At 43.5% G+C, this 70987-nt stretch overlaps 4 protein-coding genes across 5 annotated transcripts in view; 2 read left to right on the top strand and 2 right to left on the bottom strand.

The window, feature by feature from the left end:
* LOC137095449 (gilatoxin-like) overlaps positions 1–3148 on the top strand; it is a 13529-nt gene extending 10381 nt beyond the window's left edge. Inside the window, exon 5 of the mRNA XM_067462129.1 lies at positions 2981–3148. Within this exon, the coding sequence (XP_067318230.1) occupies positions 2981–3148 (168 nt within the window). The remainder of the gene's footprint in view (positions 1–2980) is intronic.
* A 6265-nt stretch (positions 3149–9413) lies between these two features.
* On the bottom strand, positions 9414–16952 carry LOC137094686 (uncharacterized). Of its 2 annotated transcripts, none has more exons than XM_067461602.1 (3): positions 16849–16952; positions 12387–13352; positions 9414–11030 (listed from the first exon to the last, which is right to left on the bottom strand). In XM_067461602.1, exon 2 carries the CDS (start codon positions 13249–13251, stop codon positions 12421–12423), a length of 831 nt encoding a protein of 276 aa, XP_067317703.1. In that variant the 5' UTR covers positions 13252–13352; positions 16849–16952; the 3' UTR covers positions 9414–11030; positions 12387–12420. The 2 variants fall into 2 exon arrangements, with proteins under 2 accessions (XP_067317703.1, XP_060639811.2); XM_060783828.2 differs by having other exon boundaries at positions 12387–13380; positions 16849–16927.
* Positions 16953–23679: 6727 nt separating this feature from the next.
* Positions 23680–40740, bottom strand: LOC137095295 (uncharacterized). The gene is made up of 7 exons (XM_067461759.1): positions 40642–40740; positions 35204–36082; positions 31730–32838; positions 29480–29597; positions 27479–28099; positions 25995–26155; positions 23680–24031 (listed from the first exon to the last, which is right to left on the bottom strand). The coding sequence occupies exons 2-7, from the start codon at positions 35805–35807 to the stop codon at positions 24023–24025; spliced, it is 2622 nt and encodes an 873-aa protein (XP_067317860.1). The 5' UTR covers positions 35808–36082; positions 40642–40740; the 3' UTR covers positions 23680–24022.
* A 1866-nt stretch (positions 40741–42606) lies between these two features.
* Positions 42607–67015, top strand: LOC132780232 (26S proteasome regulatory subunit 6B). Its single transcript, XM_060783823.2, has 11 exons — positions 42607–42709; positions 44830–44928; positions 47595–47781; positions 48154–48300; positions 48915–49024; positions 56427–56520; positions 56991–57158; positions 59691–59767; positions 60112–60280; positions 65285–65340; positions 66770–67015. The coding sequence occupies exons 1-11, from the start codon at positions 42674–42676 to the stop codon at positions 66881–66883; spliced, it is 1257 nt and encodes a 418-aa protein (XP_060639806.1). The 5' UTR covers positions 42607–42673; the 3' UTR covers positions 66884–67015.
* The last annotated feature ends 3972 nt before the right edge of the window (positions 67016–70987 follow it).

Raw genomic sequence — 70987 nt, 5'->3', positions numbered from 1 at the left:
CCATTTTGAGAAATGGAATCCAAATATTTTCTTATGCTCTGTCCAACATTTCATTTGACTTACTAGGGGCTGCCGTGGTGCAGTGGATTAAACCACTAAGCTACAGAACTTGCTGATTGGAAGATCAGTGGTTTGAATCTGTAGGGTTGGTGAACTCCCATTGTTAGCCCCAGCTTCTATCAACCTAGTAGTTCGAAAACATACAAACGTGAGTAGATCAATAGGCACCAGGATTGTGGTGCAGCTGGCTGAGTGTCAGCTGCATTAAGATCACTCTGACCAAAAGGTCATGAGTTCGAAGCCAGCCCGGGCTGGAGTGGGTGTCCAGCCATTGTGTAGCCTGTTGTCGACCTTTGCAACCTGAAAGACAGTTGCATCTGTCAAGTAGGAAAATAAGGTACCACCTTGTGTGGGAGGCTAAATTAACTAATTTATGAGGCCATAAAGAAAACTCCGGGATGTGGAATGCGGAAGAACTTCATCGGTGTCGCTGATGGACGATGAAAGCAGCAGCTTCCCTGGCGGCCAGAAAAAAGTTAAATAGCCTCTGTGTATTGTCTGTATTCGTTGTCTATCAAAACTGGCATTGAATGTTTGCCATATATGTGTATATTGTAATCCGCCCTGAGTCCCCTGTGGGGTGAGAAGGGCGGAATATAAAAACTGTAAATAAATAAATAAACAAATAAATACCACTTCAGTAGGAAGGTAACAGCGCTCCATGCCGGCCACATGACCTTGGAGGCATCTATGGACAATGGTGGCTCTTCGGCTTAGAAATGGTGATGAGCACCACCCTCCAGAGTCAGACTCAACTAGACGTAATATCAAAGGGAAACTTGGCCATGGTAGTCCACACTCTGGTTACATCCCGTATAGACTATTGCAACATGCTCTACGTGGGGTTTCCTTTGAAGACGGTCCGGAAGCTTCAACTAGTCCAACGAATGGCAGCTAGGTTGCTATCAGGAGCGGCCCTCAGGGAGTATAAACCCCCTTGTTGCGCCAGCTCCACTGGCTGCCGGTTTGCTACCGGGCCCAATTCAAAGTGCTGGCTTTGGCCTTTAAAGACCTAAATGGTTCTGGCCCAACTTACCTGTCTGAACACATCTCCCCTTTACAAATCATCGGGGACCCTGAGATTATCTTTTATTTTATTGTTTGTATTACTGTTGTTATTGCTTTATTACTGATGTATTGTGGGCTCAGCCTCATGTAAGCTGCACCAAGTCCTTCGGGAGATGGTAGCGGGGTATAAATAAAGTTTTATTGTTATTATTATCATCTGGAGAGGCCCCGCTCTTGGTGTCACCTTCATCACAAGTATGTCTGGCGGAGACGAGAGACAGGGCCTTCTCAGCGGTGGCCCCTTGGCTATGGAACGTCTTCCCTAGGGAGATCAGATCGGCTCCCTCCCTACTAATGTTTCAGAGACAAGTTAAAACATGGTTGTTTGAGCAAGAGATCACAAATGCAGAGGAACCGACATAGGAAATTGAATAACTTGACGATGGAACTGGACAATGCTTGATATTAAGGAGACACTAATGATGTTGTTTTTGTTGCTTGTTGTTTTATACTGTTTTAATATTTTAATTTGTTTTATGATATTATGTGTGCTGTTTTGTTGGAAACCACCTTGAGTCGCCAATTGGCTGAGAAAGGCGGTATACAAATACAATAAATAAATAAATAAACAAACAAACAAACCTTTACCTTTACCTTATTTTGTAATTTGAATTCACCTGATGGAAACATATTCACAAACAAAACCAGATAAGTGTACAAGCATTAAATGGCAAGTAAGGAACTACATATAGTTCAAGACTCTAAATAGAATGTATTATTTATTTATTTATTTATTTATTTATTAACTTTATTTGTACCCCGCTAACATCTCCCGAAGGACTTGGTGCGGCTTACATAGGCCAAGGCCCTCAATAAAACAACAGCATAACAAATACACAATAAAACTCAAGCAAACCAATAAACATTAAGCAATAAGCAATAGAACATTAAACAATAACATTAAGACACAGTTAAAACTAGGGCCGGGCCAAATGTAATGAATAAAAATAAAAAGTGCTGGACATGACAGGTAAATTTAAGGATTTTAGGGTAGGTGCAATGTGCAGGCAATCTTAAATCTTGAATAAAGTGCGTTTGGGACATGATGCTGGGAGTTTCCTATTCTGGAAAGGCACACTGGAACAGCCAGGTCTTCAAGCTCTTCCTAAAGACTGCCAATGTTGGGGCTTGTCTGATGTCCTTGGGGAGAGAGTTCCAGAGTCGGGGGGGGGGGCTACCACAGAGAAGGCCCTGTCCCTCGTCCCTCCTTGCGACGCAGGAGGGATTGTGAGCAGGGCCTCTCCAGATGAACAGAGTGATCGTGTGGGTTCATATACAGAGATGCGGTCACACAGGTAGGCAGGTCCCAAACCGTTTAGGGCTTTGTAGGTAAGCACCTTCACCTTGAATTGGGACCGGAAGATGAACGGCAGCCAATGGAGCTCCTTAAACAGGAGGGTTGACCTCTCTCTGTAAGGAGCACCAGAATGTAAAACTAGAATTCAGGTTTGAGAAAATGACTTGATTGATTACATTGGTTACTAAGTGGATTTCCATGGCCGAGTGGAGATTCAAACTCTAGTCTCCAGAGTCAGAGCTCAATACTCAAACCACTGGCTCTCAAGAATTTATAGAATTCTAAATGCCATTCGATAAGCTGCAAACTCTAGGATTCTGTAGAATACAGCCATGATACCAAAAGCCGAATAATAAAAATGCTGTGTGTAGTGCTTACTATGTCCCTTACAGTAAATCATATTTAAACATTATTATTTATTTAAGCATTACTTTTTAAACATGTTGTCTTACTGAGAGCTTCCTCAAGCTTCATTTCTGTGAGGAAACTGTGATATAGACCAAACATCTATAGGTATGTATCTGTCTATATGTCTGTGTTCTGTTTTCTCTACAGGGTGATTCTGGAGGACCCCTGATCTGCGGTGACAAACTTCAAGGAATTGTCTCTTTTGGAGGCTTTCCTTGTGCGGAACCCCTTGAGCCTGGTGTTTATGCTAAGGTCGAGAGTTATGTTGTTTGGATCCAGAGTATTATTTCGAACAATTCACCAGAAACCTCTTGAATTAAATCGAGGAGGGGGGAGCCTACCCCACCAGCGTCTCCCTGATCATAGTCAGAAAATACATATGCATATATTCCTGGGAGCAATCCTCTCTGAACATACTTCAAAACAACCATGGAAAGGAAAGTAGCACCGTAGATCCTTATAGCTTCCTAGACTGACTGCTTCTTGGCAGGGGGTTGGACTGGATGGCCCATGAGGTCTCTTCCAACTCTTTGATTCTATGATTCTATGAATAGTTTTAGTAAATTGAATGAGAGCTCTTTCCCAGGCCAGTGAGCAAAAGTTTGGTTATATTATATATTAACACAAATCTCTCTCCCCTTGACCCTCAGCATTAGAATCATAGTCTTAAGGTGAACTTCTAACTGTGAAAGTTTGAACACAGAAATAAAATAGAGGCTACAGCATCTTGAAAAATTCATCATTTATGAGTCTACTTCTTGTTTTCCGATTTTGTGAACAGTACACACTGGGAATCACCATCTAGAATTTTTTTCCCTTATGAGTGCTCGCTCCCATTGGGATTACTTTTAATATCAGTACAGTAGCGTGATTCATTTACTTCTTATATTTACCATCAGCCTTCCCTCCAATGAACACATTGCAGTGTTTGTATATACACACATAGCTCACTTCCTAAGCATTTTCTGAACATTTTGCAGAAAAGGTCAGGTTGAAACAGAGTGACTGGTTCAAGCTCACCCAGTGACTTTCTTGACTGAGTAGGTACCAAAACCTTACTTAGGCGATCCCACCTTGTCCAAGTAAGATTGCCCTCCAAGTTCGGTGTTCTGGTGGTGGGTATGTAGGTGACTCTGGAACCCTATTCTTGGCTGGCATGTTCTCCCGCAGTGAGGACATCGGTTTCCAGGTGGAAGGTGGTCCCAGTCGGGGTTGGCTTGATGCGCCTTCTTTTTGGCATGTTTCTCTCTTTCGCTCTCCATTCGTACCTCTTCAAATTCTACAGCACTGCTGGTCACAGCTGACCTCTAGTTAGAGTTCTCAAGGGCCAGGGCTTCCCGGTTCTCGGTGTCTATTGTTTTTGAGGTTGGCTTTGGGCCCATCTTTAAATCTCTTTTCTTGTCCTCCAACATTTTGTTTTCTGTTCTTGAGTTCGGATACGATTAACTGTTTTGGGAGATGGTGTTCAGGCATTCGGACAACATGGCCGGCGCCCAGTGGAGTTGATGGCGGAGGACCATCACTTTAGTACTGATGCTATTTGCTTCTTCCAGCACTCTGGCATTTGTCCGCCTGTCTTCCCAAGAGATTTGCAGGATTTTTTTGGAAACCAGTCAAATAGTAACCACTGCAGTTATTAATCGCCTTTTGTAAAACAGGAGCAAGTTGAGAGAGCTTTTTGTATAGAATGTTATGTCATGAAGAGAACAACTTATTCATGCACAGAAGGTATCTAGATATGACTACTTGGTTTAGTGGTGCTGGTTCCTCAGTAAAACTTCATTGGAATGTATTGTTGAAGATTTCATAGGAATGCTTGCACAATCTCAAACAGTCAAATTTTTCGAACTTGATAGCTTTTTTAAATTAGTTCACTATATGTTCCTTTTTAATAAGAAGAGAACTGCAGTGCAATCCTGTGCACAACAACTTGAAAATCCTGTTAAATTCTCACTCCCAAGTCATTAAAACTGCTCAAGCTACTTTCTCCTTCAGCAAAGGTAGTGAACTACTGTAACCTATGGCAACCTATGGATGCGAGAGCTGGACCATAAGGAAGGCTGAGCAAAACAAGATAGATGCTTTTGAACTGTGGTGCTGGAGGAAAATCCTGAGAGTGCCTTGGACCGCGAGATCAAACCAGTCCATCCTCCAGGAAACAATGCCCGACTGCTCACTGTAGGGAAGGATATTAGAGACAAAGATGAAGTACTTTGGCCACATAATGAGAAGACAGGGGAACTTGGAGAAGACAATGATGCTGGGGAAAATGGGAGGAAAAGGGAAGAGGGGCCGACCAAGGGCAAAGTAGATGGATGGTATCCTTGAAATGACTGGTTTGACTTTGAAGGAACTGGGAGTGGCCACGGCCGACAGGGAGCTTTGGTGTGGGGCTGGTCCATGAGGTCACGAAGAGTCAGAAGCAATGAACGAATAATCAACAAATGAACTAATGAAGGTGATCAGCTAAACATTCACACCTAACTGCAGCAGGGAAGAGCTCCTTGCCCCACCCCAGCCATTCCACAGATATATAAACCCATTTTTCCTACTTCCAACAGACCTCACAACCTCCGAGGATGCTTGCCATAGATGCAGGCGAAACGTCAGGAGAAATGCCTCTAGAACATGGCTCTATAGCCCGAAAAAACCCACAAGAACCTAACAAATGAACTATTATTATCTTTTGCCATTAGCTACCATGACTGTGGATGATGGGAATTCCTGCCCAAAGCATGTTCCTTCCATCGCTCCCCCGCCACTTCCATTGCTCTGCAACCGTGCAGGCCCAGAAAGGAAGTGGCAGGTGTGGGCACTTCTTGGGCCTGCACACCACACATGTACTGGCAGGCCCAGAAAGTGCCCACACCTACCAATGCCTTTCTGGTCCTGCAGGGTCGCGGAACAATGCAAGCTCTAGTCTGGGCGGCAGGGGAGCATGGCAATAACAGGCGATTTGATGGAGCAGTGCCGCTGGGATGGAGCCCGGCAGCACCAGCAAACAAGGCAGCACAGATTCCCAGCAAACATGATGGAGGGGAAGCCCCGGCAAGCTGCCAGTGAATGTGGCATATCCCAGCTCCGCGGCAAGGATCCCATCATGGGTCTGCCCCTAGCTCCTGACTCAAGGTCAGATGGAACAGGCCAGCCGACAATGAAGATCTCAGCAGTTGCACAATATAGGTTTCCCGATTGAAGGGTGAAACGGCAGCAAGGAATGGTGGCAGACCTGGCTAGTTTTCACCCTGAGCACAATCCCTCTTCTCTATCTCGGGGGTGAGATAACCCCAATAAAATGAGGAGGCATCCAATCATTGATAGCTAGTATTGTTTGCTGGGGGGTTAATAAAAAAAGATTAAATTATGATGCCGAAAAGCAAGCTTCGAGCCGGTACCTGCTCTTGCTTGTTTTTGTGTCAAGCTGATTTTCGTACTGGGAGGGACCTTCCCGTTCTGTGCTCCCAAGGGACTGAAAGAAACGAATGAGAGAAATGAATTCCGTGCACAACTCTAATGCCCAGTGTGGTTTTAAAAAATAATATTTCAGCAGCTGTCGTCCTATCCCATCAAACTGGGAATAAGCACAATAGAGCAAAAGCAGAACTAAGAAATTTCTTTCAAGTGCCAAAACAATTTTTAAAAATCAAATTGTGAGGTCACTGTGGATTTTCCCCTGGAAGCAAACAGGACCAAATAGCAAATGTTCAAAATAGCAAGTCCCAGATGCCCATGAAAAGTACAGTTTCTGCCTTGCAATTACAAATCATGGGGAAAAACAATTACTCAAGCAGCAACAGCTGAAGAGAGAAACAGGTAGTCTCCAGTCAATTTGGTGGAACAAGGTAAGAAGAGTAAAATTGGTAGAAAATAGCTGTTTGCTGACACAGTTTTAGTAGCAAGGGACTGAAACGCAGCTGGAAAGTGAAGTGCAACATAAATAATAGTTATTACTTAATTATGCAGAAGCACTTGGGGACCTAACATATAGCAAGCATTTAGTTTGGCAAAGTTTGCTTAATAACAGTGCAGTTGTAAAAACAAGCCAGAGTTAAAGTTACAGGTGAAGCTGTTCCAGTATTTAAAATGTTTATAGAAGAAATCTAGAATTAAGATAGTTTGCAAAAGGCTTAGATGGAAGCATGGCAATGGCACTAAAGAAGGTAGAACAGGAAGCCACTCTGAACTATGTTTTGGTATAGGTCACCTTATCGCAATTATGAAATGGAGCATCCATGTTCAAAGGCAGAGTGCCTCTTAATACTAGGTGCTGTGCCTTCTACCTACTAAGGCTCCATCTACACTGCCATATCATGCAATTTCAGAACACAGTTTAACTGCATTGAACTGGATTATGAGTCCATACTGCCATACAATGCAGCTTAAACTGTTCTGAAACTGCCTTATCTAACAGGTGGATGGCGCCTAGAATTTTGATTTCCTTGACATAGGCAGACATGCTCTTCTATAAACACATTTATGGATGACTTAGCACACTACAGCTATGTGATGCTACCTTGTTCAGAAGATTTCTGAATGTCAGCTGCAGGGGAATGGAAAGCAAAGGTTTGTTCCCTTTATTGCTGGGCTGCACACAAACCAAATGGCATCAGTTGTAATGGTGCGAAACACAACACTGCAGTAGATGGATTTTTTTCTTACTCATCAGATTGTTCAGAAGTTCTTAAATCACAAAGCAAGCAAATTAACAGAAAAGAAGCTAAAGCTGAAAATCGCACACAGTTAAAGCCATTCAACTATCGACACCTACAGGAATAGATTTTTACTTGCTCTTCCTTTTGTGCATCTTTCTTAACTGAAAGGATCTGACTGAGGCAGACTCTTCACTACCAAAAGAAGCCACCATATATTCTGGTGTATAAGACTACTTTTTAACCCAAGAAAATCTTCTCAAAAGTCAGGGGTCGTCTTATATGCGGGAGTAGTCTTATACGCGGGAGTACTCTTATACATGGGGGTCGTCTTATAGAGCAGGTGCTGAAACTTCCAATCAGATTGGAGAATCCGTGATTGCCGCATATTGTGGGGAGAGCTCAAAAATGGCAATGGCCACGTCCCTGCTGTATGCAGCGACTGTATGAAAGCATTAAGAGTGACATTGTACAAGTGCAGTAGAAGAAAATCCATTCATCAGGATTTGTGGACTTAATGCAGTCCCGATGGTGAGATGAAGGGGCGCCTCACCAGGAAGGTGTAAGTGAAGAGTGGAGCAAGCTGCAGGCATCTGGGGCGCCCGGGGTATGGAAAAAAGAGAGTGGCTCTGGGCCCAGAAAAACACAACTCTTTTACCTGTCTGGCCCACCCTTGTATCCTATTACCATACCTCCCCCTCTGTCTCTCAGATCTCGCTCCTGAAGATTGCAGTGAAGCGGTGCAGGTGCGAGATCTGAGAGGCAGAGAAGGAGGGACAGTAATAGGAAAATAACCATATTAAAATCAAATCTGATGCTTTTAAAAATTTTATTTGGTGTGCATTGGAAGAGGGGTAGTCTTATATGGCAAATATATCCAAAACTCTATATTTTAACTGAAAAAGTTGGGGGTCGTCTTATATGCCCAGTCGTCTTATATGCCGGAATATATGGTACTTCACTCTAGCTCTAGCACACATTCTTTATGGGCAATGTCTTTGAGGACTCTTTTGCACAGCTGGTTAATCACCAGCAGCAATACATCTTACCAACTGAAAGCCTGGCAGTTTGAAGTCCAGGTCAAGGCGAGCACCCAACCTTCAGCCCAGGTTACAGTCCACCTAAGCAGTTTGATAACAGCTGTGAGTAGATAAATTAAGCACCTCTTAAGTGGTGAGGTATTTTACAGCACCATAAAAGAAATACCAGAAAATGCTGGCAATCAAAGGAAGAAGTCTGTGATCAAGGCTCTTTGTCATAGAGGATAGAGTGACAGCACCCTGTGTGGCCGGAATCAAGCACAACCTTTAGGACTCCAAAGTTGGGGGGAAATGCCGACATAATACCTCTACCTGTTGTCTGTCCTGTCTGTTTAATGGCTTTGGATGTTTGCCTGTATGTGTTCTGTGAGTTCCCTTTGACGTGAGAAGGGAAGAATATAAATGCTGTAAATAAATAAATAGTATTTGGCAACTTCTCCAAATGGGGGACAGGAAATACAACCCCACAAAATAGGAATTTCTTATTAACATAAAAAAATCTTGCAAATCACTATATATTGTTAAGCCAATGTTCTTAAATCCAGTAATCATATGGAGCCTGTTTATCTCCCCACCCCACATAGATATCTTGACTTCTTCCATTGCCTAAAGAGTATGGACAAGGGTATGCCCTTTCAACAAAGTGAGCTCCACCTCAGCAGAAGCACCCAACTATTTCCTAGTCACTGTGGGCCATAGTTTCTACTTTAGAGATAACTAAAGTAGAAACTACATTAGTTTCTGCCCCTCACCTGAGCTTTCTTAAGGAGTCATTTTTCTATAAAGATCTTCAGAGCATAAATATTCTGCTCTAAATATGAGAAAAGATTGTTTGAAAAGCAACCAAAATAAATGTTGTGTGGCAGAAGAGACAGTACCTCCAGACAACTGTGGGAGAAGAATCCTTTATTTTATGTGCTCATCCACAGAGATACATACATCAAAACTAAAACACAGATAAATGCAGAGCTCAAAATCTAGCCACCCGATGCAAAGCAAATATGTAAGCTATAGCATATCAGAACATTGAATAATTTCAAAAACTTAGTTTCTACGAACCAGAGGAGTGATACGCTAATATAAGCCATGGCATTGGAGGAGAGACGAAACGACAAGCAAAGATCTTTTTTTAAAAAAAACTTCAACTATGCTACAAAACAATAACTTCACTCTCACATACCCAATTAGCCAACTTTTTGTCATTAGTGAGTGAAAATTTAGAACTCCTGGCATAAGCAATAATGAAATACGGGGGAAGGAAAAGTAATTAGCAAGGTATTTTGTGACCAATCATAGGTTAATTGTGATGGTGGGTCTTCTGACAAGGGCTGTGCTTGGGGCCAATAAGAAGAGAGCATTCCTAAACTGGCCTTTCATTTTGTAGCTGTGGAGAGGCTGCAGATTAAAATGCTTCTGTGTGGCAAAATACCATGCTGATGTCACACTTTCGTTTCTCGAGTGACTGATTCTGTCTCCGTGGGAAAGCTTCCTTCCCATGGATATAAAAGAAGATCAACAATGGCAGGGAAGTCTTCCCACAGGTCCACCCAGAAGCACAATAGTGTGCCAGAAAGCAGGTGATCGTATAGGGATATGTAACACAAATGCATCTATCAGCCACAGCAATACAAAGAGATGATGGTGCAGCAAAGAGGTAGATCTGTAAAAAATATGGTCACTGATCTGAGTTACCCCTTCACAGAAATGCTTTGTGTTATTACCCAGCTGACCTCCCAGGGATTTCCCTGCCGCAATCCACCCAGAAAGGGCAGGCAGGACAAACCACTGTCTCCAAATTCTGAAGAATTCCTCTGAATACAAAAGAAATGGTGGAAGGGGTCAGATACAAACAATATGTTGGCAATCAGACACATACACATAATCTAATGGGAGGTGCAAAAAGAAAAAAGAACATAGTTTTGTTACCATAGAGATCTATAGAAAACTAGCCCAGATGTTTCAGTGTAAGAGTTTGGGAAATGTTATTTTTATTTTTTTTTTGTACTACAGCTCCCAGAATTATTTTAAGGAGTTGTAGTCAAAAACAACTTTCTAAGCTCTGCTTAAATTAAGCTCTGCTAAAATTGGAATGCATTTGTCTTCTTCCTCAGAAGGTTTTCTTGTTTTGCATCCTATCAAAATGCTTGTGGGTACATAACAACCCTCTTCTCACACTTTAACACCCACCTCAAGCATTCTCTCACACATAAAAACACACTTTATTCTTGTGCTGATGGTGCACAGGGCATTCTGAGGAATGCAGTAAAGACCAAACATGACTTTGTTAGTCCTCACTCACACACATAAGGAAATATTCACACATACGCACACATGCCTGTTGGGATGAGGTGTAGGCCTGCCTTCAAATGTACTTCCTGTGGGGGGAAATCGTGTAAGTAGGTTCTTCATGCTTAACATAAGTTTGCTGTCATTTCTGATTCTTGCTGTCCATCTGGTTCCTTTCCACCTTGGTAAATAACTTGGTAAAGGTCTTTGATGCTCTCAGGTCTGCACAGGAGGGAAAAATGAAAGAGTTGTCACAAATTAACAGAAATGGCTTTTCCCTTCACGGTTTCACACTGAATTCCAGTGTGAAGCAGTGCAATTGAGATTAATCTATCTCTCAGTAGTCAAGAGCAGGCTGCCTATCATGATACCTGCAAACTAAAGAGATCTGAAAGCCATGGAAGAAAAACATTGCATTTACTCATTTTCTTCAGGGGAAAAACATCCCCCTCCCCACTTTTTCACATATCTACATCAAAAATGGGGGCTGCAGTGGCACAGTGGATTAAACTGTTAAGATGCAAAACTTGTTAAGCCCATTGTTGGCCCCAGCTTCTGCCAACCTAGCGGCTAACAAATATGAGTAGGTCAATAGCTACCACTTCTGTGGGAAGGTAATGGTGTTCCATGCAGTCATGCTGGCCACATGACCTAGGAGGTGTCTACAGACAATGCCAGCTCTTAGAAATGGAGATGAGCACCACCCCCCAGAGTCAGACTTGACTTAATGTCAAGTGGAAACTTTTACCTTTACTTTACATCAAAGATGTGATACCTTCATCCTATTTATTGGCAGAGCCAGCCCTATCTAGTAATTTAAAAGCAATAGCTTGAATGTAAAACATTAATTGGCTGCAGATGATGGAATTGCAACAAATCTGTCCTTTTGATGCACTTTATCTCATCCCTCAGTGAAGATTAACCCCATTTTCCCACTAGATACTCTACTATAGCTATCTGTCTATCTCTCACCCAGGGGTTTTATCATTTTATCTCTTGCATTTGGCCCAGCCTGCTGTGTTTAATTCCTTGTATCATTTTATATTGTGTGTTTATTTTGTTGTATTATTTTATTATTGTTTAGAATTCTATTTGATGTTATGCATTTTATTTGATGTTACTGTCTGTTGTATGTATTTATTTTGCCTTACTGTAATCTTTGGGTTTGGCCTCATGTTAGCTGCCTTGAGTCTCTTCAGGGAGATGGTGATAGGGTATAAATAAAGTTTATTATTATTTTATTTATTATTATTCTGGGTATCTCTGCTCTACTTGCCACAAATTTGGACAAAACTTCTGCAAACTTCATAGCAGTTTGTAAACAGAAGGGGAAAACCTTGGCTTGACAACTGCAGTCACTTAGAGCCAAAGTACTGCTAAGCAGAGCCTGGAAATGCACTTTTTGGACTACATCTCCCAGCATTCCTTAGCCAACATCCCCTGGAGTCATGCTGGCTTCAAGTTGCGGACCAAAACAATATTTTTTTCCAAACACAGTTGTAGGGACTTCTCAACAGCACTCTTAATGGAGCCTTTTAAGCCTGACGCATCAATAACATTTCCTTCCCTGCTACTTACTGATAATGAGTCCTGCCTGCTTGCTCCATGAACTTCAGCGGAGCCAACTCCTGGCTGAAGACCGCTGCCTTGTCCTCTCTGGGTAGGGTCGTCTTCCAGGCTCAGGATGCAGAAACTGATAGTCTTCTGCCAGGGCCACAGCCTCGTCTCCATTTTCAGGGTGGCGTTCCCGAACCCAGCGCTGGACATCCTCAGGGAGGAGGCTCAGGAATTGTTCAAGGACCAGCTGCTCCACAATCTCTTCCTTGCTGCGGGCTTCTGGCTTCAGCCACTGGAACAAGAGTTCCTGGAGTCGCTCATAAGCCACTTGTGGCCCTTCAGTCTCTTTGTATGCAAAGCCCCGGAAGCGTTTACGCTGATTTTCAGAGCCCAAATTGGGGAGACAAGGAACAGCGTGCTCCACCTTGGCACATCCTCCATCTTGGCTGCTATGAGCCTGATGGGCTTCCCCAAAGAGATCTGGCAAGAGCATACCCCTTCTTGACTCCCTAGCGTCTTGGCAGACATCAGGCATTTCCTTAAAGATGTCACCATCATCCTCCATCATCCGCTTTGCTCCTTTCCCTTCTCCTACCGGGGGCACAGGAACTGGCACTGCTATCTTTGCAGGAGGAGGCACCAGGGAGGGATCCGTATTTGGTTCCTCTTCTTGTTTAACCTGCAAGCTTGTGGCCGGACACTGAGCTGGAGGCTGGGGTGGCATCTCTGAATGGCCAGCTTCTGCTCCTGAACATTCACCCACTGCCTCAGGCTCATCTCTAGCCAAGTCCTGATGCTCAGCCACAATGCTGCTACCTGCATCCTGTTCCTCCACAGGATCAGAGCAAGAAGCATCCAGGCCCTGCTCTTGCACCTTGGTTGCCATTCTTCACAACAAGATTGTTTTTCAACCTTCCAGCTACAATAGGAAATATGATGAACAGATGCCCCAAACAGATTCTGAGCTTTCTTGCTTCCGAGTAAACTCTGCAGAGGTGGGAGGAAAAGATGGGAGCTTTGAAAGAAAGACCATTCAACATTCAGGTCTGAGAAAAGTTACTTTTTAAGATGATAACTTCCACAATTAACCGACACCATAACATTCTAAGGTGTGCTTAAGCCATCCCTCGGTACACTGTGTAATTTCAGAAGTTGCATGGTGGATCAGAGGAATAAATTAGCAAATGTGAACTTCTCAGGGTTTGCTTATGCACTAAATATTCAGATATGATTCTGGCAGTTTTTCCTTTCAGTTACAGCCCACAGTACCTGGTATTTGTTGGCTGTCTCCAATCCAAGTACTGATCAGCACTGAACCTACAAAGTTTCAAGATTAGATAACATCTAGTGTCTTTGGGGGGGGGGGGAATTCCACTGCATCTAATGTTTAAAAATGTCATATATAATATTTACTTTTTTCTGTAGCCTTAATTTACCTTCAGGTTGTCTGTTGGTTTGCTGTTGCCTCCCTCTGAAATATAGCCTAGACACTTGGTATTCCCATTAACCATATATGACCCTGCTTAATGTCTAAGATCAGATTGGATCTTATGCAGTCACAGCATTTAAAAATACTGAACATGATACCTTTCAGAGCCAACTCAGGTTAACATTAAAACACAAGACAGCAAACTGAAATTGAAGTACAAAAAAAGTCTCCTACAAATTTATTCAAATAATAATAATAATAATAAAAGATTAAATACTTGGCAGGTCATGTCAATTAACACAGAGACTGTACAACAACAACAACAACAAAAAAGTACAGAATAATAAACCAAACCATATAACCTCTGAACAGAAACTTTCCTGCTTCTCAATGAAAAAAACCCCAATGGAAGAAAATAAACAGCCCTCATTTCACAAGCCATTGGTTCATAATACTGCATCTAAACCATGAGCACCTTCCCCCAAAATGGAATTTCATACAAAAGTTCCAATGGTGCTTATTGCCTAAGGAGAAATATTAAATTTTGCTGCTTGTATTTATTATATTCTTAATCTCATCTAATCTGCTGCCACAAGAGTTCATTGAGAGCAGTGGTTCTCAACCTGTGGGTTCCCAAGTGTTTTGGCCTACAACTCCCAGACATCCCAGCCAGTTTACTAACTGTTAGATTTCTGGGAGTTGAAGGCCAAAACTCTGGGGACTCACAGGTTGAGAACCACTGATTTAGAGGTTAAATTCTATCTCTTGCTTCCTATACCAGATCTTTCTTCATATTTATTTATTTAGCACATTTATACCCATCCTTCTTGACCTCAAGAAGGTACTCAGGACGGCTTCCAAACCGGCAACACTTTGATGCCAACACTGAATTTGATGAATTGATCTGCATATCTAAAATAGGATATCTTTTGAGCTCACACTGTTTCCGGGCACCTTTAAACCAGTTATGACCTTTAAAGTGGTTCAAGTCCAAGCTATTTGGCTGATCACGTCTCCTTGCACGAACCTGCCCGGGACCCGAGATCTTCAGAAGAGGCCCTTCTCTCGGTCCCACCTCCATCTCAAGCTCGATTGGTGGGAACAAGAGATCGGGCCTTCCTTCTCGGTGGTTGCCCCTCAACTTTGGAACTCCATGTCCAGGGAAGCCAGAATGCCCCCTCCCTGCTGTCATCCAGGTGGCAGGATATTTTTTTAATTCAGACGGGCTTTTAAAGAAGGTTTTAAAAATCGTCAGGGGTTAATGTAATTTTATATGTTTTAATCATGTTCAATATTGTTTTAATACTTGTATATTTGAATATTTTAAATTGTATTGCAATCCTTTTAGTTGTGAACTGTTTTGAATCTCCATATGGTGAGAAAAAGCACGATATAAATAAACATAAACATAATAACATCATCAGTGTGACAAACGAAGGCTGCTTCATACCACCTTAACTATCATGGCCCAGTGCTATGGAATCATGGGAGTTGCAATCCATGAAACTGATACTGGAGCCTCAATCCATGGCCGATACTGAATGAGAGACTCCCTCCTGGGCACAAAGAAGACTGGGTGACTTGGAAGGCATTCAACAGACTGCCCTCTGGCACCATGAGATGCAGAGCTAATCTTAACGGGGCCATAAAGTGGAGTCCACAACATGCAAGTGTGCATGAGGAAACCACAGACCACCTATTACAATGCAGCCTGAGCCCTGCCACATGCACAATTGAGGACCTTCTTATAGCAACACCAGAGGCAGTCCAAGTGGCCAGCTACTGTCAAAGGAGATTTATTATAATGCCAAGTTTTTTTAACTTTGCATGTTTTAAATACATTACAACTGTACCCTCAAATCACTTCTGATAGATAAATAAATAAATAAATAGGAGTTTTAGTTTGGGGAAGTACCAGCACGATTTAGCAGGGAAGGTGAAAGCCCTTTTAAAAGTACAGCTCCCAGGATTCCATGGCTCTGAGCTATGGCAGTTAAAGTGATGTGAAACTGTATTAATTATGCAGTGTAAAGGCACCCAGTGTGCATTCTACTCATGTGAGTGTGTTCCTCTGTAACTTCTATATCTCAGGGCCCTTCCACACGGCCATCTAACCCAGAATATCAAGGCAGATAATCCACAATATACGCCAGGGGTCCACAAACTTTTTAAACAGAGGGCCAGGTCACAGTCCCTCAAACTGTTGGAGGGCCAGATTATAATTTGAAAAAAATTGAATGAATTCCTATGCTCGCTGGACATATCTTATTTGTAGTGTAAAAACACTTAAAAACAATACAATAATTAAAATGAAGAACAATTTAACAAATATAAACTTATTAGTATCTCAATGGGAAGTATGGGCCTGCTTTTGGCTCATGAGATAGGATTGTTGTCATTGTTGTTGTGTGCTGTCAAGTCGTTTCAGACTTAGGTTGACCCTGAGCAAGGGCCAGGTAAATGATCTTGGAGGGCTGCATCTGGCCCATGGGCCTTAGTTTGAAGACCCCTGATATACACTTTGAACTGGGTTAGAGTTCCACTGCCATATAATCTAGTTCAGTGTACATTTTATACAGTTTTGTGGAAGCTCTGTGCTCCTGACTCTCAAAATACAGTATAACTGGTTGTAGATAAGATAGACTGTTTGCACTTTAGGAAGGATACACAACTCGTGACAATGAACTTGTGCGAACGCATCTCCCTCTACGTCCCGCCTTGCAGTTTAAGATCACCATCAATGCGCGGGCCTCCAGCTCTCAGAAGCCCTGGCCAGTTTGTTGAATGGCCAGGAAATCTGGGAGTTGGAGACGGAACCAGGTGGAAGGCCGCAGTTTGAGGCGCCTGGTTTCGGCCACGAGCTAGGCCTCTGGGGACCAGGCTTTGAAGCCCACTTGCCAAGGAAACCACCTGGAAGAGTCGCCCTCTCTCGGCCTTATGGGAAGGCCAAGGCAACCTTCCCCGCTGAACACCTCTTGCCAAGGAATCCCCTTGGTTGGCGACTCCAAGGCACACACCGCCGACCATTCTAGCTCAGGCCCCTCAAGCGCCTACCTGCGTCCTGCCCAGGCCGAATTCAAAGCCTCTGAACTAGCTCCGGAAGTTCCTAATCTACATCCGGGGTGGGGGAAGAGCGCGTCATCAACGTCCTGGTGTGTTGTGGGCGGGGAGAGGACCATAACAAGGCCAGCGGTCGAATCAGCGAACCAGGAAAGGCCATAGAGATATCATCCTGTATTGCAAGAGCAGACTTCCGGTTCAATGTGAAGCCTCAACTGTAGATGCTGAGCGGCTTCGTCTTTTAGTTTTGAGTGGCTTCGCGGTGTTTGAGCTTTATGGTCCAAAGGGCAAAGCGCAACTTCCGGTCTCTTGGAGCGAGAGATAGGCAAGCTGGGCTCACAAAGGGAGCCAGGCACCATAGAGGTAGCCATTTCATTCCTTGGAGAAGGTGCCTTTCATTCAGGATTTACAGAAGTCCTTTACGTTCTTCCTCCCATTCTACTGCATGGACCACTTTAAATCCTGCAGAATTCTGGGGCTTGTAGTTTAGTGAGGCTCAGGAGCAGTCTGGATGAGCAGTTTAAAGGCCCATCCCTGAACTATAAGTCCCAGAATTATGCAGGAGGCCTTGTTGTTGTTGATTCTAATCCGATCTAACTATATAAATAAAAATGTAATGCCCGTTTGTGGGATTGTTGTTGTTCATTCGTTCAGTCGTCCTCGACTCTTCGTGACCTCATGGACCAGCCCACACCAGAGCTCCCTGTCGGCCGTCACCACCCCCAGCTCCTTCAAGGTCAGTCCAGTCACTTCAAGGATGCCATCCATCCATCTTGCCCTTGGTCGGCCCCTCTTCCTTTTGCCTTCCACTTTCCCCAGCATAATTGTCTTCTCCAGGCTTTGCTGTCTCCTCATGATGTGGCCAAAGTACTTCAACTTTGTCTCTAGTATCCTTCCCTCCAATGAGCAGTCGGGCTTTATTTCCTGGAGGATGGACTGGTTGGATCTTCTCGCACTCTCAGCACTTTCCTCCAACACCACAGCTCAAAAGCATCGATCTTCCTTTACTCAGCCTTCCCTAAGGTCCAGCTCTCACATCCGTAGGTGACTACAGGGAATACCATGGCTTTGACTAGGCGGATCTTTGTTGCCAGTCTGATGTCTCTACTCTTTACTATTTTATCGAGACTGGACATTGCTCTCCTCCCAAGAAGTAAGCGTCTTCTGATTTCCTGGCCACAGTCTGCGTCTGCAGTAATCTTTGCACCTAGAAATACAAAGTCTGTCACGACCTCCACATTTTCTCCCTCTATTTCCGAGTTGTCAATCATTCTTGTTGCCATAATCTTTGTTTTTTTGATGTTTAGCTGCAACCCAGCTTTTGCACTTTCTTCTTTCATCTTGATTAGAAGGCTCCTCAGCTCCTCCTCGCTTTCGGCCATCAGAGTGGTGTCATCTGCATATCTGAGGTTGTTAATGTTTCTTACAGCAATTTCCACCCCAGCTTTGCATTCCTCAAGCCCCGCACATCGCATGATGTGTTCTGCATACACGTTAAAAAGGTTGGGTGAGAGTATGCAGCCTTGCCGTACGCCTTTCCCAATCTTGAACCAGTCTGTTGTTCCGTGGTCAGTTCTGACTGTTGCTACTTGGTCCTTGTACAGATTCCTCAGGAGAGAGACAAGGTGGCTTGGGATGCCCATCCCACCAAGAACTTGCCACAATTTATTATGATCCACACAGTCAAAGGCTTTAGAATAGTCAATGAAGCAGAAATAGATGTTAGGTTCTTGTGGGTTTTTTCGGGCTACAGGGCCATGTTCTAGAGGCATTTCTCCTGACGTTTCACCTGCATCTATGGCACGCCTCCTCAGAGGTAGTGAGGATGCTTGCCATAGATGCAGACGAAACGTCAGGAGAAATGCCTCTAGAACATGGCCCTATAGCCCGAAAAAACCCACAAGAACCTAGTGATTCCAGCCATGAAAGCCTTCGACAATAGAAATAGATGTTTTTCTGAAACTCCCTGCCTTTCTCCATTATCCAGCGGATATTGGCAATCTGGTCTCTCGTTCCTCTGCCTTTTCTAAACCCAGCTTGAACATCTGGCAACTCTCGCTCCATGTATTGCTGGAGTCTTCCTGGCAGGATCTTGAGCATTACCTTACTGGCATGAGAAATAAGGGCCACTGTACGGAAGTTTGAGCAGTCTTTCGCATTTCCCTTTTTTGGTATGGGGATATAAGTTGATTTTTTCCAGTCTGATGGCCATTCTTGTGTTTTCCATATTTGCTGGCATATAGCATGCATCACCTTGACAGCATCATTTAAGGTTTTAAACAGTTCAGCTGGGATCCCGTCGTCTCCTGCTGCCTTGTTGTTAGCAATGCTTCTTAAGGCCCATTCAACCTCACTCCTCAGGAAGTCTGATTCTAATTCATTCACCACACCGTCAAAACTATCCTCGATTTTATTATCCTTCCTATACAGATCTTCTGTATAGTCTTGCCACCTTCTCTTGATCTCTTCAGCTTCTGTTAGGTCCCTGCGAAAAGGCCTTACTGGTGCATTATTTAAACTGTTATGTTTATTCATATCATGATCTGATCACCATGCTCAATATATCTCATATGCATGTGGGTATTGGGGTAATTATACAAAAGGTTTGCTAGGGTAGACCCTCTTTCACTCAGACTGAGCCCTCCCCCCCCCCCCCCCCCCCGCCCTGCCCCCGAATCAAAATCCTGGCTACGGGCCTGTGCAGGAGGCTTTGTTGTTGTTCATTCTAATCCAATCTATATAAATAAAAATGTTTGTTTGGTGGATTAACATAACTCAAAAAGCACTGGACGAATTGACACCAAATTTGGACACAATACACCTATCAGGCCAACAGGTGACCATCACTCATAAAAACACTGAAAAACAGCGGAAGAGACTTAAAAATAATACATTACAACACATGCACATAACCACATTGTTCCCATGACATTAAGTCCAGTCATGTCTGACTGGGGGGTGGTGGTGGTGCTCATCTCCATTTCTAAGCCCAAGAGCCGGCGTTCTCCATGGACACCTCCAAGGTCATGTGGCCGCATGACTGCATGGAGCACCGTTGCCTTCCCGTGGGAGCAGCACCTATTGATCTACTCACATTTGCATGTTTTTTAATTGCTAGGTTGACAGAAGCTGGGGCTAACAGCAGGAGCTCATGCCGCTCCCCGGATTCAAACCTGTGACCTTTCGGTTGGCAAGTTTAACAGCTCAGCGGTTTAACTCAAATTTGGACACAAAACAGCTATCAGGCCAACGAGTGATCATCACTCATACAAACACTGAAAAACACAGCAGAGGGGGCTTAAAAAGGCAAAAAAACAAAAATGCATTACAACACATGCGCAAAACCACATATATATACACACATATATACACACATGCACAAATACACACACACACACACACACACACACACACACACACACACACACACACACACACACACACACACATATATATATATATATATATATATATATAATATGTGCATATATACGCACACAACAGAAATACTCAGAAAGGGGGAAGGAAAGAAAGAAAGGTAGAGAAGGAGAGAAGGGAATAAAAAATGAAAGAAGGAAAGAGAGGGAAGGAAGGAACAAAAGTGAGAAAGAGGGAGGGAAGGAATGAGAGAGAGAAGGAAGGATGGAACCAAAGAGCAAAAAGAGGGAGGAAAGAAACAGGTAGAGAAGGAAAAAAGAAGAAGGGGGAAAAAAGAGGGAAGGAAGGAACGAGGGAGGGAAGGAGAGAAAGAGCAAGGGAAGGTGGGCCACAGCAATGCGTGGCGGGTACAGCTAGTCTATATAAATAAAAATGTAATGTTCGTTTGTGGGATTAACAGAACTCAAAAACCACTGGACAAATTGACACCAAATTTGGCCACAAGACACCTACTAACCCAAGGAGTGACCATCACTCATAACCTCCCCTAAAAAGTGGAAAGGACTTAAAACTCCCCGAAAGCTAAATGATGAAAAGCTAAATGGCAATATAGAAAAAAAGGGAAGGGAGGGAGGGAGGGAGGGAGGGAGGGAGGGAGGGAAGGAAGGAAGGAAGGAAGGAAGGAAGGAAGGAAGGAAGGAAGGAAGGAAGGGGAGAAAAAAAGGAAGGAAGGAGGGAGGGAAAGAAAGAAGGAAAGAGAAGGAAGCGTGGAAGGAAAGAGCTAAGGAAGGAAGGAAAGGTAGAGAAAGGAGAGAAGGAAAAAAAGGGAAGGAAGGAAAGAGGGAGCAAAGGAAGGAGAAAAAGAGGGAGGGAAGGAAAGAGAAGGAAGGATGGAAGCAAAAAGCGAAGGAAGAAAGAAAAGAATTAGAGAAGGAAGAAAGGAGAAAAAGAGGGGGGAAGGGAATATGGAACGAGAGAAAGCAAGATGGAAACAAAAAGCGAAGGAAGGAAGGAAGGAAAGAGGTAGAGAAGGAAGAAAGGAGAGAAGAAAAGGGAAAGAAGGAAAGAAAGGGAGAGAAGGTTGGCCACAGCAACGCGTGGCGGGTACAGCTGGTCTAATATATATGCCTTTATTGGCATATATATAGCAAAACAGTATAAAATACAGTATAAATGATAGACAAGAGAACTTCGCTTTTGCTGCACGTTCAGTTTACAGACTTGGTTCAGGAATCTTGCCACTGAAAGGCAACGGTTAAAATCTTGGCAGTTTAAAAGCATAATTACTTTGTCTGGATCAGTATGGTTTTTCAAAGAATCTAAAACTTGTAATAGTAAGCTAGATATTATTTGTGTTGTTTATTCATTCAGTCACTTCCAAGTCTCTGTGACCTCATGAACCAGCCCACGCCAGAGTTCCCTGTTGGCCGTGGCCACTCCCAGCTCCTTCAAAGTAAAGCCAGTCACTTCAAGCATACCATCCATCAATCCTGCCCTTGGTCGGCCCCTCTTCCTTTCTCCTTCCATTTTCCCCAGCATCATTATCTTCTCCAAGCTTTCCTGTCTTCTCATTATGTGGCCAAAGTACTTCATCTTTGCCTCCAATATCCTTCCCTCCAGTGAGCAGTCGGGCTTTATTTCCTGGAGTATGGACTAGTTGGATCTTCTCACAGTCCAAGGCACTCTAAGAATGTTCCTCCAATACAACAGTTCAAGAGCGTCTGTCTTCCTTGGCTCAGCCTTTCTTATGGTCCAGCTGTCACGTCCATAGGTTACTACGAGGAATACCATTGCTTTAACTAAGGAGGCTGTGTAGGTGCTTGGCCACTGTGTCGATCTGGATAAGGGCGAACAGATTGAAACTAAATCCAGACAAGACAGAGGTCAGTCGAAAGACCGAACAGGGATTGGGGTTACAGCCTGTGTTAGATGGGGTTACACTCCCCATGAAGACATAGATTCGCAGTTTGGGAGTGATCCTGGACTCATCACTGAGCCTGGAACCACAGGTCTCGGTGGTAACCGGGAGATCTTTTGCACAATTAAAACTTGTGCACCAGCTGCGCCCATTCCTTGAGAAGTCTGACTTAGCCACAGTGGTCCATGCTCTTGTTACATTCTAAATAGGCTACTGCAACACACTCTACGTGGGGCTGCCTTTGAAGACTGCCCAGAAGCTTCAACTAGTCCAACTGTTGGCAGCCAGGTTGCTCACCGGAGCGACATACAGGGAACATACAACTCCTTTGTTACACCATTTAGGCTACCGATCAGCTTCTGAGCACAATTCAAAATGCTGGTTTTAACCTTTAAAGCCCTAAATGGTTCTGGCCCAGACTACCTGTCTGAAAGTATCTCCTGCCACGAACCATCACGAAGTTTAAGATCTTCAGGAGAGGCCATGCTCTCAATCCCACCACTATTGCAAACACGGTTGATGGGGACAAGAGACAGGGCCTTCTCAGCAGTGGCCTATGGAATGCCCTCCCTAGAGATATCAGATTGACCACCTCCCTCTTGTCCTTTAGAAGGAAAATCAAGACCTGGTTATGGGACCAAGCATTTGATCAGTGAGCAGCAAGTGGAAGAAGATCACACAACTTATGGCAATGAATTGACCTGGACTGGTTTTGGATTTCGATTTTAATGGATGTGTTTTAATTAGTAGTTTTAATTGTTGTTTTAATTTTTAATATTTTGATTGTACTGTGGTTGTTTTTATGATGCTGGCATCATATGATGCTTTTGTTAGGCCACCCTGAGTCCCCCTTCAGGGGGAGAATGGCGGGGTATAAATATAGGAAATAAATAAATAAATATGCAGATCTTGGCTGTCATTGTGATGTCTCTACTCTTCACTATTTAATTGAGATTGGCCCCTACTCTTCTCCCAAGAAATAAATGTCTTCTGATGTTCCTGACTGTAGTCTGCGTCTGTAGTAATCTTCACACCTAGAAATACAAAGTCTGTCACTGCCTCCACGTTTTTCCCCTCTATTTGCCAGTTAGCAATCAGTCTAGTCAGTTAGTTGCCAGCTGGCGATCGGAAGTGGTGTAAAGTGCCTCTTTGGGAGCTGGCCCAAGGGCAATGGTAAGGTTCGGAGCAGCAAGCCACCACCGGTCACAGAGAGCTGGTAGCAAGGTCTCAAGCAGTCAGAACAACCAGAATGGCCACATGCTGGTTGGTGGTGGTGGTGGGTGGGGGGGGGGGGTTCTCTGGAGGCAGCTCAGCTGGCAGTATCCAGGCAACAAGAAGCGCGGGCTTGTTGCCGGCAAATAAGCAGCACTGCTGGGGCAGAGATAGAAAAACGCCGGACTTCTTTGGAAGCAGCAGCCATGTGGTTCAGGTTGCACTGGTCTCAATATAAAGTGAGGGAGCTGTGGTTCCGGAGCAAACCACCAAAGACTCCATCAGTGAGGCGGCAATCATGTATACAGTACACAAAATCATTCCCAGTAGCTTTATTTAGACCCAAGCAGGAAAGGGAAGAAACAGCTACTACTGTATAAAAAACAAACAAAATGTAGGGCTGGTTTAAAAATACAAGGTAATAATCAACATTTCTCATACATTGGGCATCCGCTCCGGAGTCCATTGGAATCTGAACAATTGACATGATGCACTATCAGGATGGGGAGGGGATCAATGTAGCAAGGGTAAGTTGTAAGTCTCAAACAACTAGGAACTGAGAGCAGTTTCCTTCTTTTAAAAATTAAGTCCTCATCCTAGTGTTGTCGATATTGCTGCTGAATTTATTGATGCTGGTCTATGTTCAGCCTGTGTGATGTCTCAGAAGTGCTAAAGAGAGGACAAAAAAATAGTAAACAAAAGGATTATAAATATTTTTTGCTAATTATGGGCTCTTGTTTACAGTATCTATTAGAAATACATACGGATATTTGGATCTACAAAGAATGTAAATGAGATATGCAGCAGCTCAGAATGGAAGTCAAGGTACCTTTTTTTCCTTTTTTTTTCTTTCTCTTTTTCTCTCTCTTCCCTCTATGTTTCCTACTTTGTTATCTCCCGATTGTTCTCCCACTTTCCATGTATAATAACAAAACATTTTCCCCCTTTTTTGGAATAATAAAATCTATTTTTAAAAAATTAGTAAACATGCAAGAATTTTGTATATACTTTGTTCTATTTAGGGAGTGAAGACAAAATAAATAAATAAAAGGAAACACAGTTAAAATGTTTTCTAGATGCAAACATCCTTTCCAGCAATTCTCTACTGTTTAAATAGGTTCCTTCAGTCCCACATAAGTAATCAACAGCAAGTATTCTGTGATTTGCCCCATAAAATCATGCTGGCTTGGAATGAGATGCAGTGAGACTTTGTTCATACATTCCCTCCACTTTCCTTCTCTGGTGCAGCTGTGGGAAAGAGTTCAGAAGCATTTCCTTCGACTTTTGCTTTCATGCAGCTTGTTGGTTTCACACTGGGTTGTTTCTCACAAACCACAGTTAAAGTTAACCGCAACAGATGGTTTAGCATGTTGTTTAAACACAGCCAGTTTTCTCACCTGCAAACTGGAATATTTTCTTGGGAATCCAACTTTATCCTGGACTTGTTCCCAAAAGAAATGTCTTCCTATACCCCCTGCAGAAGCCAAACAGTTTAAATAGCTCAATAGTGCTTATTAATTATAGTAAAGATCCAGAGCAATGGTTCCCAACCTTTGGGCCTCCAGGTGTTTTGGACTTCAACTCCCAGAATTCCCAGCCAGCTTACCAGCTGTGAGGAACTGTGGGAGCCGAAGTCCAAAACACCTGAAGACCCAAAGGTTGGGAACCACTGATCTAGAGCCTTCGTCCTCAACTATTGATAACATGTGGGCTTCCAGAAGTTGGACTACAACTATCATCTACCCAGCATAGCCAACTGTCAAAGATACAGGGACTTATCATAGAATCATAGAGTTGGAAGAGACCTCATGGGCCATCCAGTCCAACCCCCTGCCAAGAAGCAGGAATATTGCATTCAAATCACCCCTGACAGAGGGACATCCAGCCTCTGTTTAAAAGCTTCCAGAGAAGGAGCCTCCACCACACTCTGGGGCAGGGAGTTCCACTGCTGAACAGCTCTCACAGTCAGGAAGTTCTTCCTCATGTTCAGATGGAATCTCCTTTCTTGTAGTTTGAAGCCATTGTTCCGCATCCTAGTCCCCAGGGAAGCAGAAAACAAGCTTGCTCCCTCCTCCCTGTGGCTTCCTCTCACATATTTATACATGGCTATCATATCTCCTCTCAGCCTTCTCTTCTTCAGGCTAAACATGCCCAGCTCCTTAAGCCGCTCCTCATAGGGCTTGTTCTTCAGACCTTTGATCATTTTAGTTGCCCTCCTCTGGACACATTCCAGCTTGTCAATATCTCTCTTGAATTGTGGTGCCCAGAATTGGACACAATATTCCGACTTGTAATGCAACAATATCAAGATGACCACAAGCTCCTAATCACTATGAGAACCCAAGAGAAAACTGGGTTCGTTATCAGGTCATTCACAAGGTCTGAAAAATTCCACACTACCAGCTCTTATATAGACAGCTTCTCTGGAACGAGGCAGAAGCTGTAGATCCTGTCACTAAAAGTGGCAAACCAAGTATATATCCTTAATTTTGTACTCTCTCCTTTTGCCAGCCTGCAATGTGAAGAAACATGACAATATTCCTGTTTTTGAAAAAGGAAAAGTCATAGCTGAATAACACAGAGGGAAGAGTTTTCTTTATGCACAGGGGTAGAGAAAAAAATAAGTACTTACATTTCTGTCTCGCCATCCTGGCCTACTGGGAATTTCAGTGACATTCTGGGACGCACTAGTGTTGGGCAGGGATTTCCTGCTGCTGAGAATGTGCACAACAGTACCAAGGGCTTCTGACAAATCTTGTAAAGCTGTTCCACTCAGCCCATACAGTGTGGAAGCTACATAAATGTCAAAACAAACTTATTTAGGGTGCTGCTCAAATACTCAGATTCTTACATCCTGCCATCTTAATTAAGTTACTAATCTTTGTCTGATCCTTACATTTACCCCAGTTCCTGCATACTCCCCTTTATATTGTTGCAGTAGGTTTTGTTTTTGGGGTTTGTTTGTTTTTTGAGTCACTGTGATTTAAGTTTGGCAGTAAGACTCTGGACACCAGGTTTTGAATCACCCAATCAGCCAGAAGAACCCACAGAGGCCCCTTCTATACTGCCATAAGGTAAAGTTTTCCCCTTGACATTAAGTCTAGTTGTGTCCGACTCTGGGGGGTGGTGCTCCTCTCCATTTCTAAGGCAAAGAAGCAGTGTTGTCCATAGACACCTGCTAGGTCATGTGGCCAGCATGACTGCATGGAGTGCTGCTACCTTCTCACCAAAGCGGTACCTATTGATCTCTACTCACATTTGCATGTTTTTGAACAGCTAGGTTGGCAGAAGCTGGGGCTAACAGCAGGAGCTCACCCCATCCACAGATTCAAACTATCGAGCAGCAAATTCTGCAGCTTAGCAGTTTAACCTACTGTGCACCCAGGGCATATAGTTCAGGGCCACATAACCCACATTATCTGCTTTGAACTGGATTATACGAGTCTACACTGCCATATAATCAAGTTCAAAGCAGATCATCTGGATTTTATTTGGCAGTGCAGAAGGGGCCAGAGTGATCTTCGGCAAGTAACAATCTTTCAGCCTCAGAAGATGGCAAAGGCCTTAACATTGCCTAAACAATAACTGGTGTTATGGACTAAATTTGTAACTCTCTAGCTCTATTTATTATTTATGTATTTATTTTCTATATTTATACCCCGTCCTTCTCACCCTGAAGGTGAGTTCTACACAGACTATGGACTTGTCACATCATTCCACAATTATATTTTGGTTATTGGCTTGTGTTCATATTTTTCCTGCATCTTGTACTATGCTGCTTTCTGCATTTAGAACAGTTTGTTTATCTTTGCCTCCCATCTGCCTATTTTCTTTCACATCCTTGTTTAGGACCCACATCTTTGCAAAGCTTTTTTCAAATCATCTCAGTGATCTCACTCATCTTTGATTGTTCTTATTTTACATTAGATCTCAAGCTGAGTCACTTAGCATTGCCATTGTTCGCATGGCAAATACCTCACAATGTTTTAGGATTTATTTTTTTTCGTGTCAGGACCAACTTGAGAAACTACAAGTCGCTTCTGGTGTGAGAGAATTGGCCGTCTGCAACAAAAGGAGTTTAAATTGTGACTATTATATGATGAATACAGTAGTTACCTTGCGTTCGTCTGAGCTCTTCACGTACAGTATCCAACTCAGCCTTCAACATGGTGCATCTGGCACAAGATGGTAGCATGCTGGGATCAGATGGGCCATCATGTGTTATGTCACCACTGCCATTTCCGCTCCAGGGAGAATCCAGTAAAATGTCAATGCTGCCACTGAGTGATGGTCCATCAACCTCAGGAGACATGTGGCCATCATTTCCACGTTGAGAGCCAACCTTGTCAAAAACCAACCGAGAAGGCCCAAGCTCAGCTGGTCCCTTCTGCTCATTCAATGGCTTAGGCAAGAGTATTCCATTCAGAGCTTCTGAAACTCTGCCACTTCCATCTGTTTTGGCTCCTCCTTCAATCTGACTCTCTCCAGTGACAGAAGCATGACATCCTGGAACAGATCTCCCCCGAGCTTTTGCCTTCCCACCTTGCTTTCCTGGCACATAACGTGGCATTTGCTTTATTTTTTCACCCGCATCCATTGTCTCCGGCCCCTCTACATTATTAATCAGCTTCCTTTGCTTTGTCGCTGCCTCTTCGTGTTCTTCCTCCTGTTTGGGTACAATCCGTTCCCTTGGACCTGGTTTTGGCCTCTTCCTCAGCCGAAGGTGAGTTTCTGTACCTGAAGATGGAGAATAAGTTTATCTTGAGAGACCTGCCAAAATACAAAAATAACAGATGGGCATGTAGTTAAGGCCCTAAGGCTAGGAATCAGAAGATCTGGGTCCCTGGCCCACAGATATAGCACAACTCCACCCTTGACATTAAGTCTAGTGGTGTCTGACTCTGAGGGGTGGTGCTCTTCTCCACTTCTAAGCCGAAGAGCCGGCATCCATAGACGGCTTCAAGGTCATGTGGCCGACTACATGGAGCGCCATTATCTTCCTGCCAGAGCGGTACCTATTGATCTACTCACATTTGCATGTTTTCAAACTGCTAGGTTGGCAAAAGCTGGGGCTAATAGCGGGAGCTCACCCCGCTCCCCAGAATCGAACCACCGACCTTTTGGTCAGCAAGTTCAGCAGCTCAGCAGTTTAACCTGCTGCACCACCCGTGCTCCACTTTCTTACCTACCACCTTTTTGAAGATACAAATCGAGCATAAAAGATGTTTAATGATCTTTTTTTCATCTTAAAATTGTAAAACAAATTATTTACATTACAGCCCTCTTAATATGTGCTTTCTATGCTCTGATCCCACAATAGGTCCAGTCATCCCAGTGCAAAGAGGACAACATAAAATAATTTGAGGCTCCATATAAAATAATTTCTCATTTCCTAAACAGACATGATTGGCCGAACCACCAACATCCAAGTGGCAGTTAATGAAACAGGCCCAACCTATGAAAGATTATACTACAAACATCATCCTCTCATTCTCAGAGATACAAGATCCCTTTGCATTCATGTCCATAATAGAGGTAAAGGTTTCCCTCTGACATTAAGTCTAGTCATGTCTGACTCTGGGGCGTGGTGCTCATCTCCATTTCTAAGCCAAAGAGCTGGCGTTGTCCGTAGACACCTCCAAGGTCATGTGGCCGGTATGACTGCATGGAGCGCCGTTACCTTCCTGCTGGAGCGGTACCTATTGACCTACTCACATTGCATGTTTTTGAACTGCTAGGTTGGCAGAAGCTGGGACTAACAGCGGCAGCTCACCCCGCTCTATGGACTGGAACCTGCAACCTTTCAGTCAACAAGTTTAGCAGCTCAGTGGTTTAACCCACTGTGCCACTGTGGGCTCCATGTCCATATTCGCCTGAGAAATTAGTCCCTCATAGTATGAAGAGCACAAAGGAGATAATGGTATCATATAATTCAATTTAGAGACTGTATGGCTTGAAGATAAAACCAGACCTGAGTAGATGAAAAACTGAAGTTCACAGGAATAATTGCATCCGCTTTCCAAATGAAGACTACAGCAAGTGAACCTGAAAAGATCAAGGATGAGGTCTCATCTATCAAATTAAACCCTTAACGCAGTCGAACAAACAAATCCTTACCATGAGAGTCAACCCTCCTAGGCTTCTCTTGATTGTCTTTGATGCAGGATTGTCTCTGATTCTCATCCAGTTCTTCATGGGAGGGATCTGTTACTATGTCATCAGATGCCATTCGTGTCTAGAACCATAAGAACAACACACCTGTATTCAGTGCTTGCAGCTCCCCTTTTCAGCAGAAATGGGTGAAGAGCAGATCAAATTGTCAGAAATATTGAAAATTAGCTAGGTATTTTTAATTACAAAAATGTGAGTCAAGAACTGAAAATTAAATGAATGCAATGATTCAGCAAAAAAGAAAAAACTGTTCTATATAAACAGGTGTTCCTATAGCTTAGTAGCCATCAGTTTGAGGTAAACCTCAGTGGGAGAATAGATCTCCGTGGGAGAAAGACCTCAGAGTGTTAGGTAGGCCTCATTATAAGAAGGCCTCATGTGTGAAGCTCCACTGTGAAGGTTGAACTTTGTGTTATGGAAACCTTGTTTTTGTAAATAGTGCAACCATATTATTTTGCTCTAAAGAAAAGCCTCCTATGGAAGAGATAACATTGGTCTGTGAGTTGTTGTTTCTTTATCACTTTGGGTTACTAGTACTGGGTCACGCTGCTGCTAATAAGTTACTCTGCTGTGCATTTATGAAGAGAGTCTTTTGGTAAGAAACGCAGTCGCCCAACACAAATGTGGTTGGACTGCAACTCCTAGCACTCCTCACTAATGGTTATTCTGGTTAGGGGTGATGAAAGCTTCTAACCGACAACACCTGGAGGGCTGCACTTTGCTCACCCCTTCTGCATGCATCAAAAATGCAGAAGATGTGATCCAAACCTATTTTTTGTCATTAGGGATCAGAAATTCCAAATCAGCTCATTATAAGTGACCTGGAAAGACCCCTTTGAATCTTTTAACAAGAAGACAAGAAAGTGCATCTATACTAGTGGTTCCCAACCTGTAGGTCCCCAGGTGTTTTGGCCTACAACTCCCAGAAATCCCAGCCAGTTTACCAGCTCTTAGTTGATAAATTGGGAGTTGAAGGCCTAAACATCTGGGGACCTACAGACTGAGAGCCACTGGTTCATTTCCAAGCACAATTCAACGTGCTAGTCCTGACCTATAAAGCTCTATATGGTTCCAGCCCAGCTTACCTGTCCAAACGCATCTCCCTCTACGTCCCGCCTCGCAGTTTAAGAGCGTCTAGGGAAGCCCTGCTCTTGGTCTCACCAGCGTCACAAGTGCGCTTGGCAGGGATGAGGGACAGGGCCTTCTCGGCAGTGGCCCCACGCCTATGGAACTCACTCCCCAGCGAGATCAGGTCGGCGTCTTACCTCCTTCCTTTTAGGAAGAAGGTTAAATCATGGTTCTGGGACCAGGCCTTTGGACAGCAAGCATGGCAGCACTTTGGATCAGACTGGAATTGGCTATATGAATTGTTGACAATGTTTCAATGGGATATTAATCTGTTTTATCTTGATGTTTTATTCACTGTTTTAAATTGATGTTTTATTTGTTATAGTGTTTTATCTTGTGGCATCGAATTGCTGTTGATGGAAGCCTCCCTGAGTCGCCCCTCGGAGGTTGAGAAGGGCGGGTTAGAAATGTTTGAAATAAATAAATAAATAAATAAATATGCAGTTTGTCACCACTTTAACGGCCATGGATCAATGCTATGGAATCTTGGCAGTTGTAGTTGGGTGAAAATACTTGCACTCTTTGGCAAAGAAGGCTAAAGACTATAAAACTACAATTCCCATGATTCCATAGCATTGAGCCATGGCAGTTAACGTGGTATTAAACTGCATTAATTCTGCAGTGTAAATACACCTAGAGTATTGTCGAAGGCTTTCATGGCTGGAATCACTGGGTTGTTGTAGGTTTTTTTGGGTTATATGGCAATGTTCTAGAGGCATTCTCTCCTGACGTTTCACCTGCATCTATGGCAAGCATCCTCAGAGGTAGTAAGGTCTGTTGGAACTAGGAAAATGGGTTTATATACCTGTGGAATGACCAGGGTGGGACAAAGAACTCTTGTCTGCTGGAGCTAGGTGTGAATGTTTCAACTGACCACCTTGATTAGCATTTGATGGCCTGGCAGTGCCTGGGGCAATCTTTTGTTGAGAGGTGATTAGATGTCGTATATTCTACAATGCTTCTGATTTCTAAGATTTCATCTGGAGTGTTTTGGTCAAACAGAAAGATTTCCGGTTTCATATTTCCTCCCACCTACTTCCAGACAAATTCCTTTGACAGTGATCTTACCCGATCCCGCTGCCTCTTTGACTCAAAGTGAAGCTGGAACCTTTCTGCTAGAGCCACAGCCTCCTTGCCATTTTCCGGCTGACATTCACGAACCAAGGTCTGAATCTCCTCCGGGAGAATGTTCAAAAACTGCTCCACAACCAGAAGTTCCATGATCTGCTCTTTGGTATGAACCTCTGGCCGTAGCCATTGGTGGGAAAGGCGCCACAAGCCCCTGTAGACCTCTTGAGGTCCCTCTGCATCCTGGTAGCGGAACTGCCTGAAACTGTGGCGTTGGGTCTCTAAGTCTGCGTCTGTTTCTAATGTTTTAGTGCCACAGAGTTGCTGGGCTTTGCTGTGAAGTTGGTCTTTCTTTTCCAGTGCTGGATTTTGGTAAGACTCATGTAATGGATTCATAACAGAGAGATGTGCCTCTGGATTATCACTTTTCCCAATTGTTCCTATGTGCCCTGCACCAGGAAACTGCCTCGAGCCTGTTGGCAATTCTTGGCATTGGTCTCCAGGAGACTGCTGAGACAGTAGCCACCTCAGTATCTCTTCAGCAGTCCAGTACTGCACGTCGGGGGGCACCTTCACTGTTCCTCCTAGTGCTTCCTTCACTGCAAGTCTAGTCAAGGCCTTCCCTGATCCTTCAGCTTGCACTATCTGTTCTAGTAAGGCCTGTAGCTGTGAGCCAGGACCTGGAGTTGTTGTTGTTCCTGCTCCAGTCTTTGCAGGCACCTGGTAGGTTTGCAGAACATTGGTGCAAGCAGTAGAGGTAGGACTGGGAGGAGGTCGCTGAGTGAGGGCTTGGATAAGCTCAGTTTGTTTCTGGAAAAGCTTCTCAAAGAGCTGGGCTTGGAACTCTCTATCCTCACGGCGCATATCTTTATCGTGCTGAATGAACTCTGCTAAACTTTGCTTCTCCTCTGCCTGACTGGCAACCTGTCTCTGCATTTTCTGCAGCTCCAGCTGATGTGAATGGCCATATTTCTGGGGCTGTCCCCTTTGGTAGCTGGACTGCCCATCCCCCTGAGCTTTTTGCTTCCGGGTTCGAAGATGGGGGCGTTGATCAAGCATAGAGATGAGATGTCTTGGTGCAGGTTCTATCACTATCGGAGAGGAGGCATCTATAAGGAAGGCAATGAAAACACAGTGAGTAGTCAGAATAAGGTAAGTGATGGTACACAAAAGGTATCAAATAAGAACTCAGCAGACAAGTCGGATTTAATTTGTGTGTGTGTGTGTCAGGAGCTTCTTACCGGGACTGTGGTGCAGCTGGCTGGGAGTCAGCTGCATTAAGATCATTACTGACCAAAAGGTCATGAGTTCGAAGCCAGCCAGGGTCGGAGTGAGCTCCCGACCAAAACTGTGTAGCTTGTTGTCAACCTTTGCAGCCCGAAAGACAGTTGCATCTGTCAAGTAGGAAAAATTAGGTACCACTCTGTGGGGAGGCTAATTTAACTGATTTATGAGGCCATAAAATCTCCAGGAAGTATGCAAAGAATGAGGAAGCGACAGCTCCCCTGGTGGCCAGAAGCTGGAATGTTAAATAGCCTCTGAGTGTCTGTCTATATATGTTCTGTGTCTATGGCATTGAATTTTTGCCATGTATATGCATTGTAATCCGCCCTGAGACCCCTGCGGGGTGAGAAGGGCGGAATATAAATACTGTAAATAAGTAAATCTTACAATGGAAGAAATATGGTATTTATAAAGTTCAGAAGGCAAACAGATCAATGAAGGATTTTACATAACAGTACCTACAGGAGACTTTTTTAATGTCAGGAGCGACTTCAGAAACTGCAAGTTGTTTCTGGTATGAGAGAATTGGCCGTCTGCAAGAACATTACCCAAGGGACGTCTGGATGTTTTACCATCCTGTGGGAGGCTTCTCTCATGTCACCACATGAGAAGCTGGATCTGACAGACGAGAGCTGACCCCGCTCCCCGGATTTGAACCATCAATCTTTCGGTCAGCAGTCCTGCCGACACAAGGGTTTAACCCATTGCGCCACTGGGGCTCCTAGTCCGATCTATATGGACTGACAATTGACTCAGACTTCAGGGAAAGCAACCTGGTATGTTCCTCAAGAATTAAAATCACATCAGAATTCAAGTAAGAGAGGATACTGGACTGTTGGTAACTTTTTGCTGCAATTATATATTAGTATATATTGGGCAGGGGTGATTTTGTCTTTAGAATTAATTTTATAAGGTATATTCATGTTGTTGATTTCATCTGCATAGCCAAGAAAGTCAAAAAGTAGATCAAAATATTTGCTAGATTATCAGCCCTCAGTGGCATAGTGGGTTAAACTGCTGAGTTACTGAACTTGCTGATTGAAAGGTTGGCGGTTTGAATCCAGGGAGTGGGTGAGCTCCCGCTTTTAGCCCCAGCTTCTGCCAACCTAGCAGTTCAAAAACATGCAAATGTGAATAGATCAATAGGTACTGCTCCAAAGGGAATGTAACAGTGCTGCAGTCATGCTGGCCACATGACCTTGGAGGCATCTAAGGACAACACCGGCTCTTCGGCTTAGAAATAGAAATGAGCACCACCCCCAGAGTCGGACTCAACTAGACTTAATGTCAAGGGAAAACCTTTATCTTCTCCATCAGGTGATTTGCAAAAGGTCAGTTGAAGGGACCTAATTCCCTGTTTAAAAATAGTAAAGTTTTTGGGTAGATATGTATTGTTCTAAATCAGAATGCTCAAGCAAGGAAGTGAGTGGGTGGGCTTCACAATTAGATTTTTGAGCAAAGGATTAAAGGCTGCTGTTGTATAGAAGATGCCTTCTTCTTTGGGTAGAATTTTTTTTTCAAGCAAGGCCAACATGTTAGGACTGTTTGATTATCAGACAATGAAAACAGATTTTGTAAAAGGCATTAAGGATTTGGACAAAAGGATTAGGACAAAAATATCTGACCTTCAAGATATCTAGGGAGTTTTCTCAGCAGACCTGGGGAGGATCCAGTGCTTGAGATATATATGGTAACTGAAATATTGGGAAATGCTCAGGAGCTTTGAAAATGTTCAAACACAACCATTATTTCAAAATGAGAAGAACTCAGTACATCAGCCCCTTCTGATCTTTCTTTCAGCAGTGGTTCTTACACAGGTAAAGGTAAAGGTTTGTCCTTGACATTAAGTCTAGTCGAATATGGCTCTGGGGGTGGTGCTTATCTCCATTTCTAAGCAGAAGAGCCGGCGTTGTCCATAGACACCTCCAAGGTCATGTGGCTGGCATGACTGCATGGAGTGCCATTACCTTCTCGCCATGGGAGTACCTTTTGATCTATTCACATTTGCATGTTTTCGAACTGCTAGGTTGGCAGAAGCTGGTGCTAACAGTGGGAGCTCACCCTGCTCCCTGGATTCAAACCGCCAACCTTTTGGTCAGCAAGTTCAGCAGCAGCTCAGCAGTCTAACCTGCTGCACCATTAAGGGGCCCTGTTGACATAAACGTAGGCAAAATGAAGAAGGGTGCTTACCAAGCTCAGGTGATATTTCATCTTCTGATTCCTCTTCCTTCACCTGAACTGGAATGACTTGGATCTCACTAAAGGCATCCTGAGACTCTGCCTGGACGAAGCTGAATTCATCAGTCCCTTGACTTTCAGAGGCAGCAGTCGGTGGTAACCAGTGCCCAGAAGCTTGAGGACCCCAACGCTCAGAGATGCTGGACTGGGCTCCCCAGGGCTCAGATAGAGAGAGGACTTCCTGTCTGTCTGCACTGATGCTGGACCCCTCACCAACCTCTGAAGGAAAACCTGGCCTGCAATTTATATACTGTGTCATAATCTGGTCAATCTCATCATAGAATGGACACTTGATGGGTGGCCGCCCCACTAAGTTATTTTCTTTAGCTTTGCGATAGGCCACTTTCAGGCCTTTCATTTTCTCTCGGCACTGGTCCCCAGTTCGATAAATGCCCATTTCCGCAAGGCGTTGAGAAATGCCATCATAGACAGCACGGTTTCTCCCATGAGAGCTCAGATCATGAGTGACCGCTGCCTCAGTCCAGAGGGCAAGTAGCACCTTGATGTGCTCTGCCGGCCAGCTGGCAGCCCGCTCTTGTGGCCTATCACGCCTCATTGTTGTCAAAGATAACCGGAAGATGTATTTCAGTAGACGTTTATGCACCAGAGGAAAGGCTCACAGGAGTCCGAGCACCAGTGACCCATATGCAAGAGAAGGAAATGTAAATGTGATGCGAGTCGAGGTTCTCTGATGCATCTGACCCAGTTCCATACACCATCTGTACGAGCCTTCAAAACCAGGTGTCTGCACAGCCAGAAAATATCTACATCTTTCCATTCATGCAGTAGAGGATTCAGAAGAGGCAGTTTCCAAGCTCATAGGAATGTTTCCTATAGGGGGAAAAGTTGATTTTACAAAGACTAGTGTTAAATCCAGAAAACAATCTTTCATATATACCCATTTTCTGGAAGTTAAAACCACAGATACCTTCTAAATCAACATTATCCTTTCAATTAAACCAAAAGGATACTGATGTTTCTAATAAGTGATTTTAAAACCCTGGATGCGCAGCTGGATCAAACTATGACACTGATGGGTTGCTGTGAGTTTTCCGGGCTGTATGACCATGTTCCAGAAGCATTCTCTCCTGACATTTCATCTGCATCTATGGCCGGCATCCTCAGAGGTTGTTGAGGTCTGTTGGAAACTAGGCAAGTGAGGTTTATATTTCTGTGGAATATCCACGGTGAGAGAAAGAACTCTTGTCTGTTTGAAGCAGGTGTGAATGTTGCAATTGACCATGGTGATTAGCATTTAATGTCCTTGCAGCTTCAAAGCCTGGCTGATTGCTGCTTGGGGGATCCTTTGTTGGGAGGTGTTATCTGGAATTTCCCTGCTTTTTGAATGTTGCTGTCCTGATTTTAGAGTTTTTTTTAATACTGGTAGCCAGATTTTGCTCATTTTCATGGTTTTCACCTTTCTGTTGAAATTGTCCACATGCTTGTGGATTTCAATGGCTTCTCTGCGTAGTCTGTTATGGTAATTGTTATATACCCTTCCACACAATCACATAACCCAGAATATCAAGTCAGAGTGTAATAGAGTGCAAGACGGTAGATATACACTGCCATATAATGTAGTTTTTGAATGTAGGCGAACTGCTTTGAACTGGCTTAAGCAGCTGAGGGGGGAAAGGGAAGAGCCTGAGGCTGTTAGGAACTTAGAAGGCCCAAGTTGGCCCATGTCTGATCTACACTGCCATATACAATCCAGTTCATCTGCATTCAGAAACTGGATTATATAGTGGTGCGAATGGGGCCTGAATCTGATGGGATCAAGTCATAGCATCCCGAATAGATTACTGCAATGCACTCTAAGCGGGGTTGCCTTTGAAGACTGTTCGGATGCTCCAACTAGTCCAACAGGCGGGAGCCAGATTACTTACAGGAGCGACATACAGGAAGCATACCACCCCACTGATGTGTTAGCTCCACTGGCTGCTGGTCCATTTCCGAGCACAATTCAAAGCCCTATATGGTTCCAGCCCAGCTTACTTGTCCAAACATATCTCCCTCTACGTTCCGTCTCGGACTTTAAGATCGTCCAGGGAGCCCTGCTCTCGGTCGCCTTCTTCGCAAACACATTTGGTGGGGATGAGAGACAGGACCTTCTGTGGTGACCCCTTGCCTGTGGAACACCCTTCCCAGTGAGATTAGGTCAGCTCCATCCTTCCTCTCCTTCAGGAAGAAGCTAAAATCCTGGTTCTGGGGCCAGGCACTTGGGGAGCAGGTTTGATAGCAATTGCAACGTTTACATGAACTGACAATGGACAGGCTCTGACAAAGTTCTGGTCCGGTTTACCTATCTAAACGTATCTCTCCTTATGAACCATCTAGGACTTTAAGATCATCTGGGGAGGCCCTGCTCTCAATCCCGCCTTCCTCGCAGATGCGTTTGGTGGGGACGAGAGACAGGGCCTTCTCAGTGGTGGCCCCTCGACTATGGAACACCCTCCCCAGGGATGTAAGATTGGCTCCCTCCCTTCTAACATTCCACAAAATGGTTAAGACCTGGCTCTTCGAGCAAGCTTTTTCTACTAGAGCATAATTAGACGTAAACAAATATATGGAATGACTGACAATGCAACTGGACAATGATTTTAGTAAGGAGACGCCGAAGGATCTTGTTTTTACAGATATATTTGCTTTTTATGTTACATTTAAATGTTGAATTGTTTTTATAATTGTTTTAACTGTATTTTGATATTTGTCATGGCATTCAATTGCTGCTGAATGTGAACTGCCTTGAGTCGCCTCTGGCTGAAAAAGGCAGTATACAAATGCGGTATATAAATAAAATAAATAAAGTCTTTGGACGCTGAATTGGATTGGATTTGGCTGCTAATAATGTTTTTAAATGGATTTTAACTTAATGGTTTTATTTAATGTGTAATTTTAATAATAATAATAATAATAATAATAATAATAGTTTTTATTCCACCAATTCCATCATTTTCAAATTACATTAAAAGAGGGGGAACAATTGGGTTGATAGAAAAGCAGGAAGGGAAGAAAGAAGAAAAAGAGAAAAAGAAAAAAAGGGAAAAGAGGGAAATTAATGGGGGGAAGGTGTGGAGGGGAGGTAAAGCTTAGAAGTACTTCCAGTTCGATCTGCAGGGAGATAGTTTTTCAAATAGTTCCTCCTATGTGATTTACTAACTAGCAGTGTGTGTGTGTGTGGTTTTTTTATTTTATTTTTCCCTCTTTAACCTAAATTTGTAACTTCATTTCTTCCTGCAAATATCTTCTTAGTGGTTTCCAATTGGTTTGGTACCTTTTGTTTGTATTTTCCAATAAACGCGATAATTTATCCATATTCATATATTCTATTATTTTTTCTAGCCAGTCTTCAATTAGAGGATGATCTTTTGCTTTCCATTTCTGGGCTACTATTATTCTTGCCACTGCCGACAAATAAAACAAAATTTTTTCATCATTTTTTCCTAGTTCAAAATTGGTTATATTCAATAGATAGTATTCCGGTTTCATGTCAAATTTCACCTTAATAATTTTTTGAGTGTGTTTGTATATTGTTGATATGTTATTTTGTGTGTTGTTGATATATGAATATCATCGCTTACACTTGAGGCTCAGGCGTCGGCGGTGTCTGGGAGGGCTTTCGCACAATTAAGACTCGTGCGCCAACTGCAACCGTACCTCGCGAAGGCTGATCTGGCCGGAGTGGTCCATGCCTTGGTCACCTCTAGGGTGGATTACTGTAATGCGCTCTATGTGGGGCTGCCCTTGAAAACGGCTCAGAAATTCCAACTGGTCCAACGAGCAGCAGCCAGGATGTTAACTGGCGCTCCTTACAGAGAGAGGTCAACCCTCCTGTTCAAGGAGCTCCACTGGCTGCCGTTTATCTTCCAAGCCCAATTTAAGGTGCAGGTGCTTACCTACAAAGCCCTGAATGGTTTGGGACCAGCCTACCTGCGTGATCGTATCTCCATCTACGAACCCACGCACTCCCTTCGTTCATCTGGAGAAGCCCTGCTCGTGATCCCACCTGCGTCACAGGCGCATTTGGTGGGGACACGAGACAGGGCTTTTTCCGTGGTTGCCCCCCGACTCTGGAATACCCTCCCCAAAGATCTCAGACAGGCCCCTACATTGGCAGTCTTCAGAAAGAACTTGAAGACCTGGCTGTTCCGATGTGCCTTCCCTGAATAGGAAACCTCCAATACCAAGTCCCATAAGCACTTTATTAAAGCTAAGACCGCTGCACACCACACACTGCACTTGCCCATAAGCCTCATATTCCACCCGTCACATCAGTAACTCTTTTAACTCTTGTACCCTTACTCTGGCCCGGCCCAGTTTTATCGTGTCTTAGTGGATTGTTCATTGTTTGTTGTTGTTTAGATTGCTTTAATTGTTTTTAATTTGCCTAGGTTTTGTATTATTGTATTGTGTGTTGAGGCCTCGGCCTTTGTAAGCCGCATCAAGTCCTTCGGGAGATGCTAGCGGGGTACAAATAAAGTTTAATAATAATAAATAATAATAATAATAATAATAAATATATTATTTTGTGTATTGTTGATATATGAATATTTCTTGATTGTTTTACAGCTCCACCATAAATGAAAGTGAGTGCCCACTTCCCTACCACATTTCCAACATTGGTTGTTATATTTTTTTATAAAAATTTTGCTAATTGAAGAGGAGTTAGATACCAGCAGTAGAATATTTTGTACCAGCCTTCAACTATGTTAGTGGCTCTTGTATATCTTAATTTGGTCATCCAGACGTGTTCCCATTCCTTTAATGTGTCATGTTGTGATATATTGTGTATGTATTCTGTATGTGTTGGCATCAAATTGTTGTTGATGTAAGCCGCCCTGAGTCCCTCTTGAGAAGGACGGGGTACAAATGTTGGAAATAAATAATAGCAGGCTAGGCTTTGGTTGGACCTAAGACACATCTTCTTTGAGAACAGGACAGTCTGACAATGGGATGAGGCCCTTCCCCATTGCTAGAGCCCTTCCAGCAGAAGCCAGGCAGCCATGTATTGCCAATCTATGTCCTTCCTTCCTCCCCAATTGGGATACCAATGCCATCACATTATTTCTATAGGGAATGTCCAAAAAAAAAGAGCAAGGGCATGTTGTATATGTGGAATTCCTACCTTCTCACACCTCTCTTATTAACCTTTTCCAAGGGTGCCTTTATTCCCCAAGCAAAAGGGCCTGGGAAGGAAAATGGGGGGGGGGGGGTGATGCTCTTGGGTGAAGGGCAAAACGGGCACCGCCACTCCCTCTGCGGAAAAGGAGCCTTGAGGCCCAGCAGTCCATCTCCTTCTCCCCCTCCCCATCCATTGAGCGCCCCCTAAGGCCAACGCCCGCCCCCCAAAAGACAATCCCAGACCCAGACAGACAGACAGACCCACCTACCTGCTTGTTTAAAGACCCACCATCAAGGGAGGAGTCACTTAGGCCTCGAACCCGTCCAGCAGCCAATCGGAGATGCCAACGAGCTTGCTCTGGGCGCACGACTGGCTCCTCTACTTGTCACTCAAAAGGAAAAGAAGGGGCGGGTCTCTGGGTGGAATTCTTTCTCTGCGGGCGATCCATTTTAATCGGAGGCGAACCGGGGGTGGGAGTGGCTGAGCGGCCCTGTCAATCAAAAGGGGGCGGGGAAAAGTGTTGCTTTGTTGTCATTGAGCTAAAGGGGAGGATGAAGGCCCCAATCCCAGATTATCTGCTTTGAAGTGGATTATATAGCAGTGTAGAGCAGGCATGGAAAAACTTTGGCCCTCCAGGTGTTTTGGACTTCAACTCCCACAATTCCTAACAGACTCAGGCCCTTTCCTTTCCCCCCTCAGCCGCTTAAGCGAAAAGTAAAGGGCCTGAAGCTGTTAGGAATTGTGGGAGTTGAAGTCCAAAAGGACATGAGGCTTCCAAAAGGGCCCGAGGCTGTTAGGGATTGTGGGAGTTGAAGTCCAAAAGGGCCTGAGGCTGCCAAAAGGGCCTGAGGCTGTTAGGAATGGTGGGAGTTGAAGTCCAAAAGGGCCCGAGGCTGCCAAAAGGGCCTTAGGCTGTTAGGAATTGTGAGAGTTGAAGTCCAAAAGGGCCCGAGACTGTTAGGAATGGTGGGAGTTGAAGTCCAAAAGGGCCCGAGGCTGCCAAAAGGGCCTTAGGCTGTTAGGAATTGTGAGAGTTGAAGTCCAAAAGGGCCCGAGGCTGTTAGGAATGGTGGGAGTTGAAGTCCAAGAGGGCCCGAGGCTGCCAAAAGGGCCCGAGGCTGTTAGGAATGGTGGGAGTTGAAGTCCAAAAGGGCCCAAGGCTGTTAGGAATGGTGGGAGTTGAAGTCCAAAAGGGCCCGAGGCTGCCAAAAGGGCCTTAGGCTGTTAGGAATTGTGAGAGTTGAAGTCCAAAAGGGCCCGAGGCTGTTAGGAATGGTGGGAGTCGAAGTCCAAAAGGGCCCGAGGCTGCCAAAAGGGCCCGAAGCTGTTAGGAATGGTGGGAGTTGAAGTCCAAAAGGGCCCGAGGCTGCCAAAAGGGCCCGAGGCTGTTAGGAATGGTGGGAGTTGAAGTCCAAAAGGGCCCAAGGCTGTTAGGAATGGTGGGAGTTGAAGTCCAAAAGGGCCCGAGGCTGCCAAAAGGGCCTTAGGCTGTTAGGAATTGTGAGAGTTGAAGTCCAAAAGAGCCCGAGGCTGTTAGGAATGGTGGGAGTTGAAGTCCAAAAGGGCCCGAGGCTGCCAAAAGGGCCCGAGGCTGTTAGGAATGGTGGGAGTTGAAGTCCAAAAGGGCCCAAGGCTGTTAGGAATGGTGGGAGTTGAAGTCCAAAAGGACCCGAGGCTGCCAAAAGGGCCTTAGGCTGTTAGGAATTGTGAGAGTTGAAGTCCAAAAGGGCCCGAGGCTGTTAGGAATGGTGGGAGTTGAAGTCCAAAAGGGCCTGAGACTGCCAAAAGGGCCTGAGGCTGTTAGGAATTGTGGGAGTCAAAGTCCAAAGGGGTCAGAGGCTGTTAGAAATGGTGGAAGTTGGTCCAAAAGGGCTTCAGGGTGTTAGGAATGGTGGGAGTTGAAGTCCAAAACACCTGGAGGGCCAAAGTTTGCCCATGCATTCTGTAGACTCATATAATCCACTTCAAAGCAGATAATGTGTGTTGTCTGCTTCTGGATTACATGGCAGTGTAGAAAGGGCCTAAGGGCCTCCTTTTGTCCTCCTAGTTGAGGAGTATAATATAGAGAGTGCATCTACACTGTAGAATTAATTCGGTTTGGCATCACTGTAACTGCCACGTCCAAAACACCTGGGGGGAGGCGGCAAAGGTTTTCCCCATGGCTGACCTAGAAGCAGAGCTGCCTTTCTTTTGACACACACACCAAAGAACTACAGCTCCCATAAGGCCAGGCGCGAGCTTCCGGAACTTCTCCGGAAAGTGGTGAAACAAGGAGCCTGACTTCCGGTGGAGCGGTAAAAATGGAGGAAATCGGGATCCTAGTGGAGAAAGCGCAGGTGAGGAAGGAAGGGAGGCGAGCGGGAGGGGCTGCGGGGCTTCCTGGGCGACCTTGGCCCGGTAGCTTTCCCCGCCGGCTCCTGGGGCCAAGAGGCAGGCGGATTGGCCGCCGAGATCCCTGCATCCAAGCGAGGTGCCTAGTCACCGCTTCCTCCCCTCATTCTTCCTCTGGGCACAATGGCTGCCAGGACCCAGGCCTGCCTCTCACCATTTATTGAATGCCAAATAGCTAGTCATCTGGTGGGAGTGCTTTGCTGTGCTCCTGCATAGTAGAAGGGAGCTGGACCGGGTACTCCTTGAGACCTTTCCCAACTCATCTATAGTTCTGCCTGTCACAGTCAAATAACACTATGTAACAAAAAATTTAAAAAAAAGTTCTGTTCCTGGCCCGGAAGTGTCATTTCCTGTTTAATTGTGCTGTACTTACTTTGAAAGTAGTTGTTATACTTCAGAAACTTCATTTTTGTGCCTGCCACAACTCTAGGACAGCCATGGGCCAACTTTGGCCCTCCAGGTGTTTATAATAATTTTTATTGAACATTTTTCTACAATATTTTAAAATGATTATTATAAGTGGATCATTATATTTTAATTGGTTTTATATTACTTTTATTATGTAATATTAAATGTTTTTGACTGATATGTATGTATGTTGTGGCATCTAATAGTTGCCGATCTGTACGCCACCCTGAGTTGCTTTTGGGCTGAAAAGAGTAGGATGAAAAGGCTGTAAATCAGTGTTTCTCAACCTTCCTAATGCCGCAACCAGTTAATACAGTTCCTCATGTTGTGATGACTCCCAAACATAAAATTATTTTTTTTGCTACTTCATAAGTGTAATTTATAAAATTACTAGCTGTCCCCTGCCACGCTGTGGCCCAGTCTGGTGATCTGGAAATTAAAGTAACAAGAAAGTATTGGTTTCTAATATATGTAATGTCTTTATGCTTGTGGGTAAACAGTATTTCTTGCTGTTTCTTTGCCAGTGTTGATGTGGAGATTGTCTGGTTTGCCTACTCTGGAACATGCTACATATAATTGTACTTCTTTAGGGGTCCCTTTCAAATCTTTGATACTGCATCTCTCATCTACATATATGTCTGTGTGTGAATGGCTGGGTGGTCCTTTGTCAGGAGGGCTTTGATTATGTTTTCTTGCCCAGGTGAAGGGAGTTGGACTGGATGGCCTTAAGGCAGCATTTCTCAACCTGGGAAGTCATGGGGGTTCTGTGTGAGAAGTTTGTCCCAATTCCGTCGTTGGTGGGGTTCAGAATGCACCTTGATTGTAGGTGAACTATAAATCCCAGTAACTACAACTCCCAAATGTCAAGGTCTATTTCCCCCAAACTCCATCTGTGTTTATATTTGGGCATATTGAGTGTTTGTGCCAAGTTTGGTCCAGATCCATCATTGTTTGAGTCCACAGTGCTCTCTAGATGTAGGTGAGCTACAACTCCAAAACTCAAGGTCAATGCCCACCAAACCCTTCTAGTATTTTCTGTTGGTCATGTTTAGATGTCCAATCTGTTTAGATGGTTAGATGTCCAATCTGTTGTTGTTGCTGAATTATTATTATTATTATTATTATTTTGCTCTTCCTTGTTGATTATTTGTGTCAGTGATTGTTGAGCCAATGATTCTGAATGTCTTGTGAGGATAAAGTATGGACAACTGAATGCTGTTTGGAGGAAAATGAGAATAAAAGTGTTGTAAATAAATACAGTAGTCTGTGAAAGAGCGTCTGCTTCAATTGATCTATCTTCAAGGCTTCATTGGTTGCAATTATAGATGCTACACATGCTTTGGTATGCATGAAGTGACCCTAGCTGTCCTCTGGGTTCAATTGTAGAGTTCATACATGGTGCTGATGGACTCCCATATTATTTTGTGAGAGTTTTGAGCAAACAATTCTATGAGACCATCATATTCTATTCATTACCTCTTGTAGTCTATAAAAGTCTTCCAAACAACTTTATTTTTATATGTATTCAAGTCATCAAATTGTGCCTTTGTTGTGAGTTGCCCTGAATCCCCCTTGGGGTGAGAAGGGCTGGATATTAATGCGGTAAATAAATAAATAAACAAACTTTCAATTCCCTAATCTCTTTCTTTGATTCTAGGATGAGATTCCTGCTCTCTCAGTTTCAAGGCCACAGACTGGCCTCTCATTCCTCGTTCCTGAGGCTGAGGATGTCGAAGATTTGTATAGCCGGTACAAGGTAAGCAACCTCATTCTTTTGTTCACTTTCACACTGTTTGTGGTATTGACAGATACTATTTGTTTTTCACTCTAGATCTGTCACTGTAGAACAGAAGTGGGGGAAATTCCATCTGCAAGCCTCCTGTGGCTAAATTCCATAGTTTTTCAGTCCTAATTATAGAGTTATAGAATATGCCAATTTGTGCTGTTGCATATTGTAATGACGCCACCAGTTGTAGGGACGTTACTGACTTGTCAGGGTCTCCTACAATTTGTAATGAATCTTGAAAATCGATAACACAGCCATTAGCCTGTAATATTTTGTTTATTTTCCTTTGATGTGTAGCGTGGCTTGACTCGATAGTATACGAAACAGAGGCTTGGATTTAAGAGAAACTGTAATAAGTTTATTGAAGTATAGAAGCTTAATGGTTTCAGTGTTTCTTAACTCCTAGAAGTACATTTCTTTACATTTATAACTTTTCATAAAACAACTCTTAAGAGGACTGTTCTTTCCACTAGACAGGTTTTAAACTTATTTCCTTCAAAATGTGTTTTTTTCCTTAACAGATCACTCCAGGTACTAGCCTATTCTTTCCCTCTGTTATCTCTGTTACAGTAAAGATTCTTACGGAGGTTCTCTTCCCCTTTTTACTCAAACCCTAACTACTAATCTAAATAAGTCAACTTGACCTATCTAAACCACATAGGCTGATTCTCAACACAGTAGAACCAGCTTTCCTTGCGGTTCTCTAACTACAGACTGCCTATTTAAAATGCCTGCTCTTGCCAGGTGGCAGTAGGCTCCTCCCCTTTTACCATGGCAACTCATCTCATGGTGAGCTGAGCTGGCTACCCCCCCCCCCGCCCAGTTATGTTATTTTAAATACTTACCCCTTTAAACACCTACCTACAATCATACATGACTGTAGGTTAAAATTCACACTTCACCACACATACAATCTTTAAAACAGTCAAATTAAAACAATTCAAAACCAATTTTTAAAAAGCAAGGTTGCCCAAAGCCTTTTCTGCTGAAGTTCTAGTGAAGAGCAGCCTGATAGAATCATAGAATCATAGAATCAAAGAGTTGGAAGAGACCTCATGGGCCATCCAGTCCAACCCCCTGCCAAGAAGCAGGAATATTGCATTCAAATCACCCCTGACAGATGGCCATCCAGCCTCTGCTTAAAAGCTTCCAAAGAAGGAGCCTCCACCACACTCCGGGGCAGAGAGTTCCACTGCTGAACGGCTCTCACAGTCAGGAAGTTCTTCCTCATGTTCAGATGGAATCTCCTCTCTTGTAGTTTGAAGCCATTGTTCCGCGTCCTAGTCTCCAAGGAAGCAGAAAACAAGCTTGCTCCCTCCTCCCTGTGGCTTCCTCTCACATATTTATACATGGCTATCATATCTCCTCTCAGCCTTCTCTTCTTCAGGCTAAACATGCCCAGTTCCCCAAGCCGCTCCTCATAGGGCTTGTTCTCCAGACCCTTTGATCATTTTAGTCGCCCTCCTCTGGACACATTCCAGCTTGTCAATATCTCTCTTGAATTGTGGTGCCCAGAATTGGACACAATATTCCAGATGTGGTCTAACTAAAGCAGAATAGAGGGGTAGCATTACTTCCTTAGATCTAGACACTATGCTCCTATTGATGCAGGCCAAAATCCCATTGGCTTTTTTTGCCGCCACATCACATTGTTGGCTCATGTTTAACTTGTTGTCCACGAGGACTCCAAGATCTTTTTCACACGTACTGCTCTCGAGCCAGGCGCCCCCCATTCTGTATCTTTGCATTTCATTTTTTCTGCCAAAGTGGAGTATCTTGCATTTGTCACTGTTGAACTTCATTTTGTTAGTTTTGGCCCATCTCTCTAATCTGTCAAGATCGTTTTGAATTCTGCTCCTGTCCTCTGGACTATTGGCTATCCCTCCCAATTTGGTGTCATCTGCAAACTTGATGATCATGCCTTCTAGCCCTTCATCTAAGTCATTAATAAAGATGTTGAACAGGACCGGGCCCAGGACGGAACCCTGCGGCACTCCACTTGTCACTTCTTTCCAAGATGAGGAGGAAGCATTAGTGAGCACTCTCTGTGTTCGTCCACTTAACCAATTACAGATCCACCTCACCGTAGTTTTGCCTAGCCCACATTGGACTAGTTTCCTTGCCAGAAGGTCATGGGGGACCTTGTCGAAGGCCTTACTGAAATCCAGGTACGCTACATCCACGGCATTCCCCGCATCTACCCAGCTTGTAACTCTATCGAAGAAAGAGATCAGATTAGTCTGGCATGACTTGTTTTTGATAAATCCATGTTGACTATTAGCGATGACTGCATTTGTTTCTAAGTGTTTGCAGACCGCTTCCTTAACAATCTTTTCCAAAATCTTGCCCGGTATCGACGTGAGGCTGACCGGACGGTAGTTGTTTGGGTCATCCTTTTTTCCCTTCTTGAAGATTGGGACCACATTGGCCCTCCTCCAATCTGCTGGAACTTCTCCCGTTCTCCAAGAACTCTCAAAGATGGTTGCCAATGGTTCCGAAATGACTTCCGCTAGTTCCTTCAATACTCTGCGGTGTAGTTGATCTGGCCCTGGGGACTTGATGTAGCTGGGCAAGTTTTTTCTGAGCCAGCAATTTGGATGCTGAAGGAAGGTTTCTATATCTTTTTTTGTGTTCAGAAATTACAACAAGAGCTGGAGTTCTTGGAGGTCCAAGAAGAGTACATCAAGGATGAACAGAAGAACCTTAAGAAGGAATTCCTACATGCCCAGGAGGAGGTGAAACGTATCCAGAGCATCCCACTTGTCATTGGCCAGTTCCTAGAGGCGGTTGATCAGAACACAGCCATTGTTGGATCCACCACAGGTATGTCACCTGCCTTTCTTTCTTCCCAGTCTGGCAGATAACCCGCCCCCCTAGCGCTGCAAAGCAGCTTACTTGATCATGGTCGATGATGGCTGCCATTTTATTTTCCCACAATGTTCAGAATTTCACTGGATCCCAGGGCATTGTGGGAAATTAAAATAGTAGCTACACTCAGCTGCCTCGGAATGGGGGCAGGGGAAAAGCAGGCTAAAGACGAGTGTTAGCACATAGGCCTGCCCAGGGTTCTTTGCCCTTACAGGTGACCAAGGCTGAATGAGCATGCACCTCATTTTTGGAGCTACATTAGAAAATGATCTGTCTTCCTTCACTGAAAGTCTTTCTGTTCTTACCTTGACAATATTTCTCTTGCAGGTTCCAACTATTATGTCCGTATCTTGAGCACCATTGACCGGGAGCTGCTAAAGCCCAATGCCTCTGTGGCCCTACACAAGCACAGCAATGCCTTGGTGGACGTGTTGCCTCCTGAGGCTGACAGCAGCATTATGATGCTTACCTCAGGTAAGGCTCTAAACCAGGAGTGGCAGCTTTGGAAGGACAAGTATTTTACCCCCTGCCCTCCAAGGGCCGTCACCTAAAGTGATTTCAAGGCACTCTCAGTTTTTCTTTTGGATACTTGGAGTTGCAGTTTTGGGGGCTTTTACATATCTTGGAAGTTTGTGGAGGCACAGCCATATACTGGAATCTGCCTGGACATTATCTTATAAGATAGTATTGGTAATGCTTAAACTTGCAAAGCATATCTTTGGATAGTATTGGTAGTGCTTAAATTTGCAAATGCTTTTCTTATGGATCGTCAAAGAAAGCTGACATGTTGTTACCTCCCCTGCTGGGCAAGGACTTTGTATGTTGTGTCCCTTGGGTGCACTTGATGAGTGAGACCTAAGAGAAATCAAGATTTCTTGACAATGCTTGTAAAGTAGGATGGGTTTGTGACACTCCTATTGTTGCTGAAATATGGCTCTGGTCAGCTTTAGCTAACATACCATAGCCAATGATGATGAATGATAGCAGTAGCAGTCCAGTGATGTTTTAAGCTGTGTTGGAGCAATGTTATAGAGGGCATTTCTTTAGACTGGGCATTAATTTACTTTTTGTTGGTCTTCTCTAAACAGATCAGAAGCCAGATGTGATGTATGCTGATATTGGAGGGATGGATATTCAGAAACAGGAAGTGAGGGAGGCAGTGGAGTTGCCCCTCACCCATTTTGAACTCTACAAACAGGTATTGGATCTACAGTCCTAGGTTGCGAAAAGTACACAAATGTATTTGTTGTCGAAGACTTTCATAGCCAAAATCACTGGGTTTCTGTGAGTTAAAAGACTTCACAGCCTTTTAGGATGCCTGTCATAGATGTGGGTGAAACGTCAGGAGAGAATGCTTCTGGAACATAGCCATACAGCCTGGAAAATTCACAGCAGCCCACTACATGAATGTATTCAAAATTATTTATTTATTTATTTATTTATTTATTTTAATCAAAATTTGGGACCTGCCCAGGCGCTGAGATCTTCAGGAGAGGCTCTTCTCTCGATTTCACCTCCATCTCAAGTTCAGTTGGTGGGAACGAGAGAGAGAGGGTCTTCTCGGTGGCTGCCCCTCATCTCTGGAAATTCCTGTCTAGGGAAGGCAGAATGCCTCCTCCTTGCTGTCCTTCAGACGGCAGGCTTTTAAAGAAGGTTTTTTAAGATTGTCAGGGGTTGCTGTAATTTTATATACTCAGGGGCGGCTCAACCGTTACGCAAAGTAAGCCGTTGCGGAACACTTCATTTCAGCCAGGGGCGCCTCCTCCTCGCCCCTCTGCTGCTCCGTGGCTAAAAGGGTTCCTTCTTCGCCAGGCTGGGCTCCCAAGCCTGGTGCCCAGCCTGGGGAGGAAGGAGCACGGAGCAGCAAAGGGCGAGGGGGAAGCTGCCGCCGCTGAGGCCCTCTTCGGCAGGAGCCTCCTCCTCGCCCTTTTGCTGTTCCGTGGCTAAAAGGTCCCTTCCTCGCCAGGCTGGGCTCCCAAGCCTGGCGCCCAGCCTGAGGAGGAAGGAGGATGTAGCAACAGAGGTGCGAGGGGGAAGCGGCTGCCGCTGAGGCCCTCTTCGGCAGGAGCCTCCTCCTCGGCCCTCTGCTGCACCGTGGCTAAAAGTTCCCTTCCTTCCCGGGCTGGGCTCCCAAGCCTAGCGCCCAGCCTGGGGAAGAAGGAGGACGGAGCACCAAAGGGGCGAGGGGGAAGCTGCCACCGCTGAGGCCCTCTTCGCCAGTAGCCTCCTCCTCGCCCTCAGCGGCAGCCGCTTCCCCCTCGCCCCTTTGCTGCTCCGTGCTCCTTCTTCCCCAGGCTGGGCACCAGGCTTGGGAGCCCAGCCTGGTGAGGAAGGGAATTTTTAGCTACGGAGCAGCAGAAGGGCGAGGAGGAGGCTGCTGGCGAAGAGGGCCTCAGCGGCGGCAGCTTCTCCCTCGCCCTTCTGCTGCTCCGTGGCTAAAAGTTTCCTTCCTCCTCAGGCTGGGCTCCCAAACCTGGCACCCAGCCTGGGGTGGAAGGAGCACGGAGCATCAGAGGGGCGAGGGAGAAGCTGCCACGGCTGAGGCCCTCTTTGGCAGGAGCCTCCTCCTCGCCCCTCTGCTGCTCCGTGGCTAAAGGTTCCCTTCCTCCCCGGGCTGGGCTCCCAAGCCTGGCGCCCAGCTTGGGGAGGAAGGATGACAGAGGAGCAAGGGGGCGAGGGGGAAGCTGCCGCCGCGGAGGCCTTCTTTGCCAGCAGCCTCCTCCCCGCCCTTCTGCTGGTCCGTGGCTAAAAGGGTCCCTTCCTCACCAGGCTTGGCTCCCAAGCCTGGCGCCCAGCCTGGGGAGGAAGGAGCACGGAGGGTCAAGGGGGAAGCCGCCACCACCAATGCCCTCTTTGGCACCGGCCTCCTCCTTGCATAGATATATATGTATACATACATACATATATATATGTGTGTGTGTATGTGTGTGTGTACACACGCACACATACATATACGTACACAGGCCTGGGCCAATTTCGGCCCTCCTTCCAGGGTCATTTGGGAATTGTGGTTGCTGGGATTATAGTTAACTACGATCAAAGAGCATTCTGAACTCCACCAATGATGGAATTGAACCAAATTTGGCACACAGGACTCCCATGGCCAACAGAAAATACTGAAAGGGTTTGGTGGGCATTGACCTTGAGTTTTGGAGTTGTAGTTCACCTACACCCAGAGAGCACTGTGGACTCAAACAATGAAGGATTTAGATCAAACTTGGCATAAATACTCCATGTGCCCAAATGTGAACACCGGTGAAGTTTGGGGGGAAATAGATCTTGACATTTGTGAGTTGTAGTTACTGGGATTTATAGTTCAGTTACAATCAAAGAACATTCTGAACCCCACTAACGATAGAATTGGGCCAAACTTCCCACATTGAATCCCCCATGACCAACAGAAAACACTGTTTTCCAGTGGTCTTTGGCGACCCTTCTGACACCTCCTCATGATCCCCCCAGAGGTCTCAACCCCCAGGTTGAGAAATGCTTCCTTATAGCCAGCCAGACCAACTCCCTTCACCAGAGCAAGAAAACAAAGCCCTCCTGACAAAGAGTCATCCTGCCATAGATATAGATAGATCTATAGGATTCAAACACACACACACACACAGAGAAGATATAATATCATAGATGTGAAAGGGATCCCTAAAGAAGGACAATGATATGTTTTATGTTCCAGAGTAGGCAAACCAGACAATCACTACATTAACACTGACAAAGAAACAACAAGAAATACTGTTTACCCACAAGCATCAAGAAATTACATAAGAAACCAACTTTCTCATTACTTTCTTTTCAAGATGACCAGACTGGATCATAGCAACGCGTGGCAGGGGATGGCTAGCATATATATATATATATATATATATATATATATATATATATAGGGCATGGACCAACTTCGGCCCTCCATGTGTTTTGGACTTCAACTCCCACAATTCCAAACAACCAGTAGGAAAAAGAAAAAGAAGCACCATTAAAGCCTTGGCAGACCGTGCAAAAAGAATCTGTGAACCCCACCTCCTCCAAGATGAACTGAACCACCTCAACTGGGCTCTACAGGCCAATGGATACTCCACCTCAGACATCAGAAGAGCTGCAAGACCAAGAACAAGCCACAAGAGTCAAGATGAAGATCCACCCAGAGGAAAAGTGTTCCTGCCATACATCAAGGGAACCACTGATCGCATAGGGAAGCTGATGAGGAAACACAACATACAAACAATCTACAAACCCACCAGGAAAATCCAACAAATGCTACGTTCAGCAAAGGACAAGAGGGATCCTCTCACCTCTGCAGGAGTCTACCGTATACCATGCAGCTGTGGACAAGTCTACATAGGGACCACCAAACGCAGCGCCCAAACAAGAATCCAGGAACATGAAAGGCACTGCAGACTACTTCATCCAGAGAAGTCAGCCATAGCAGAGCACCTGATGAACCAACCTGGACACAGCATTTTATTTGAGAACACAAAAATGCTGGACCACTCTCACAACCACCATGTCAGACTACACAGAGAAGCCATTGAAATCCACAAACATGTGGACAATTTCAACAGAAAGGAAGAAACCATGAAAATGAACAAAATCTGGCTACCAGTATTAAAAAACTCAAAAATTAAAACAGCAGAGAGAAAAACAGGCAGGGACATCTAATCACCTTTCAAGAAGAGTTTGCTCCAGGCACTGTCAGCCCATTGTATGCTAATCAAGGTGGTCAGTTGAAAAGATTCACACCTAGCCCAACTTACAAAAGCCTTTTGTCTCACCCTGGTCATTCCACAGATATATAAACCCCTTTTTTCCCAGCTCCAGCAGACCTCTGAAGATGCTTGCCATAGATGCAGGCGAAACGTCAGGAGAAATGCCTCTAGAACATGGCCATATAGCCCGAAAAAACCCACAAGAACTGAGTGATTCCGGCCATGAAAGCCTTCGACAATAAACCAGTAGGAAGTCCAAAATACCTGGAGGGCCAAAATTTGTCTATGCCAATATATATCTATATATCTATATCTATGTATGTATGTATGTATCTATCTATATATATCTATATATATCAGTGATTGATTGGGGAGGGGGGGGGGCGCCAAAATACCGTTTGCTTACCATTGAAAATTACCTAGGACCGCCTCTGTATATACTTTAATGATGTTTTTACTGTTTTAATACTTGTATATTTGTACGTTTTAAGTAGTATTGCAGTTCTTTTAGTTGTGAGCTGCTTTGAGTCTCCGTATGGAGAGAAAAAGTGGGATATAAATATCATAATAATAATAATAGTAATAATAATGGAGGCCCCCCTGGTGGTGCAGTGGGTTAAACCACAGAGTGGCTGAACTTGCTGACCAAAAGGTTGGTGGTTCGAATCCAGGGAGCGGGGTGAGCTCCTGCTATTAGACCTAGCTTCTGCCAACCTAGCAGTTCAAAAACATGCAAATGTGAGTAGATCAATAAGTACCGCTTCTGCGGGAAGGTAATGTTGCTCCATGCAGTCATGCTGGCCACATGACCTTGGAAGTATCTACGGACAATGCTAGCTCTTCGGCTTAGAAATGGAGATAAGCACCCCACCCCCAGAGTCGGACATGACTAGACTTAATGTCAGGGGAAACCTTTATCTTTACCTAATAATAATGCGGTGTTTACCCACTATTGTGCTCCCTACACTATATCACTTGTGCACCTTTACAAGAAAGAAACATATGTTTCCTGCTTTCTTCAGCTCGGAGGTTGGCATCCATCATGTGATGGGAAAACTTGACAAAATTAGATTCCAGCATTGCATGGCCTGTAGTTCTTATTGCTATGAGCCACCAGCTCTGTCCAGTCTTATGTTAATTCTCAAGTTCACACTATCTCTTTGTTTTGTTGATCACAAATCCTCATGAACCTCACTCCATATACTTTTACATGATGTCATATTGGAAATTAGATTGCCACTTTTGTGGTTATTTTTAAATAGGCTGGGACCAAGGTATTCTTAGACATGCCCTTCACATTTCTGGAGCCACACTTGGGTCATAAGTTACTGCATCATGCACTTCTAATGCTGTTGGAACCAAGCAGCACCATAACAGTCTAAGGCAGGCCTGGAGCTGGGCTTTAGAAACTTTTTCAACGTATAACCCCATTTTGCCCAAGAAATGTTTATGTGAAGGGCATGTCTTAAGAATAGCTTGGTCCCAGCCTATTTAAAAATAAAAACACCAGGTATAAAAAACAGAAATGCAAACCTAACTTTTTTTTTACTGTCAGGTAGTTAAATGAATGGATATGGAGGCTCAATTGTACCACAGCAATAACAATCAGGGCCTGCCTAACTTCTAAATACATAAAAATCAACCTCCTTAAATAAAATACAGTGGATATTAAAACCTATGTATGCTCAAATCCCATGATATGCAAGGTTATAGCAAAATTATGCCACTTCTATAAAATGACAAAATCAAGGTTTGAGATAGATAAAGACATTCAAGCTGTGAACTTGTGGATACAGAGGGCCTATCCAGTTGCAAGCCAATCTCTGCATAACAAATATCAAATTTTCTTTAAGCAAGGGTATTTGGCTGGAGAGCAGGAAGGGAAATAAATACCTGGAGGGGCAGGCAGGGTTCCTTCTCCTACTCTGCCTTTACCGCCTTTGCCTTTCCTCCTCACACCTCCTCCTACTGCTACATTGCCGGGTGGCAGGAGGAAGGAAGCTTTTCAGGACCGCAAAAGTGAGCTAAGGGGAGGTTGGGACCCAAAATTTAGGGGGCTCTGAGCTAGATGACATACAATCCACCAAATACTTTGGTACCCAAATCCCATTAGTCCATCAGGCATAGCCAGTGGGCAGGGGCTATAAGAGGTTTGGCCCAAAAGATCCGGAGAGCCAAACTTTCCCACCTTTGATCTGAAAACAGGAGTGGGATTTTCCCATCAACTACGCTTGATGATACCCCTGTTTTTAAGAAGATTTTTTTTGTGGTTTGATTTCTGCTTAATTACATTGGAAATCTGTTGTGGAGTGGAAAGTTGGGTTGTAAATAACATATAGCTGCTGCAATGTAAACAGGCAGTCCCTGAGTTGCAAACATCGACTTACAAACGACTCATAGTTACAGACTAGGTTGAGACAGTAGGAAGTAAGCCAACAATGTGATGCAGCGGCAAAAAAAGCCAATGGGATCTTGGCCTGTATCAACAGGAATATAGTGTCTAGATCCAGGGAAGTCATGCTACCCCTCTATTCTGCCTTGGTTAGACCACACCTGGAATATTGTGTCCAATTCTGGGCACCACAATTGAAGAGAGATATTGACAAGCTGGAATGTATCCAGAGGAGGGCGATAAAATGATCATGGTTCTGAAGAACAAGCCCTATGAAGAGCAGCTTAAGGAGCTGGACATGTTTAGCCTGAAGAAGAGAAGGCTGAGAGGAGACATGATTGCCATGTATAAATATGTGAGAGGAAGTCATAGGGAGGAGGGAGTGAATTTGTTTTCTGCTGCCCTGGAGACTAGGACGTGGAGCAATGACTTCAAACTACAGGAAAGGAGATTCCATCTGAACATCAGGAAGAACTTTCTGACTGTGAGAGTTGTTCAGCAGTGGAATTCTCTGCCCCGGAGTATGGTAGCAACTCCTTCTTTGGAAGCTTTTAAACAGAGGCTGGATGGCCATCTGTCGGGGGTGCTTTGAATGCAATTTTCCTGCTTCTTGGCAGAATGGGGTTGGACAGGATGGCCCATGAGGTCTCTTCCAACTCTATGATTCTATGAGAGAATTCTATCACTAGAAAGGGAAATTTACTCCTGAAAGAGTTATCATGGGGAAAATGTGTCTCCACTGAAGATTTATCACCAATCCTTGTTTCCACAACAAGTCCTTTTTTCCAAAATTGAGTGTTTATAGGGACAGAAAGTGAGGTGAAATCTTCTGAACAGGGGCAACACAAACCTCACAGTGGTGTTATCCCTTCCCTATACTATCCAAAGCTTCTATCTATTTATCTATCTATGGCTGGAGTTACACTTAAAATGTGCTTGTTCTGACTTACAAACAAATTCAACTTAAGAATAAACTTACAGAATCCTTCTTGTTCATAACATGGGGACTGCCTGTATATGAAACAAATGAAAAAATATCTTTGTTTTGTATTCAAGTGGCCTTACCTTTGGATTAGCCCTTGAAATTGCCGGATCTCTCCAGACAAACCTCACAGTGGTGTTATCCCTTCCCTATGCTACCCAATGCTTCTGTCTGTCTGTCTGTCTGTCTGTCTATCTATCTATCTATCTATCTATCTATCTGTGGCTGGAGTTACACTTAAAATGTACTTGTTCTGACTTACAAACAAATTCAACTTAAAAACAAACCTACAGAACCTATCTTGTTCATAATATGGGGACTGCCTGTACATGAAACAAATGAAAAAATATCTTTATTTTGTATTCAAGTGACCTTACCTTTGGATGAGCCCTTGAAATTGCCAGATCTCTCCAGAAAAGAGTGATCTCTTGTGTCACCTTTTGGGAACGGTTGTGGTGTGAGCTAAAATGTGATAACAGCTCTAGTAATGGCCTTCTTTCATTGTGGCCTTTTTCAGATTGGAATAGACCCCCCACGAGGTGTACTCATGTACGGCCCTCCCGGCTGTGGCAAGACCATGCTGGCCAAAGCAGTGGCCCATCACACCACAGGTAGGTGAGGCATTGGCTTCATTGGCGGGGAGAAATCACTGTCTCTATGAGTCTAATCTAGTCCCTTTTGCTTGTCTAGTACTTTATGGCTGCTGTATTGTTTTCAGGGGTGGAGCAAGACAATTTTCATTTATAGGGGCAGAAACAAAGATTGGTTTGGTGCAGTGGTCACTATAAAGTGGTTTCTCTGGGCGAAGGCTTTCATAGGTAATGGCAAAAATAACCCTTAATTTATGAAGCTTCCAAACAAGCAAATCAATTTATTTAAATACAATGTTTCCCAAATTCATAATATTATTTATCAATGAAATAACTGTGTGTGTGTGAGAGAGAGGGAAGGAAGTCACCTGTCAACTTATGGTGACCCCATGAATTTCATAGGGTTTTGGCTAGGAAATGGATGCATATTCTGCAAGTTATCTTAGTACTGGACTTGGGGAAATAAAGCCTAACACTGCCTTTTTCTCCAGCTGCCTTCATCCGCGTGGTGGGATCTGAGTTTGTGCAGAAGTACCTGGGCGAGGGGCCACGCATGGTGCGAGACGTCTTTCGCCTGGCCAAAGAAAATGCCCCTGCCATCATCTTCATTGATGAGATTGATGCCATTGCCACCAAGCGCTTTGATGCCCAGACTGGAGGTGAGTTAGGGAGCTGTGGGATCGGAGTCTACTCAGCAGTCATAACAGGAGGGACAGTTCAAGAGAAATTCAGTTGGTGGGGCAGTAAACACAAGACGCGACTGTCTGTGTTCATTCCTTGAAATTGCTTTGATGTGTGCAGTATTCACCTGGCAAGGCATAGTACAGTGTTTTGTGGTCCACCATTCTGTGTTTGACTCATCTGGCTGCTTTTTGCGGGCAATGGGAACAGAGTGATGTCCACATATTTTAGGAAATGTTTGCTTGGACTACAACTTCCAGACTTACAAATCCTACTAACCTCAGTCACTGGAAGGCAGCGGCATGGAGGAGGTCAATACACTGGGTAATATTTATATTGAGCACATTGTACTATCTGTGTAAGACACCATGTAAAAGATTTTGTTTTTATCATCAACCTAAAATACTGCAATAAGCACTGGCACTGAAAAGTATTTATTTATTTATTTACTTTATTTATATACCGCTTTTCTCAGCCCTCAGGCGACTCAAAGCAGTAAACAACATCAATACAAAACATCACGAGACAAGTATAGGGCAATTAAAAACAATTGTAACATAAATCATTAAACATCAGTATAACAATCATTAGCGCCTCAACAGTAAAATCAGAATCCAGTCTCATCATCCATTATTCCGTATTCCTATGTTCAAGTACACTGTTTAATCAAATGCTTGTTCGAACACCCAGGTCTTCACTTTCCTCCGAAACGCCAGCAGGGAGTGGGCCGATCTGATATCTGCAGGCAGGGCGTTCCACAGCCGAGGGGCCACCACTGAGAAGGCCCTGTCTCTCATCCCCGCCAAGCGCGCCTGTGATGCAGGCGGGACAGAGAGCAGGGCCTCCCCAGATGATCTTAGTGTCTTGGTCGGTTTATAGGAGGAGATGCATTCGGAGAGGTACAGTAAAGTAAAGTTCGGAGAGGTAAAATAAAGTAGTGGGAAGAGAGCAAAAAGAAAACATACCAACTCTTCCTGCCTCCTCCATTTCCATTAGCCTGTGGAGATGAGTTCAGGAAATCTCCGATTCCTTAATTGTTGTCAACATCATGGCCGTCAAGGAAGGCTGGTGAAATTCCAACCATCTTGAGCTGTTGTTTGTTTCTCTGTGTCATACGAATGTGCCAGAATCTTGGGGTTCAAGAATTCTTTTGTCTACTGAGCAGAGCAGCTCTGTCCCATGGTTTGCCTGCGACAGCCTCTCTCAATGTGTGGCTCAGGTGAGGTGTGGAAAAGAAGCCTGTGACAATTCTTGACTACTTAAGATATGTTTTCTCTGAATATTTCATTTTCTAAGACGAGTTTCCAAATCTGGATTTATTTAGCCATGCCTAGAATGACCAATGGCCATGGAAGAAGAGGGGAGGTACAAACCGCCTTGAGTTGCCTATGGGCTGAGAAAGGCGGTATACAAATACAGTAAATAAATAAATGTGGGCAAGCTTGTAATTCTGGGAAACTTGATATTTAGTGTGGAGCACTTTGAAGGACTCAGACCCTGATATGAGAGGGCATTTTCGGTGGCTGCCCCAACCCTATGGAACACCTTCCCAAAAGAAATTAAAACAGCTCCCTACCTTTCTTCCTTCAAGAACCAATTAAAAACTTTCCTGTTTAGACAGGCCTTTAGTGAACTAAACACCATCATGTTTATGGACTGAAACAAAGTGCAATATGTTCTGACATGATGCCACAAGAATGTGAATGTATATTATTGTTGTTTAAAATTGTTATTTTATGATGATTTATAATTATTATTGATGTATTTTGATTGTTGTTTACATGAATTTAATATGTTGTAAACGGCTTTGGGTCCCGTGAGGGAGAAAAGCGGGAGATGGCGATGATGATGATGATCATCATTTGTAACGCTAATTTTGTTTTCATTGTTCATCAGAATTTCTGATCTCTGTGCTGTTAATAAGGCCAATTATCAAATATTTTTCCTTATGTAGCCAAAACAAACTTTAGCATTCCATGTTTTGGACTATACAGCTACAGTCCCTTACCATTGGTTGTGTTGGTTGGGGCTTCTGGGAATTGAAGTCCAAAATACCTAGAGTGCCAGAAGTTTCCTAAATCCTTGAATAGAGCGTCTTGAGAAGGGGGAACATTTGGAAACTGGAACAAGGGAGCATTTTATTTTGTAAACGACTTGTTTCATTCAGATTTTTCTAAATCCTTACCACGCACTAAAGAAAAATGTCTGCTGTTTTTACTGTGTCATCACAAGGATGTGGATTTTCTGTACAGATTAAAGCTTGAGGTACTCCGGATGTAATGTAACCTTTGAAAAGTTGCTCTTTTGAACTATAGCTTCCAAAATCCCCCAATCAGTATAATCATTAACCATTCTGTTTGGAGGATTCTAGCACTTGTAGTCCAAAAGTAGCTTTTCCAAGCTCTGCTTTCATGCCAGCTGTTGTGTTCCAAACAAATTTGACTATGATTAGTGAAGCCTGACTTTGTGTTCCAGAATATGAGCTTATAGTTATATTGTTCTTTTTACAGCGGATAGAGAAGTTCAGCGCATCCTCCTGGAATTACTCAACCAGATGGATGGCTTTGACCAAAATGTTAATGTCAAGGTGCGTTGGGGGAAGCTGATGAGAAATTGGGAAAGGACGGTTTAGAATTGCCCATGCCTGGTTTAGAATTTGATTGTAACTTTTAAAAAATAATTTCATCATTATAGAATCAGCATCATTTCCCAATTTGGATTTTTACTATTTTGAGACTTGTATATTCAGCCAGGGATACTACCTATGAATCTCAGATAATGTGAATCTGCAATTTACCTCAGTTGCACTGCTTATGTTTTACTGGAGGGGGAGCGAGGTGGGAGAGAATACTTCTGAATCTGGGAAAAGTTGTCTCTTCAAAATTCAGAACAGACAGCATGTTTTCCCGTTGGGGGCTTCTCCCGTCCCAGGTGATAATGGCCACAAATCGAGCAGATACCCTGGACCCTGCTCTACTCCGACCAGGTCGCCTTGACCGTAAGATTGAGTTTCCTCTTCCGGATCGACGTCAGAAACGATTAATCTTCTCCACCATCACAAGCAAGATGAATCTGTCTGAGGAGGTGGATCTAGAAGACTGTATCCTTCTTATAGAGCAGCTTTTCTCAACCTGGGGGGGTTGCAAGGACGGTTTCGGGGGGGGGGGGGGGTGGTGGTGCGAAAGACCAACAGAAAGCACAGTATTTTCTGTGGGTCATGGGGGGGGGGGATCTGTGTGGGAAGTTTGACCCAATTCTATCATTGGTGGGGTTCAGAATGCTCTTTGATTGCAGGTGAACTATAAATCTTGGCAACTACAACTCCCAAATGTCAAGGTCTATTTTCCCAAAACTCTACCAGTGTTCACATTTGGGCATATTGAGTATTCATGTCAAGTGTGGTTCATATCAACATTGCTTGACTCCACATTGCTCTCTGGATGTAGGTGAACTACAACTCCAAAACTCAAGGTCAATGCCCACCAAACCCTTGCATTATTTTCCGTTGGCCATGGGAGTTCTGTGTGCCAAGTTTGGTTTAATTCCATCGTTGGTGGAGTTCAGAATATTCTTTCATTGTAGGTGAACTATAAATCCCAGCAACTACAACTCCCAAATGACAAAATCAATCCGTTCCAACCCCGCCAGAATTCAAATTTGGGCTTATCGCGTATTTGTACCAAATTTGGTGCAGCGAATGAAAAAACATCCTGCATATCAGATATTTACGATTCATAGCAGTAGCAGAATTACAGTTATGAAGTAGCAACAAAAATAATTTTATGGTTGGAGGTCACCACAACATGAGGAACTGTACTAAGGGGTCGTGGCATTAGGAAGGCTGAGAATCACTGTTCTAGAGAGCTCACTGGGATTGCTAAGGGTTATGGGAAGAGGGAAATCGAAGCTGAAAAACCCAGACAAGAGAGACACATTGTGAGAAGAGGAGAGCCTCTTGCCTTATACCTAAACACTGTTGGTCTGTCATAGGAGTGGGTCTGTGATAGGGAAGTATGTTGTAGACTGCCTATGACAGTGGTTCTCAACCTGTGGGTCCCTAGATGTTTTGTCCTTCAGCTATCAGAAATCCTAACAGCTGGTAAACTAGGATTTCTGGAGTTGTAGGCCAGAACACCTGGGGACCCATAGGTTGAGAACCATTGGCCTATGGGCTCCTAAGATTCATTCATTGCTGGAAACTCCTTCTCCCATTTGCAATTGTATTCCAATCATTTCCGGAGGGGATAATTAGAAGGTCCATTCTAAGGTGCTGCTAAGAGTGCTTTACCTTAAATAGTTCATTTATTATTTATTTGAGGTATTTATACGCTGCCTTTCTCACCCCTGAGGGGACCCAAGGCTGTTTACAACTTATTAATCACAAAAATTTAATGTCAATGGTTTGTTGTGTGTTTTCCGGGATGTATGGCCATGTTCCAGAAGCATTCTCTCCTGACGTTTCGCCTACATCTGTGGCAGGCAATCTTAAAGATTGTGAGGTCTGTTGGAAACTAGGAAAAATGGGTTTACTAGTTATATATCTATGGATATATAAACCCCATTTTCCTAGTTTCCATCAAATCTCACAACCTCTGAGGACGCCTGCCATAGATGCAGGCGAAACGTTATTAGAGAATGCTTCTGGAACATGGCCATACAGCCTGGAGAACACACAACAACCCAGAGATTCCAGCCATGAAAGCCTTCGGCAATACATTCAATGCCAACATACTTTAAAACAGAGAAATAATAGACTCTGATTTTAATAGGCATGTGTTAGTCAAGTGTTTAAAATATTTTTTAATATTTTTAATATTTTAATATATTGTTGATTGTTTTATTATGATGACACCATATGGTGCTTCTGTGAGGCTGCCCTGAATCCCCCTTCGGGCGTGAGAAGGGCAGGGCATAAATATAGGAAATAAATAATAGCTCATTACTATATGTAACTTTGACTTAAAATCATTAAAACCATTAAACTTAAGACATAAACAAAATTTATAAACATTCAGACAAACCATTAAAATAATCCTAGTATAGATATTAAAATCACATAATCCAAGAAAAAACGTACACCAAATGTGTTTGGTTATAACCCCCATAATCTCAGATGTGTATTTGGGAGTAACAGGAATTAATGGATACTGGAATAACTGATGATTTTAACTCCAATGCGGTTGTCTTCAGCAGTGTGTCTTATAACAAGTTTCCTTAAGCATTGCAGAGTGCGCTCTGGTGCATTTTGCACAATATTGGGGAAAACTATAAGCAAAGTTTTTCTCAATTGCATTCATTCTCTATATTTCATTTCATCTTTCAGAGGTTTACCCTTCAAAGCCTCTCTTTTACCTATTTATGTATTTCATGTAAGGCATTTTAATCTGTTTGTCAGGCAAAAAGGGTCATGTCGCAATTTCTGTACAGTTAACAGAAAACATGGCATTCTCTGCCCCCGGGCTGTCAAGCTGCAAAGCCACAAAACAAAAGGAAAAGAGGAAGAAAGGGGAGGGCAGAGCAAGTCATCTTTCAACAAGTCTGGTGGAATAACTCCACTGCCCGGCTCATCTCTCTCTGTTGCAGCTTGTTGGAAACCAATTGAGGGTGGAAATTTCCAACTTGAACAGGATCTGTTAGATAGGCCAGAGAGTGCCTGGAAACGCTTGTGCATGTGACAGCATGTGCTTGACATTGCTATCTGTGAGAAGTTTGAGTGTAAAAGATACACACAGCCTTCTCACCACAATCCTCTCTTGCTTGGGGGAAATCTATGCTTAGTTGGGGATGATGTTGTTCAGCATGTCAGTAAAGCACCAGAGAATCATAGAGTTGGAAGAGATCTCATGAGCCATCCAGTCCAAAAACCTGCCAAGAAGTAGGAAACTCTCATTCAGAGCACCCCCGACAGATGTCCATCCAACCTCTGCTTAAAAGCCTCCAAAGAAGGTGCCTCCACCACACTCAGGCAGAGAGTTCCACTGCTGAATGGCTCTCACAGTCAGGAAGTTCTTCCTAATGTTCAGATGGAATCTCCTTTCTTGTAGTTTGAAGCCATTGTTCTGCATCCTAGTCTCCAGGGCAGCAGAAAACAAGCTTGCTCCCTCCTCCCTATGACTTCTCCTCACATGGCCATCATGTTTCCTTTTAGCTTTCTCTTCTGCAGGCTAAACATGCCCAGCTCTTTAAGCCACTCCTCATTGGGCTTGTTTTCCAGATCATTTTAGTCACCCTCTTCTGGAAACATTCCAGCTTGTCTACATCTCCACCAAATTAGGAATACTAAGGGTAAGCAGATAGCATTAAAAGGGCCAGGAAGAGTGGAACAGTTAAGACACTCAACTGCCCCATTCTTCACTCCATCGCATCCTATAATATAGGACTGTGAGGAGGATAATAATAATTTATTTATTTGATCAGTCATATGACCATTTCAAAATACAAAATAAGTAAAAGACAAGGCAAAAAGGTGAGGACAGCAGCTGACCCTCTATTCACAGTCAGAGTCTTATTTTCATGGTTCTTTATTCGGGAAATATGCTCTTTCTTGAGGGCTTTCATAGAATCATAGAGTTGGAAGAGACCTCATGGGCCATCCAGTCCAAACCCCTGCCAAGAAGCAGGAATATTGCATTCAAAGCACCCCTGACAGATGGCCATCCAGCCTCTGTTCAATTTATTTATTTATTTCTTGCACTTCTACCCTGCCCTTCTCAACCCCCGAGGGGGGACTCAGGGCGGCTTACAAAAAGGCACAATTCGATGCCAGCACAACAACAAAGTAAGAAATAAAGCATATATAAACAGCAATTACGTCAATTAAAACAATTAAAAACAATCCACTTATACATCATAGTACCTAAAAAACCAATCTAATGCTCAGCGTTTACCACTCAGAGTCAATAAATTCAATTCCACATTGTCAAATCCATCAGTTCTAGTCGTTGCTTGTCCTTTTATCTGCCAGATTCCCCGAAAGCCTGCTCCCAGATCCATGTTTTCAGTTTCCTTCTAAATGAGAGGAGGGATGTTGATGACCTAATTTCCCCGGGGAGTGAATTCCACAGTTGAGGGGTCACCACCAAGAAGGCCCTGCTCCTCGTCCCCGCCAACCTCACTTGTGATAGAGGTGGAGCCGGGAGCAGGGCTTCCCCAGAAGATCTTGAACTCCGAGGTGGGACATAGAAGGAGATGCGTTTGAACAGATACGCTGGGCCGGAACCGTATAGGGTTTTGTAGGTCAAAACCAGCACTTTGAATTGTGCTCGGAATTGGATCGCCAGCCAGTGGAGCTGACACAACAGAGGGGTGGTATGTTCCCTGTATGACGCTCCGGTGAGTAATCTGGCTGCCGCCCGCTGGACTAATTGAAGTTTCTGAACCGTCTTCAAAGGCAACCCCATGTAGAGTGCGTTGCAGTAATCTATTCGGGATGTAACAAGAGCGTGGACCACTGTGGCCAGATCAGACTTCCCAAGGTATGGGCACAACTGGCACACAAGTTTTAAGCTTAAAAGCTTCCAAAGAAGGAGTCTCCACCACACTCCAGGGCAGAGAGTTCCACTGCTGAACGGCTCTCACAGTCAGGAAGTACTTCCTCATATTCAGATGGAATCTCCTTTCTTGTATAAAAAGGCTTCCTCTGATTATGGTGGATCTTTCCTGACCTTGCAAGAGGAATGTCAGAAGATCACTTCTGTTGCAGGACCTGCAGATGGACAATATTGTGTGTAAATATCTGACTGTGAGGAGGAATCAAGCCTATATGCAACAAGTGTGGGCAATTGCTAAAGAGACAAGGGCTGATTTTCCACCCGATCCCATTAGACTGCACTTCCTTCTAAGAGTGCCGAATGACTGCCTTTCCCTCCAAAATGTCAACCAGAAATGACATCACATTCAATGTTACTAAATATTTGGGATGGCTTGGGGCTGCAAAATTGAGGGCTAGACTTTTTCTCCACCCTTCTCCTGGGATCATGAACTTGACCTTCCTTGCTCGTGTTGTAGGTTATTGCCACTGCTCTTCTGCTGCTACATCCTGAAAGCATCCTCAGTTTTGAAGGTTGTTCCCATTCTTTTCACCATTTTCCTTCACTCCTTCCAGATGTGGCCCGGCCAGATAAGATCTCAGGTGCTGACATCAACTCCATCTGCCAGGAGGTTAGTATTATAGGTCTTTGCAATTTCATTTGATTCCAGAAATTCACTTGGCTAGCAGGCCATCCTCGGTCATATTTCATAGATTTGATTTCTCCTTTCCCATTGTAATCTGCTAACTTTTAACTATTGAGAAAATGGCAAAAGTCTTGGAAGGGGAAAAAAGAACTACTCAGTAAGGATTGGAGAAGAAAATTAGTCGAGTATATCCAAATGGCCAAGCTCTCCAATGGCTTAAGGGGAGGAAACAATGGAGACTCGCCTTTGGGTATTTAAAAAAGAAGACAAAAATAGATTTTGAAATAGCCACCAGGGAATGTTTTAATCTATATAAATAAAAATGTAATTTTCGTTTGTGAGCTTAACATAACTCAAAAACCGCTGGATGAATTAACACCAAATTTGGACATAATACATCTATCAGGTCAACGAATGTCCATCACTCGTAAAAACACTGAAAAACACAGCAGAAGAGACTTAAAAAGCAAAAAAACAAAAATACATTACAACGCATGTGCAAAAACACTTATACACAAACACACATATACACAAATATATACACATATATGCATATATACACACACAAAACACATATAAACAGAAAGGGGGAAGGAAAGAGAAGGAGGGAAAGAAGGAGGGAAAGAAAGAGAAGGGAGAAAGGAGAGAAGGAAATAAAAATGAAAGAAAGAGAGAGGGAAGGAAGGAAGGAGAGAAGGAACAAAAGAGAGAAAGAGAGAGGGAAGGAAGGAAGGAAAGAGACAAGGAAGAGCAAAAGGAAGCGAGGAAAGAAACAGCTAGAGGCTGAAGAAAGAAGAGGGGAAAGAAAAAGAGGGAGGAAAGAAAGGAGAAAGAGGGAGGGAAGTTTGGCCACAGCAACAGCTAGTGTAATGATAAGGATAGAGTTTTGTTAGATAGTAGTTCCATATGACGTGTCAGAAGTCATGGGTGGTGGTTCACGGGTGGGACTGAGGAAATAATACTTGTGTTGCTGTAAGTTTTCTGGGTTGTATGGCCATGTTCCAGAAGCATTCTCTCCTGATGTTTCACCCACATCTATGGCAGGCATCCTCAGAGGTTGTGAGGTCTTTTGGAAACTAGGCAAGTGAGGTTTATATATCTATAGAATGCCCAGGGTGGGAGAAAGAACTCTTGTCTTCTTGAGGTAAGTGTGATTATTGGAGTTGGCCACCTTGATTAGCATTGAATGGACTTGCAGCTTCAAAGCCCTGCTGCTTCCTGCCTAGGGGAATATAAGCCCTCACAATTTTAAGTGTCCTCCCATTTTAAAGATATGTTTATAATGAGGGGAAAGTGTGTCTTAGAATTGAAGAAATACAACATGTCCTTTCTTAGATTTCTGAACATGGGATGTGTTCGCTGCTTTTGAGGCCTTTAGCTCATCCTTTGCCCTCCCTGCTTTCTCTCTTTTTAGGCTGGGATGCTTGCTGTCCGGGAAAATCGCTACATCGTTCTGGCCAAGGATTTTGAGAAGGCCTACAAGACTGTCATCAAGAAGGATGAACAGGAGCATGAATTCTACAAATAAAGATGGGGAAGGGGGACAGATGGGTTGGTTGTCTTAGTCTTTGGTGGGGTTGGTGGGTAGGGCAGTTAGTTGGGTCTTATGTCTAATGCCAGTGAGTGAAATTTATCCTGTGAATAAATACCCAGAACTTCAGCTGTTTCCTTTTTCAGTAGGATATAAGTTTCTCCTTATTCCTATCTTGGCTGTATTTGACCCAGATCTTTATAGCTTCCGTTACTGTACCTAATGGGGACCGATGCTTAAAATGGGTTAGACCACTGGTCACGCTGGCAGGAGTTGATGGAAGCTGGATTCCTATTTCCTCTCTCATGCCAGTTCTAACATAATGAATGGAGGTATGTTCTTTCCACATTGTTCAAAGCTCCATTCCTACCAAAGGCTCTAGAACACAAGTTCCCAACCTTTTTTTAACCAGGGACCATTTTGACCAGGGACCATTCTCTAACATTAGTACCAAAAGGGTTACAAATCAGTTTTTGATTAACTTTAAATTCGCTTTGGTTAGAAAACTGTATTGGATAGACCACATCAGCTCTAGTTTCTGATACAGAACATATACCATCCAGCAGTCACCACTTGCTCACCCACAGAAAATCATATCTAATAAGCCTCGGCACTATAAGGGTTTTGTGAGACTGGTCGTTTTCATTGCAACACTGTGGTAATGGTAAGGCCGCGCACCATATTTTAGTTCTTGCGGACCACTGATGGTCCACGGACCACAGGTTGGGAACCACTGCTCTAAAAACAGTCAAAAAGAGAGTTCTCTGCTGAAGGGCCTAAAGATCTATTCACAGCCCAACACCCCCCTCCCTCCACCCTGGTGCTGACAAAGAAAGCATCATTAGATAGACTGTATTAACTCTAGTTTCTTAGATATGGTTATCACAATTTTATATGGGTTAGCAGATGGTGACTGGTAGATGACATAGATCCAACATTTGAGGCACCAAAATACGTTTTGGCCAGTGTTATGTTAAAGCAGATGCCACAGAGCAAGATGGAGAAATTAATCTTGTTTGTAAACTGAGGCCTGACATTGTTAGAGTACGGTAGAAAGTGGCTATACCTGAAATCTGAAAAAATAGGTATCACTGGGCTACCTGTTTGTCTCAGTGTTCAAAAAAGCTGTCATAAACTAGCCAGTTAGAGCCTTTGCTTCATGCATGAAAATAAATAAACTAAACTTTTTCACCATCTTTTTATTGTATTTTTGAGGACCATGGCTGAGCAGGCCATTGTTTTGCAGTCTCCATTCTGATTTTGTGATAATTAGGATTTTGTGTCATGCTACTTCTGGACCAACTTTTTCCTGAAAAATGTTTTTTGGAGATAATAGGAGTTCTGAACAAAAAAAATGACGATTTGCAGTCAGACACATTTGGAAGATGTCAAGTTGGGAAAAGCTCTTAAGTTGAGAAATGCTTGAAAGGCACTGTTCCTGAAAATGGCCTTTGCAAAGAGTTTTATTCATAAATATAAAATAATAACAACAATAACACTTTGTTTATATTTCGGCCTGTCTTAAGGCGGGGACTTAGGGCGGATTCCAACAAAGAAGGCAAAAAGGGCCGAGCTTTAGCACAGCTGGTTAATCACCAGCAGCAATAGATCTGACCAATCAGAAGGTTGGCAGTTCGAGGCCAAGGTCAGGTGAACACCCGACCTTTAGCCCAGCTTACTGTCCCCCTATGCAGTACGAAAACAGATGTGAGCTGTGAGTAGAGAAATTAGGCACTGCTTTTTCGGGGATGTATTTTACAGCACCATAAAAGAAATACCAGAAAAATGCCGGCAATCAAAGGAAGGAAGAAGTCTGTGATCAAGGCTCTTCATCATAAAGGATGAAGCGACAGCGCTCACCTGTGGACGGAATCGAGCACAACCTGCAGGATGCCAAAGTTGGGAAGAATGTCGACATCATCTACCTGTTGTCTGTCCTGTCTGTTTAACGTCATTGAATGTTTGCCGTATATGTATTCTGTGATCTGTCCTGAGTCCCCTTTGTGGTGAGAAGGGCACAATATAAATGCTGTAAATAAATAAAATAAATAAACATTCAATGCCTCAGTACAATAACAAATTTAGACATAACCCAAAATAACTCCACATGTGAAAATAACATATAACCTATCTAAAAAATTATATCTAACATAAAACCTAAATATGAAACATCAAACATCCACATTAATTTACAGGAGCTAATGAAGGTTCACTCAGATATGTAGGGTGGTTTTGTGGCCAGTGATGTTAACTGGGCTAATGTGGTTTTACAAGGCCCCAATACAATAATAGTTTCCAATCCTTGGTCTGGTTGCGGAACCCAGAGTTGCAAGTTCCCGCACCACATCAATGGTGCAGTAAGGGTAATTTTGTTCTGTGGTCTGAAACTGTAGAAAAAGCTTTCGAAATAAGTATTAAAGGCTAGAGAATGTAAGACATGCTTCTATTTCCTTTCAGCTGTTTTGGATATTATTGGTGATCTTTTAAAAAGTTACTTCATATGAGCAGTATAAGAACTAATATTTTGAATCTTTGCTTCCTCTGCATTAGGCACAAGTTGAAGCAGCATGTGAGAACTGGTGACATCTTGTGGCAAAAACATATTGCTTATACCTACACCATTTACATTTTTTACTCTCAAAAGTTTTAACTGTATCGATATAACCTGTAAGAAGGGCTTGAGCAAGTCGCACCCTCAACTTTAGAAGAAGGTAAAGACGAGAACCCCCTATGAGCAAATCTTGGCAAGAAAACGTGAAAAGTTTTCTGAGGGTTGTTATAAATTGGAAACAACAAAGGCACACAAGAAAAAAAATCTCTGTTGATAAATGTTTTCCTAGGCAGCTGCTGTTTACTTTGCTTGCTGGAGGCAAGCACACACAGCTGCATCTTGATTAGAATCCCACTCTTTCCCAGCTTTAGCTTCAATGCATCCTTTACTGTAGAAATCAGGTACTCCTGACACAGCAGTGTTTCTTTATTATTGTTAATTATTTTATTACATTTCCATTCCATTTCATTACTAAATACAATCTCTATAGTTCATATATTTATTCATTCTCATTTTTCCCATTGTGCTTCCCATCTCCGGAGTCGTTCTTTTCTTCGTAGTTCCACTAGAACATCATTTCTTCTGGTGACGATTGCTTTCCATCTTCTTTTCTCAATGTTTCTTCAATAATTTTTCTCCAATATGCTTTCAAAATCGTTATTTTTCCTCAGGCCTTTTTAAATCTTTACATTACCATATATACTTGAGTATAAGCCAACCCGAATATAAGCTGAGGCACCTAATATTACCACAGAAAACTGGGAAACATATTAACTCGAGTATAAGCCAAGGGTGGGAAATGCAGTAGTTACTAGGGAATTTCAAAATAAAAATTGATACCAATAAAATTACATTAATTGAGGCATCAGTAGGTTAAATGTTTTTGAATATTGGCATAAAAATGTAATTTAAGATAAGACTGTCCAACTCTGATTAAACCATTCTAACCTTCAATGTAACCGTGCTTACGTATCCTTCCAAGAATAATAAAATAATGGAAATGTAATAATAACAGTAATAATAGAGTAAAATAATGGAAATGTAATCATAATCATAACAATAGAGTAAAATAATAAATGTAGTAATAATAATAGAGTAAAATAATATAATCATAACCATAATAGAGAGAGTAAAATAATAAAGGTAATAAAATAATAATATAGTCAAATAATGTAAATATAATAACGAATAATAGAGTGAAATAATAAATGTAATAAAAACAATAATAGAGTCAAATAATGTAAATGTAATAATAATAATAATAAGAGTAAAATAATAAATGTAATAATAAGAAAGAAAAATAATAAATGTAATAACAATAAATAGAGAAAAATAATAAATGTAATAATAATGATAACATAGTAAAATAATTATTAATCTTAACTCCAGTATAAGACGAGGGGGCTTTTTCAGCCTTAAAAGGGATGAAAAACTCAGCTTATACTCGAGTAAGATATGGTACATGTTAATTTATCATTTATTGTTAATTTCCATAATTCCTTATACCATTCTTCTTCTATCTTAATTTCTACCCCTCCTTACCCATTTTT

Source organism: Anolis sagrei, chromosome Y (assembly GCF_037176765.1).
Source record: "Anolis sagrei isolate rAnoSag1 chromosome Y, rAnoSag1.mat, whole genome shotgun sequence".
Taxonomy (NCBI): domain Eukaryota; kingdom Metazoa; phylum Chordata; class Lepidosauria; order Squamata; family Dactyloidae; genus Anolis; species Anolis sagrei.
The sequence above is the reverse complement of the archived record's forward strand: the minus strand, read 5'-3'. Positions and strand labels throughout refer to the sequence as shown.

Excerpts from the sequence above, each read along its gene's own strand:
- LOC132780232 (XM_060783823.2), top strand. The coding sequence starts at position 42,674 with ATGGAGGAAATCGGGATCCTAGTGGAGAAAGCGCAG. Across the intron at positions 44,929-47,594 it reads ATTTGTATAGCCGGTACAAG|AAATTACAACAAGAGCTGGA; the intron begins GTAAGCAACCTC and ends TTTTGTGTTCAG. Across the intron at positions 60,281-65,284 it reads GGAGGTGGATCTAGAAGACT|ATGTGGCCCGGCCAGATAAG; the intron begins GTATCCTTCTTA and ends CACTCCTTCCAG.
- LOC137095295 (XM_067461759.1), bottom strand. The coding sequence starts at position 35,807 with ATGAGGCGTGATAGGCCACAAGAGCGGGCTGCCAGCTGGCCGGCAGAG. Across the intron at positions 32,839-35,203 it reads TGAAATATCACCTGAGCTTG|ATGCCTCCTCTCCGATAGTG; the intron begins GTAAGCACCCTT and ends CCTTCCTTATAG. Across the intron at positions 26,156-27,478 it reads AGAGCTCAGACGAACGCAAG|CTTCCACACTGTATGGGCTG; the intron begins GTAACTACTGTA and ends ACATTTATGTAG.
- LOC137094686 (XM_067461602.1), bottom strand. The coding sequence starts at position 13,251 with ATGGCAACCAAGGTGCAAGAGCAGGGCCTGGATGCTTCTTGCTCTGAT.